Source organism: Callospermophilus lateralis, chromosome X (assembly GCF_048772815.1).
Source record: "Callospermophilus lateralis isolate mCalLat2 chromosome X, mCalLat2.hap1, whole genome shotgun sequence".
In the NCBI taxonomy this organism is placed as follows: Eukaryota; Metazoa; Chordata; class Mammalia; order Rodentia; family Sciuridae; genus Callospermophilus; species Callospermophilus lateralis.
This window is the reverse complement of record NC_135325.1, coordinates 104,539,278-104,611,366: the sequence shown is the minus strand read 5'-3', so window position 1 is coordinate 104,611,366 and position 72,089 is coordinate 104,539,278.

Sequence of the window (72,089 nt, the reverse complement as noted above, 5' to 3'; positions counted from 1 at the left end):
TATGAATTTAAGGTGAACAACATGATGATTTGTTTTATGTATACATTGTGAAATGATTACCACAATCAAGCTAATTAGCACCTCCATCATCTCACATAGATAGTGTGTGTGTTTAAAGTATTGAAAATATACTGCCTTTGAAATTTATAGGTATACAATATAGCATTTTAATTTCCATCACCATACTGTACATTAGATCCCTAGAACCTATTTATTGTACAATTGAATGTTTGTGTTCTTTGATCAACATCTTCATTCACCCCTCTTTCTCCCCACCATGCCTAGCCTATAGTAACCATTTCACTTTCTGCTTCTGTGAGTTCAACATTTATACATTCCACATGTAAGTAATATGTACTATTGTCTTTCTGTATCTGGCTTACTTCACTTAGAGTAATATCCTCCATGTTCATTTAAATCATCACAAATGGCAAGATTTCATATACATACACACACACCACATTTTCTTTATCCATTAACACTTCAACAGATATTTAGGTTGTTTCTGTATCTTGAATATGAATAGATTCTTCAAGATACTGATTTGAATTTTTAAAAAATATGTATCAAGGAGTGGTATACCTAGATTTTATGGTAGTCCTATTTTTAGTTTTTTTTTTTTTTTTTGAGGAACCTCCATACTGTTTTCCATAGTGGCTGTAGTAGCTTTTATTTCCACCAGCAGTGTACAAGGTATCCTTTTTCTTTATAACTTGCTTTATCCTGTATTTTTGATACTAGTCAACCTAGCAGGTATGATGTGTTATCTTATTATGGTTTTGGTTTGCATTTCCTTGATAATTAGTGATGTTGAGCATGCTTTCATATACCTGTTGGTCATTTGTATGTGCTTTTAGGAAAAATGTCTATTAAGGTTCTTTGTCCATTTTTGATTGAGTTAGTTATGTGTGTTTTGGTTTTTGCTATTGAGTTGTATGAGTTAGTATATACTTTTTGTATCTGAATTTCATTAAGTATAAAGTTTTTGATATTCATCTTTGTCAGAATGTATATCAGTAGATTGTTAACTTTACATTTTTCATAGATGCTCCTTATCAGGTTGGTGAAGTTCCATTCTATGCCAACTTTGCTAAGATTTTTTTTTCTTTAAGAAACCAGGAATGGATGTTAGATTTTGTCAAATGTATTTTCTGCATCTTTTGAGATGATCATATATATTTTTCTGCTAGCATGGTGAGTTATTTTTATTGATTTTAAATATTAGATCAACCCTATAGTAATGAGGCAATACTGGTTATGATGCAGTATACCTTTCATTTATTGTTGGATTCATGTTAAGTAAAAATGTATCTTTTTATGAGGATTATTGGTCTATAGTTTTTTTGTTGTTATGTCTTTGTTGTGTTTTCATAGTAGTAATTCTGGCCTCATAGATTGAGTTAGAAATATTCCTTACTTTTCAATATACTAGAAGAATTTATATTGAATTTTTTATTATATTTCTTTAAATGTTTGACAGAATTCCCCAGTGAAATTTTATGGGCCTGAATTTTTCTTTCTGGGAAGGCTTTTTAGCTATAAATTAAATTTCTTTAATAGATATAGAGCTATTCAGGTTATCTACTTATCCTTAAGCAATAGTAGTTTCTATTTAAACTACTTGAGTAGTTTCTGTCTTGCAAAGAATTTGACAATTCTTCCTAAGTTGTCACATTTATTAGCTAAAGTTGTTCATAATATTCTCTTAATATCCTTTTAATATTTATAGAATCTGTAATGATGTCACCACTCTCATTCCTGATTATGGCAATTTATTTCTTCTCCTTTTGTCCTATTAAGTCTTGCTATAGGGTTTATCAATTTTATTGATCTTCTCAAAGTTTTTTGTTGTCAGTGTTTTTTCTCTTATTTTCTATTTCATAGATTACCATTGTGATTTTGTTTTCTTTTTTTTTCTGCTAGTTGGGGTTATATTTGCTCTTATGTTTCTAGTTTAATAGGTAGAGCTTTCTTCTCAAGTATATGTATTTTGTACTATAAATTTGTTTCTAATTACTCTATTATCAATCCTATAAATATTCATGTGCTACTTTTCTTTTCACTCAGTTCAAAATACTTTCTCATTTGACTTTTGATTTGTTCTTTAACCTGTTGGTTATTTGTAAGTGGATTTTTTGATTTTCAGTTATTTGTGATTTTCCAGAGATCTTTCTGTTATCGAATTCCAATGCAATTCTGTTGTGGTCAAAGAACATGATTTGCATTACTTGAATAATTTTAAATTTTTGGAGACTTGTGTCATGGTCCAGAATATTGTCGATCATGATAAATGTTCCTGTGCACTTGAAAAACAATATTTATTCTTCTTTTGTTACATGGAGTATTCTACCTGTTTTTTTTATATGTTATTCAGTTCTTCTCTATCCTTGTCTTTCCTTTCTAATATCCTGTCTAGGAGTTCTATTGGGTACCTGAATGGGAAATGTTATAGATCCCAACTATAGCTGATGATCACTTCATTTGTTTCTTATCTTTCAATAAACATTATTATTTGTTGCTTGATGTTCAGTGTCTAAAAACTATTGTTCATAGTCATCCTTCCATATCCACAGAAGACCTCCTTGGAAACCAAAATCTGTAGATATTCAAATGTCTTACATAAAATGATATAGTATTGGTAAATGTTATTCACTTCCTGTCAGACAATTTTAAACCATCTCTGTATTTATTACAATTCAAGTCTGAACACATTCAGTACAGATGCAATTTTTGAAAGATTATTTTCCATCCATGCTTGGTTGAAACTCTTGAGATGGAACTCACAAATATAGGGGGATGACTGTGTTTTGTTTCCTTTTTAGTTGTTTCAGGAAGGTTGGTTTTTATTTCACCTTGGTCAGAAGCAGAAATCATGGCATCATTTACTTTTACATGTATTCAAATTTGTCTTTCATACTCTACTCCTGAAACTGCCCTTATAAGGGTCACTAACAACACTTTATTAACAAATTCAATGGATTATTCCGAACCCTCTTATTTTACTTCTGCTACATTTAACTGTTAGACTGAGACTTTAGTTTGAAATACTTTATACATGTGAATTTTGTGAAATTACAGTCTTACTTTTATCCACACTTGCTAACTCAATCTGTTTCATGAGTTCACCTTCTTCTACAAAGTATTTTTAATATCAATATTTTAAACATACTAAAGATTATTAATTGGATGTTTTCTAGAAGTTAGACAGTGTTAAGTGATGCAGGGACCTCAAACTCCACATAACTCAAACAAAAATCATTTTCTCTTAATTTCTCACATTGACCTCACAATCTACTTTTCTTTTTTTTTTTCTCAATAAATGCCATCCAGTGCTTCCAGCTGGAAACCTAGAAATAATCCTTTGTTTTTCCCTCTCCTTTACCATCCTACTCAAAATTCATGCCTGATGTGATCAAGGCAAGCAATCTGTGTGGGGGCAACCCTGACTAAACTGCATATTAGTACAAGTTATATGTAAAGTTCTTTATGTGTTCCATCCTTGATGGGGACACTGAACAGCATATTTCACTTGGCCTGCACTCATTCACAGCAGTCCCATTCTAATTCAGTCAGTCCAGAATAACTATAAGTTCCACATCCATAGAAACTTCATTAGTTTAGCACTAATAGCCAAAGCTACTACTCTAAAGTAAGCTACATTTTTTTTGCCTCAGCTACTTGTCTTAGTACGTTTTTCTGTTATTGTAACAAAATAGTTGAGGCAGATGTTTTAAGGGAAAAAGAGTTTCTTTTTGGCTTATGGTTCTGGAGGGACATGGTTAAGGGTCTAATCTTGTAATGATTTTTTTTGCTGGCGGAATTCCAAGGTGTGGTGGAGAGAATTATATGGGAAGAGACAGGGAAAACACTTGTATTGTGATCTCTCTTCCTCTTCTTATAAAGGTACTAGGATTTCATCATGGGCATTCTACCCTAATGACTTTATAATTCTAATCTCCTCCCAGAGGCTCTACCTCTAAACAACATAGTTACATTGCATTTGCACCCTCTTTTTTTTGGTACTGGGGACTGAACTCCTGGGGTGCTTAACCAATGAGCCACATCCCCAGCCCTTTTAATTTAGAGACAGGATCTGGCTAAGTTGTTTAGGGCCTCACTGAGTTGCTGAGGCTGGCTTTGAACTCACAGTCCTCCTGCTTCAGACTCCCGAGCTGCTGGGATTACAGGTGGGCACCTTTGTGAACACTTGATTTCCACCCTATTAATGCATCACAATTGGGATTAAATTTTAGTACATAAACCTTAGGGGACATTCAAATCAGATCAAAGTCAGAGCACTTCTATAAGAGGCTCTCAAGTGATCTACCTGTTTACTGTTATTCCACCTTTCTACCAACCATTCTCAATTCAGCACTCCAGATTGTTTTTGAAAAATGTAAGACAAATTATAACATTGCCTACTCTAAAGCCCTCTACTGACTATGCATTTCAGATAAAATCCACACTCCACGTCAGGGTCAACAAGGCCATGTGTTATGTTAGCACTGCCTATCTTTCCAGTTTTACCTTTTGCCATTCCCCTTTCTTCATGATTCTGTCTAAAGAATTTCTACTTATCCTTAAGATTCCAACTCAGGTATCAATTCTTCCAAGAAGACTTTCTTCTCCCTAACTGTGGTTTTGGTAACTGCCTACTGTGGTCCCATAGCACCCTAGACTTACCTCTATTATACTCATCATAGATTAATTATACTTCCCTATTTAGTAATTTGTCTCTCCAGCTTGACTATAAGCTCCTTAAATCAGGAACTCTGTTTTCTTTTAACAATTTCAAGGTTTGTGGTCTAATTCATAAGTCTTTGATCCAGTTTGACTTGAATTTTGTGTAGGATGAAAGATAGGGTTCTTGTTTAATTTTTCTATAATATAGCTATCCAGTTTTCCTAGCACCATTTGTTTAAAGAGCTGTCTTTTCTCCAGAATATGAAATAAGCCAAACTCAGAAACTTAAATGTTGAATATTTCCTCTCATATGCAGAAACTAGAGTAAAATAAAGGAAAGGGGAGGGAAGGATATAATATCATAAATATAAAGGGAAAATCAGTAATGTAAGAGAAGGAGACTGAGAGGTAGAGTGGAGGGATGGGTAAGGGGAGGCAATGCAGAATGAATTCTTAAAAATCATGACATGTGCATATATAAATATACTATAGAGAATTTTCACCTGTATGCATAAGTAAAAAGAACTAATCAAATCTAAATAAATAGTTGAGTGAAAGAAGTCTAGTAGAATAGAGGGAAGAGAATGGGAGAGGGGAGGGAGGATGGGAGGCAAAAGGAAGAAAAGGGGGGATCATGAACTGAAATTGAATTCTATGCATGTGTGAGTTTTTTGGGATGAACCCAACTACTTTGTATAGCTATAAAGTTCTAATTTTTAAAAATCAGGAACTGTTTTCTTGTTCAAAATTATATTTCCAATGATGAGCATAATTTCTGGTATTAATATTTTAGGGACAGATAAAGAAGTGATAAATTTGACCTACATTTTAAAATAAGGTGATACATCATAGGGAAGAGGAATTTGAGGTAGATTTTGGGATAATAGAACTTTTGAGAAGTGATTCTGAAGACGGGTGTTTTCAAATCCAAAGAACATTATGAGAAAAGGCATGGAGGGAAACCCTATTGTATATTGAATGTTTGAGGAATAGAAAATACTAATATTGTCATTAGGAGAAAGGGATGACATATAGGGTATACTAGGAAAAGAATCTAGAAAGCTAGGTTGAGGTTCTGAGATTGGAAACCTAGGATGTCATGGGATATGGACTTTATTCACTAGGCACCAAAAATAATTTTTCTGATGTTTCTCATTAATTAAAATTTTCTTAGTGATTTTAAAGGATGGGACTATCTTGAAGATAGAGCATGTTTTTTTCTTTTATCTTTTTCCTGAGAATATATCTTATAAATTGTACTATGTAGAAGGAAGAGAAATGATTTACTTCACAAACATCTATTTTGCAGGCAACCTTTTATCAGAACTTGGTTTTCTTTAAATTATATGAATTTGTAATATAAACTCAAACCAAGTGATTTTAAAATGTATACATTGTTTTGAACTGTCTTTGCCATGGCTTCCTTTGTAGCAGAGGTAACTGACAGTTAATTACATACTAAATAGACAAACTCTCTGCCTAGTACATGGCACCTTGCTCCCTACAAACACCTTAAATTATAGTTGTAATTCTTATGATCAGATGCAGTAATCAACTGTACTAATTGTTAACTGTGGCAGGAGAAGGCATTATGAGTTAGTTGGATGTGGTCAGGAAAGAAGATAATCATTGGGCTATAATGTAGAAGAACTGGATTCAAGTCTTACTCTGACTCTGACAGACAGTGTAATTTGGAGGAGTCACTTCACTTCTTTGTACTTGAGTTTCTCTAACTGCAAAATACACAGTTAGCTTTGTCAATATTGTCCAATCAAAATATCTTTTTTATTGAGTGAATATAATTTTTCTCAGACCAATTTATTTCTAGTGAGTCATTCCCAAGATCAATTAGCCAACATATTGGGTCCTGATTAATAGAAAGAAGACACAAACAAAAACAAAATCATTTTGCTTCATGCAGTGATTTATTGAAAATGACTCAAGTCGATTCCTAACATAACTGTTCCCCATTTGGAACCTTTGTGCCAATCACCTCAATGCTTCTGTTCTTTCACTCTGGGGTGTTCATTCACACTGGGGGATGATATAATCCACTCTGGCAAAAGACTGCTCAAATCTATATCTTTTAGTTTTGGCCTCTCTCTTAAAATTGGGATTTGAACTTCCAACTGCTTATAGGATATTTTCACTCAGATATCCTGCAGGCATTTCAAATTGTCTCAAAATGAACTCCTCACTTCCAAACACCAACATCAATGACAAAACAAACAAAAAACAAATGCAGTTCTCTTGTTATTCCCTAAGTCATCAAATGGTGTAAGACATGCAACTTAAAATTGCCTGTGTTGTATCCTTTGTCTCCCTGATCCTGAAGCCCTAAGCCTAATCAATTACAGATGCCTTAACATCATTCTCCTCTTTCCCCTTCCTTCTGTCACTGCCCTCAGTTAGGCCTTAGTCATTTCCATTCTGTTGCAGGAGCCCCCTAAGTGTCTCTCCACTTTCCACTTTTCTCTGCACTCCACATTCCCCTCAGGGTTATCTTTCTAAAGCATAGATGTTGTCATGTCATTCTCCTCCTCATAAACTTCTACCATAACCATTTTCATCACTTACAGAATGAAACTCAGATGGCTCCATTTGGCATCTGAAACTCTCCACAATATGGCCCTAGCCTACCTCTCCAGGCTTATCTTCTGTTTCCATTATAGGTTATTCTTTTTTACTCCTATGCCTTTGTGGATGTACTACCTGTCTGCAATGTATTTTTATCTATCACAGTCTGAAGGATCTATCAAAATCCTTCCTGTTCTTCAGTTTGTCACTTACATTGCTCCTCAAGTATTTTGTGATTGTTTATTTTGAAATTATCTTTATAGATGAGATTCCCTGACAGTCTGTTTGCTGCCCCTGTTTATGCACATCCCTAGGAGGTGCCTGTGGGGATTTGTGCTGTTTGCTGTGAGAGTAAAGGATAGGTAGTGATCCCTTTACTATATCAATAGGCAGTTGACAATCAGGGCATGGCCACTCCCCTTTCTCCCAGAAGTTGCTGGTCCCCAGGGATACTATTCTGTATGCCTGACTCAAGCAGAACTGTGCTTTCCTGAAGATAGATACCATATTGCTATTGCCTGACTCTCAGTGGGGAAAGGGCAGGGGAATGCATATAATTTGTTGCTATACTCACTTCAGTGACTTTTTAATAACCTTATTGGTTTCCCTTTGCCATACCCCTTCTCAGATTTCATGGCCTTCAATTGTGGAGTACCCTTTGTGTAGCTCCTAGCTTTTGTGGAAATCATTGCTGATACCTAATCTGTACATGTCCTAGGCTGCTTTTTCCCCCTTTACTTGGTTTTGTTGGCTTTCAGTTTTTCAGGGATTCCTCATGTTTTAGCTCTTAATATTGTTTCTTATTGGCTTTGAGCAAAACTATGTAATTACTTTACACACACACACACACACACACACACACACACACCCAAACACACACACACACCCTTAGCTTTGGTAGAGAAAGGGGATGAAAACAATGGAGTCAGGGGACTGGGGTTGTGGCTCAGTGGTAGAGCACTCGTCTAGCACATGCAAGGCCCTGAGTTCAATCCTCAGCGCCACATAAAAATAAATAAAAATAAAGTTATTTTAAAAAAGAATGGAGCCAGGAGGTAGGGAAGCTACCATGAGCATTTAGTCTACCATTTTGAAATTTGATGGTGTAGATTGATTCTTTTCTCAATGTCTTACCAGGGACTTGAAAGTCCACCTATCCCTGACTCCTCTATGACAAAGCATTGGGAACACCTGTGAGTATGAGTTCAACTATTATGGACATTGATTGTTGGTAGCAAAAGGGCCTTAGCCTAGATTACTGGACTTTTGGGAGATGAGCATTGAGCCTGTTGGTTATGAACAGAGGGGATAAAGGAGTTTGGTAGAGAGATCCTACAAAATAAATTCTAAAGGTTGTGAGGACAGAGCCAAAATACTCTGTGTGAGGGCAATAAAGAACTAGGGTAGGATAGAGAGCTTCAGTGATGACACAAATCAAATCAGACTCCATTTATGGCTTAAGGTTAAGTTAAACCCTGTGTACATTGTTTTGGTTTGTGTAAGAGAATTTTTGGCAAAAATTGGAGCTTTTTACGGGGACTACAAATTCTAACCTTTTATCAAATGACACTGTGAGATTTATAATTAGATAATAGTGGCTGTCTCCTGAGGGGACTGTCAGTTTGCAAATGATTCTCACCAGATTATGGTGGAATCAATAGGAGCTGAATAACTAAAATTCGATACTACTATGTCTCCCTCAATAACACTGTGGAGAATGATGTATGACAGATTTAATTGAATTTGTCAGACACTATTGCTACATGCATAGATCATGGGGGATATTTTTAGAGTTATGTATTTGATTTTCTGATGAGACTTGCAATGGGCCTTTTAACATTCAAGGTTCCTCCTGATTCCTGGGATGCTGTGCTCTGGAAGTGTTGACAAGGCCAGGGAACACTGACCTGACTTTGTGCTGAACGTCAAAGAGTCTAAACATAAAATGGCATGGTAGAGGTGGCTCTTAAGTGACCTCATGGAAAAAGTTGATTTAGGGTGAAAGGTCATAAAAGGAGAAAAACAAGCACTGACAAACAGTTTTTTTCTCATAGAATTTGGTTAACAACTGAAGAGATAAATCTGGAATAACTCAGGGACTCAAATTCTAGTCCTGGTGGGGAAATGTCATATGTTTGGCTTTTGTGCCTCACAATTTTATCAGGGACAAATAAAATAAAAGCTTTCAAAGCACTGTGTAAACTCTGATATACTATGAATATGTAAAGTGTTATATTTTTCATTTGTTAGTATTGCCTTCATTCATTCATTTGCTTAAATACATTTAATCAGTCATCTATTAGTTCAATTAACTTTTATTAAGAGTAAACTCTGCCAAGGTCTATGCATAGTCCCTGAACTTGAGGGCTACAACATCTAGTAGGGGAGCAGATGTGTACATACTTAAGTGTTATAGGTATTGTGGTAGAATCAGGTCCTACTTATGAGGGCAAAAATTGGGTCATGGTAAGGATGTCAGGAAAGGATTCAAAGAGATGATAAATATGATCTGACTTCTGAATGCTGGGTAGATGTTCACCAGCCAGATGGTGGTATAGGAGAGACTGTTTTAGGTAGAGTGAGTAGCATAAATGAGGGCTTCTTCTAGTGTGTTCTAGGAACCCAAGGAATTTGATGTGTTTAGAGACATAAATCTGAAGAGTTTGGTAGGGTTGTCTCAGGAAATGCTTAGATATCATTAAAAGGTACCAGGTCTTTATGCTTAGAGGAATGGGGAGTCACTGAGTGCCTCTAAGCCAGCAAGTAGTATGGAAAGGTTTATCTTTGAGCTAGAACCCCCTGGTGCAGTATGGAGAGTAACTGGAAGAAGGCAGGGAGAGCAGTTAGAATGTTACTGCAGTTTTTCCAGGGAGAGATAATATAGATCTAGATTATGAATTTAGACTTTAAAGGAGTGATGACTTAGCAATTACTTCAGTACAGATATCTCAGATGAGGGAAGGTTTTCAGACAAACTCTTCTTCTGTGGTAACTTTTCAATTTCCCTCCTACTCTGACTCTGCATCCTTTATTCACCACGTTCAAATTCTGATTCTACCACTTTTCCATTAGCTCAAGTCAGTAAATTGCCCTTTTCCTAACTTTAACAATGAATTGTGCTGATTGTTCCTCCAAAATCTCCCTCCATCCCCATTACCACCATTTTAGTTCAAGCCACTGCTATTACCCTCTTATCCCCCTTCAATCTAGAATCCACACTGTGATCTAGAAGGCCCAGAGAGCAAAGAATGAGATGGACATAAGCCTTTATAATGTAGAAAAAAACCACAGAATTGTGACAGTCTTGTTTTGGATAGCGGGAAAAGATAGCACTCATTTTTGATTCATATGGCTGCTTTGGATATAGACTACTTCATTTCTTTGAAGGTAGTAAGGGATAGAGATTTGTAGAATCTTTGCTTCCACCTACCTATTGCCCCTTTTTTCATAGGGAAGAGGTGGACAAGTCTCACCTATTTTTAAATTTAGCCTACACATTCTTTTAACTATCTTTTAAAGACAAATCTGACTTCTTTTCTTTGTTTTATTCACAGTTATGCTCAGGGACCAAATACCCTTTTCTTAATATCTTTAATTTATGCTGCCCAACTTTGTTCTTCTCACAAATGTTTCTGGAACTGGCACCTTAAATGTGTAGAGCATATAGCTATATACATGGTAAGTTTCACAAACTCATAAGATGTTAAGTCTGGAGTGGGCCTTAGGGAATATCTGTGCCAAGTCCCTGGAAGCAATATGGTTCTACACAGAGACCTGGATGAAAATCCCTCTTCTAGTACTTACAAGCTTTATAGATTTAAGCAGTCCCATAACCTCTCTGAGCCTAATATGCCTTATCTGTAGAGTTAGAATTGTAATAGCTATTTGGGAAGATTAAGGGAATAATTGACATAAATAGCTTTGAGTGCAGTGTATAGCACATGGAAAGAACTCCATAAATTTTAACTCCCTTGATTTCCTTTCTTTTATTAAAATGATAAGTTTAGGATGTCAAGTCCCAGGATACTAAAAGAGAAGTAACATCATCAAGTTCATATATCTAGACAGAGTCCAGATTATGACACAAATCTCCTATTTCCTTGCTCATATTTATGATGATGCTTCTGCTGTGGTGCAAGAACAGGTAAAAGCAAAGGTTAGGAAGACCTTGTGTTGCTGGCTGAGGAGATAGTGTCAGAAAGGACAGAAAGGAGGACAGTGAAACCAGCAAAGGCAGACTACCTTTCTTTTAATTTTCCTGAGGGCTACAATTGCTGCTTTCATCCCAGAACATGATGCAGTCTCATTTATCTTGGTTGCACTCTACTTACCAGAGTTTATATGCTATTAGCATACAGGACTGCTGGAGACAGGGATATACCTGAGTCCTGGGGGTATGATTATCCAGAATCATACTGGATAATAGGGGAAATCATCTGGGAGTGATCAGTATCTAGAGAAAAACTAAGAAATGGCTGTATTCAGAGATTGTTAGAAAAAGGCACATGAATGAATCTCTAACAATTAATAGCAGGCAGAACTTAGTTATTTGAGAATGAACTGTCTTGAGGTCATTCAGATATGCTTTTCTGTATTTCAAGTATGATGCCATTAGGAGACTGAAATTTATTTTAAGAACTGTTATTTACAACTCAAAGCTACAACAAATGGCAATGATGTTGGATGTTTCACATTTGAGTGCTCCTAAGGTTATTGCTCTCAGACGTTTATTGTCTGTTCTGCTTATAAATATTTACTCTCATGAATATTCTGGCACCATAGCTCAGTTCCCTTTTTTCCCCAATATGAGCAGAGTCAGGGTTATGTCAGCAAGCACAATAAAAAATACATCTTGATATTGTTGACCATGAGGTTCTGAGGTCTATATTGAGTAGGCTCTGCTTATTTCAATTTATTTGTTCACCTAAATAAGAGACATTGTTGTCCATATCTATCCCCATCCCCCATCTTTCATTGTTGAATTATAAATTACTGTTGGAAACTTGATATCCTTCCTACAGCAAGGTAACACTGTTGATTTATAGTAAATTAGATAGGATGTGTCCTTCGAATTGTGTCTCTATTGGTGGGGCATGGGATTTTTCTAAGTCAATCTTTCTTTCTCTTTTATTTTCCTTATTTAGTCTTTTTGCTGTCCAACCATAAATAGCTGCCACTTGATAGCCAGGGTTAAAGCCTCATCTGTAGTCAGTCTTAGGGTCTCAGTCTGGGGCCAGTGTTAGCTAGGTGCCAGGAAACACAGTGAATGGTTAGTTCAGGTTGTATCCCTATTGAACTTTCCCTGCAACACAAGAAGGCATTTACTTATATATTCCAGTACCTACCACATCCTACATTGAAAGAATACATCCCTGAAGAAATAAATCACTGAGCTGGAAGGTGAAGGGCAAAAGAAGGAGGGAGAGGTCAGAAGCATATCCAGGCTAGGGCAACAAAGGCAGCAGCTGCCACTATGGGGAGACCAAGGGCATCTGGCATTGCCAGATTAACTATGCAGGAAAAGAACATGGAAACCTGGGGCCCCAGAGCCAAAGCTCATCTACCTCACAACTTTGTTTTCAGTAGCCTCCATAGAATCCAGTACTTTTGTATGGAGTCACTTAGAAGAAGTCATTTTGGAATATTATATGTGGAGTGACAGGTATGAGGATTGTTCTCTCCCCCATTGAAACCATGGTCTACTTTCAAAGTGTAAACCACCTTGAGAAATCTCTCAGTCCCATCGCTAGTCAGGACCTCTGCATGTGGGGACTTCTAGTCTGGTCACGTAGGATGTTTAACCTGAAGGTCTGAGCCTGCTGCCAGGCCTCTCACTTGGGAGAGGACAAGTCTTTCACTGGCTGCTGAATGTGCTGCTGGATGTGATAATTGGAGAAGGTAAAAGGTCTCAGAGGAAAACCCTTTTAAATGCGTTCAAATTTAGTGTCACCAGAGATGCCTAGTGCTGCATTGGAGAGAAGACAGGAAATGCCCTTGGTGTGTGCCAAGGATCATATGCTAGACTGCAGTTGAAATGGCATCCAGGTTAACAAGGCACTGGTGAAGAATAAAAGGACAATGACTTAGGAATACACTAAAGCAGTAATTCTCAAAAATACCTGAACATTACATGGACCCTAAATATGGAGAATTTGATTTATTTCTTTTGGTGTGGGGCCAGGAAATTTGTGCATTTAACAAATGCCTCAGGTATTTTTGATGCTGTTGGTGCTCAAAAATGCTGCACTAACAATTCATTATTTCATATTCTTTGAGTTGGACTTCTTGGTCTCTGCAATGTAAACTGAGCTGAGACTTCTGTTTCATGACTAGAGGGTTACTTTAATAGTAGAATAATGCAAACAAGTAGGCTGCATAGATCTTATGTTCAATGAGAATCAGATGTTTGCAAGCACTATTAGACTACTGTTAAACTACTGTTCTGGGTACTAAAATTAATACCCATTTCTAATTAATCTTTTTCTTCCTTTGTGGTAGGTTCCATGAAGGAAATTATATGCAATGTTTACTTTCCCAAATTCAAGCTAATGTTGAATGAAAGAATAAAAATCCACTTGAGGTGCACAGACACACAGTCCATATATCATAGTGTATCTAAATGATTAAGTTTTGCCTGTAGTCAAATTACACATTATCAAGTAAGGAGTGAAAGGGAAAATGATTTTAAAGAAAGCTGGACTTCAAATAAAGGACTTTTGTACTTCTTGATCTAAACATTACTACATGTTTTTGCCCAAGGAAAGAGGAAAGAGAAAGAAATGGTAGGAAGTAGGAAAGAAAGACAGGATGGAAGAGATTTCAGGGGATACACATAGAACCTGAACAAACCTCAGAGATGTTTTGTGGTGTCTTGGGTACCTTGCCAACTTTTTCTAGCACTGACTGACTATTAGAGTCCAGACACAGGGTAAGATATAGAGGAAGATTTGGAAACAGAGGAATAGTCAGCAGGTGGCACAATACCAGCAAATCCTTCACCCCAGCCTCCATGAGCATCCCAGCTCTATCAATTTACTATCCTCAGGGTAGTTGTACTCTTCATATATAGTATATTAACCTCACTTGCTAACGACTTCCCTGTCTCTCAGCTGAGGCCCAGAGGCTCAATGAACTATTTGTTCTTCCTTTAGAGGAGGGATGACAGTGTAGACAACTATACCTATAATTAGCTGACAGAAAAATTAATTAGATAAAATTGTAATCCCAGAATAGAGAAGCCTGATTAAATCAAACTTGGCAATCTGGGTCCTCAAATGACACAAAAATGGTAGAAGGGATAGGTTGTGGGCGTAGATGGTTAGAAGGTACAAACTTGCCTAATTTGCCTTCTGTCTCCATAAAATAGAAAAATACAGCATAAGATGTGGAAAGGGGGGAGATGGGAAAAATAAAGGAGAATTTTGTTATTTTCCATAATTGGAAGTCAAAGATATCCTCTTTTTTTTTAAAAAAAAGTTTTTTTTCAGTTGTTGGTAGACCTTTATTTTATTTATTTATACATGGTGCTGAGAATCAGACCCAGTGCCTCACACATGCCAGGCAAGTGTGCTACCACTGAGCCACAGCCACAGCCCCCAAAGATATTTTCTTTTAAATGGTCCAAATCATAATGTTGTTTCTGATGGGGCTTCTCAACTGCAACATAAATGGCTCTTGTTAAAGATTCTGATTCGGTAGGTTTGGGAAGTGGTCTGATATTCTGCATTTTGTGGTATAAGTAAGGCAATGGAATACGTTTTTATGAAAGACATGGATCTTAAGTGGGACATTAAATGGTACGGTTGGCTTTGGCTAGACAGAGAAGAGAGGTAGGTGATATGCTGTGGTGCAGGGGTGAGAGAGGCAACCTACAACCAAGGCACTGAGGTTGGAGTAAGGATGATATATGGCCAGGACAAGGAAAGCTGATTTCTGCAGGACAAAAGTTTCATTTGATGAAGTAAGTGAACAGAGTTTGGTAGGTAGGGTGGGGTCCATTTTATGGAGGGTCCTGAATGTTGGCCTGAGGATGTTGGGATTTATCCTGTTAATAAACACTGTCAAGGAAAGATTTTGAGAAGAGCAATAACATGCTTAAACTGTGTCCTTAAATGAACTAATCATATGATAATATGTAGTATGAGTCAAAGGTAAGAGAACCTTGGAGGAAGGGATGTCAATGTCAATTGCAATAAGACAGGTATGAAGGGATGAAACACTGGATCAGGCTGTTGATAGAGGGTTTTGGGAAGGAAGTCATTAGGCTGAGAAACAGCATATCTCTGTGACTGATTGTAGGTCCCCGTCTTTCAAATTACCTCATCTGGAAAGGCTAAAAGGCAGTGGAGCCAAGGTTTATCTCACTACCACATTTTTGAAGCTCTTGTTAAACTCCTGAAAATCAGACTGTGAAGTGGGATGGCTGCTGTGACCTTGTGGGAAAACCAACCCTCTCTAATATTGCCAGAGGGGCTGAAAGGTGATGTTCTAAATGGTATATAAACTTGTGAAAGTATGGGACAAATGGATGCCAATAAGCCTTGTGAGACAGTAACTACCATTGAAACACAAGGTCATAGACAGACCTTGGAGAAACTAGAAGTGAAGTGAGCAATTTAGGCTGGATTTTGTTTACAAGGTGTGTGTAACTGGAGACCATACTGACAAGAGTTCAGCTATAAACAGATTTTATCTAGAAACTATTTGAAGACAATGTCTGGTAGGTTGTGGAAATGAAGGGTTAAGAGTAAGAAGTAATTGTGGGCTTTGTCCTTGCAGCATTTTTGAGGTCCAAGCCTGATTGGCCAGATGTTACTTTACCCTTTCCCATACCTACATTGTGTCCTATGGCATGACAATAATCTCCTGTGTTCATTTCATTGTTTCAAAAAAATTACATATGCCCCTATTTCTGGGATATGAATTGAATGTGGCACCAAAAAGCTCCTTCCTCCATCTATGGGTCCCAAAATGATCACAGTGCAAATTACTCTTAGGGCTCAGGGCCCAACGAAAAAGCAATAGGTTAATCCAGTATAAATTATTTTTACTAATTCTTTAGCATAGACAAAACCTCTAGGGAATGGGGTTATAATGCAGGGAAGATGTGGATGATGAGAGAGTGTTGGGAGAGGGTGCCTCAATATGCATGTGGGTGGTACTAGGTAGCCAAGAGCTGTAAAAAACTTGAAAGCTCCTATTGGCTGGCAGAGTCAGCACTTGATGTTTGCAAATGTATGAATAAATGGATGAATGAATAAAATATAAATATTTTGAAGAAAGCACTAAATTTAAATTTAGAAAGCCTGAGTTAAAATTTCTGTACTGCCACTTACAAACAGTTGGACCTTTGGTAAATTTTTACTTCTTTCTGGGCCTCATTTTCTTAATATATAAAAAAATGGGAATAATAATACATGTTCTGATTTCCTCACACATTTGTGGGAGAAGCAACATTTAAAAAGAAAATAGCCTTTTGGAAACTAAAATTTATAGAGAGGTCCTAGGCTGAACAGGGATGGCCATTTTGATGTTTGCTATGCTAAAGGTATACCTGGAGCTCATAATGGAAGGTCACCACTGATGGTCCCTTGTCCCACATGTATCTTCCTACAAAGAAACTTCTGTTTTGCCTGTGACCCAATCCCAAACTCATGTGCAACTAGTATAAGAATCAGATTCCTGTTCTATGTGGCTGGGCCTACCACCTAAATGACAGAGAGCATTGGAGGACCATGGGCTTTGTATGCAAAATCTTTGGAAGCCATAAATAAGATCCCTCTACTGTTTCCTGGGCTGGTTATAATCATCCATCTACAGATGAGGGTTATCTCATTATTTGTTCTTCTCTGTATTCTCAACTGTCTCCAGGATGCCATTGTTGTTTCAATGGGGGTGAAGTTGGGGGTAGAGGACAGGAATGAGAGGAAGAATGGTTCTCTCTCACTTCCCACCTCCTCACCTTGTGATTTACAAAAGTGTTGTTGATTTGACTTTCAATCAGTCTCTTTGTGACTCTTTCCTTTCATCTGAGGGCTCACTCCTCACCTTGGGCTCTGCTCAGCTGATCTCACAGAAAGCTCTCTCACATTCCTTTTCATGGATATATTGTGCAGAGTCCCTATTTAAATGGATGCTTTGTTCTCAGGGTTAGGGGAGAGAAGGTGGGATGATTTAAAAATCCTGCCTGGAGTCCTTGAGGAAGCAGGCTAGAGTACTGTTTGCAGAAGTCAATAGGCTTGTTGTAAGCAGGCATTGTGTGTTCTAGCACAGGCGGCTGAAACAAATCAATTTCAATTTACTTGTCCAGCAAAAGAAGCCATTATTTAGAACTGAATAGCCAGAGCTCCCATAATATATTGTGAAAACTTATTGTAGTTTTTACTGAGAACTAGCTTATGATGAAATTATTTGTTTAGAAGCAAAGTGTGGATGTTTACGGAATATAAATTCTGGAAGTATTGATTAGAGGCAGTTGAAGAATGGGCCACATTTCTTTTCTAAATGTGTTGGTTGGGTGATATCCACATGACATTGATATCAAAGTACATTGCTGGCTACAAACCTGGCAGGGTGATATCAGAGTACACTGCAGCTACAAACCTGCCAGACTCCTCATTTTGACAATAGGCACAATTAACATCAGGGGAGGGTGTTATCTAGTTAGGGAGATAGTATAGTCAAGGCTGAAGTTCATTCACCTTTAAAGAGCAAGTTGGTTCATAAATTTGGTTCCCTTACAAGAATGTCTGTCGCTAGCTCTATATTTTATGTTAGCTATACGGCTTGGTATATTACCAGTAAATTGTTGAAACTCCCCGTAGGAGTAACATTTAAGGTTTGATTCACTGAAGTTTTACGTTTCCCTTTTTGCACAGTTTACATTTTAAAAAAAACAACCAAGACATTTGGGCTTGAGACATGATTTATGTCTTTCCCCAAAATTGGCTGATCATATATTTTTCTGTTTATCAGGCCTCTCTCTGCATCTTGTGTAACCCCCTCTTACTACTCTTCTGGAAAATGGCTATAGTTTAATGTCTCTATATTGTGATTTTTCCATTGAAAGAAATCTCCCTGTGTAAATTCTGATGCTTCCCCAAAAGCTCAGAATCTTTTACCTATAAATAAACATAAAAATACCATTGACATACTTTTACATAGTACAACACAGTTTTTCTTTTGAGTGCCTACATTGTGCTAGGTAATAAATCAGATGCTATATCTCTGCCATCATTGTTGTCTAGCAGAACTTTGGATCATATTCACTTGACTTAGTTGGATATAATACTAGGTATTAGAGTGACAACAGGTGACAACTTCAGCCTTGACTATTATATCTCCCCACTTAGAAAAAAACCTCACTTGCTGTTGATTATGCTTCTTGTCAAAATAAGTATCCTACCAAGCCTGCAACAGCAGTGGTACTGATATCAATGCATTATGGATATCACTCAACCATAACAACATCAACTCCTGGTAACCTAGAAGTTATTGTTGCCCTCACTGTGGTGTCCTACTTGGGCTTCCCTTCTTCAAGCAGTGGTTCCCACACCAGATCCCTCTACTTTCCACCTAAATACTTCATCAATGATACCTTATATAGAGTTTGAATTTGGTGTGTGTTCACTAAATTTTAATTAATTAACTACATGTATAGAAGCATGTTACAAGGATACAGCTATGGTTTGGATGTGAGGTGTCCTCCAAAAGCTCATGTGTGAGACAATGCAAGAAGGTCTGGAGGAGAAATGATTGGGTTATGAGACCCTTAACACAATCAGTGAATTAATCCCTAGATGGATTAACTGAGTTGTAACTAAAGGTGGGTAGGTTGTTGCTGGAGGAAGTGAGTCATTGTGGGTGGGCCTTTGGGGTACATATATTGTATCTGGCAAATGGAGTCTCTCTCTGTTTCCTGATCACCATGTGAGCCCCTTCCCTCTGCCACACTTTTATGCTATGATATCCTGCCTCATCTCAAACCTTGAGGAATAGAACAGGCCTTCTATGGACTAAGACCTTTGAAATTATGAGCCCCCAAATAAACTTTTATTCTTCTACAATTATTCTTGTCAGGTTTTTTACTCACAGCAGCAAAAAAGCTGACTAGAACAGGTATTTAGATGATTTGTTGTACCAAAACAAACTAATGTAATAATGGATGACCATGATTTATATGCTCCCTTGTTCTGGTACAATATTTATATTTAACAGATAATTTCTGTGCCTTTCATGGTGAGAAGTTTAGACATAATAGCTGTACCCATGATGGGCCATGTGTGGCAACAGGGCGTATTTAATATGTTAATTAAATGTATGTGATTTGGACTTTACCCTGTTTTCAAATCTTTATTTATATGTGAACTTAGTTCTGGAATGAAAAAACAAAGTTGGATCAAATGCAGTCATTTCAGTTAATACTGAGTAGTGCTTTCAGACTCAGAAGCCATGCATTGGTAAGCTAAGATAAATTGCCACTTAAAAATCTAGTGCTGCTGAATAATCCAGAAAAAGACATAATTTTCCTGATTCATATTAACTTGAATGTTCAGACAATAAAGAGCAAAGATTCAATGGCACCATTTTAATATAGTGGCAACACGAGTGGCCAATTAGAGCAGCTGAGTGAGCAGATATTGGTAGCAACCTAGTCAAACTGGTTGTTTGCATGACTTGTAGAACAAAACAAGTAGTTTATTGACCTTTATTCATCTTGGTTGTCCACAGCATTGTCACAGAAGTCTAGCCAGATGTTCTTATGGAGTTTGGGAGTAAACTGTATAAGGGGAAATTCAGTTTTCCTTCCTTGAAGTCATGATTTGTAGGTTAAAACAGGTGAAACAGACCAGACGAACTCTACACCTTTACTTAGACCCTTATTTGCTTCTTAAATAGCTAGTCAGTAACCTGATTGTGATAATCTACTTTGAATATGTTTTTGGATTTGATATGGTTTAGATATTTGGTATCCCCCAAATGCTCATGTGTGAGACAATGCAAGAAAGTTTAGAGATGAAATGATAGGATTATGATGACTTTAACCATCAGTGCATTGATCCCCTGATAGAGATTAACTGGGTAGTAACTACAGACAGGGTATGGATAGAGGAGATAGGTCACTGAAGGTATATCTTTGATATATGTATTTTGTACTTGGTGAGAGGAGAAATCTCTTTTTCTGCTTCACGGTGCCATTTTCCTAGCTGTTACCCTCTGCCACACTCTTCTGCCATCAATTCTTGCCTTATTTTGGGCCCCAATAAATAAAGCCAGCCATCTATGGACTGAGACCTCTGAAACTGTGAGCCCCCAAATACACTCCTACTCCTCTAATTGTTCCTGTCAGGTATTTTCGTTGTAGCAGCAAAAAAAGCTGACTAAAACAGGATTATTTAATGTAAATAAAAATAATCCCATATGTTACAGCCTCTTTTATAAGTATATCATTTTATTTTTTCAGTGGCATCAGCAGTCTCCATTTGAACACAACTCTCTGTTTCTTGACTTGTATAACTTACCTCATTTCTCTTAACAATATCTGGACTATTCATTTGTCATTTAACTGCCTTATAACCTCTCTTATTTTCCTTCTTTTGTAGTTACTAAGCACTTATTTTAATTGGTTCTGTTTTTCTTACCTCTAATAAATATTTCTTGAGGGCTTAGGCTGTGTTAAATTCCTTATTATCCCCCACAGACACTAATATTTGTTGAATTAATTATTGCATTGTATTACAAAATTATTGGAATATTTTGCATTTGTATTATAAAGAGTAAAGTCTCCCTTAAAATAGATTCCAATGTACAAAATAACAATAGTGGGTGTTAATCAAGTCTTTGCTATGTAGCATCCTAAAAACTTTGCATACATTATTTCATTTAATCCTTGCAATTTTCCAATGAGACAATAATATTACTCAATATTTTATAAAGAAACTGAGGCTGAGTTGTTATTTGTCCAATATTACTCAGTTAGTAAATGATGTATCTGAGAATTGAAGTCTATGTGATTTGAAATCTCATGCTACACTACCCTTTTTACCAGTTTATTGTGAATTCCTTTATAAAATGTTTTGAGATAATCTCCTGAGCCACCTATCCTGTCACCTTCTACCCTTAGGACTGTACATAGGAAGAAATCCTTCAACTACCATTGTGTGCACTCTGTTGCCAGTATCCATGATATATTCCATGGTTAAATGATGACTATTGTAATCATACAATAGACCAAGGGATGAAGACAGACCACAAATAAATATGGACTATATAGACATGTTTATTTTCTTTCATGCAGCTATCAGTTCTCAAAAAATTAAACATAATATATTATTAGGAACTGAGAGTGGCAATTAAGAGGTTATCATAAGTCTATTATAACTAATAAGTAAATTGGCCAAAATACTGAATTTTCCAAACTGGAAAACCATCTTGGTAAGCATACTTGGTTGAAAAGAATAGCATGGCAGAAAGGTTCCTGCCAAGAAAGCGGAATGATTTTTATTCTTTGCTTCTGGTAAGAATCATTTCTTGAATCATATTCAATAGTTTATGTGTCTTTAACACATTTATGGATCTACAATTCACAGACCAAAAAATTCACATTTAATGAGCATAGTTTTCAGTATATTCACATTTACATATCCATGAGGTCTTATACCACCAATAGAATCTGCTTTTAGTACATTTTCATCTCCCAAAAAAGAAACCTGTACCCCTTAGGATTCACTTTCCATTCCTGCATAGACCCTGCCCCCAAGCTCTAGGTAATCACTAATTGAATTTCTATCTCTATATATTTGCCTATTCTGGACATTCCATATAAAAAGAATCACACAATTTGTGGTCATTTGTCATTAGCTCCTTTTTCTTTGTTTTTAGGTTCATTTGTGTAATAACACATACATTAATTCATTACTTTTTATATTGACTAATATCCTGTCATATGAATATAACATAATTTATATATCCATTCACAAGTCGGTAGACTTTTAGATTGCTTATATTATTTGACCATTGTAAAAAATAGTGCTGTGAAAGCTGAATACAAGTTTTTGTTTATGTATCTTCTTTTTTTCTCAAATATATAAGAATGAAATTTTAGGGTGTTTAAGTTACTTTGAGCTTGATATTTTGAGTTAATTATAAAATTCTTTCCAAGTGTTAGATACACCATTTTACATTCCAAACAGCAATATGTGTGAGTTCTAGTTTCCCCACATAGTCACCAAAACTTATCACCTGGCTTTTAACTTTTAGCAATCTTAGTGGACATGAAGTGCTAACTCCTTGTGTTTGATTTGAATTTCCCAAATGGTTAATGATGTAGAACATCTTTTAAATGATGTGTGGCCATTTTAAAAATCTTTTTTTTTTTTGGAAAGTTCCCATTCAAATATTTTGATCATTTTTAAAATTTGGGTTGTCTTTTTATGTTATATTATAATAGTTCTTTATATATTCTGTACACAAGGCCCTTATCAGATACATTGTTTTCAAATATTTTCTCCCAATCTGTAAGTTATATTTTAATTTTCTGGATGGTGTCCTTTGAAGAACAAAAATTTAAAATTTTTATAAAGTTAAATTTATCCATTTTTATTTTTTTACTTGTGTTTGTTTGTTTGTTTTTTGGTACTGGGGATTAAACCCAGGGGTGCTCAACCACGGAGCCACATCCTCAACCCTTTTTTAAATATTTATTTTTTAGGTGTAGATGGACACAACACAATGCCTTTATTTTTATGTGGTGCTGAGCATCAAACCTGGGTCCCACCTGTGCAAGGCGAGCACTCTACACTGAGCCACAATTCCAGCCCTCAACTCTTTTTATATTTTACTTAGAGATAGGGTTTCATTGAGTTGCTTAGGGCCTTGCTAAGTTGCTGAGACTGGCTTTGAACTTGTGATCCTTCTGTCTCAGCCTCCTGAGCTACTGGGATTACAGGTATGCACCATCACGCTGGGCATATTACTTGTGATTTTGGAGTCATACTAAGGTTTAATTGCCAAATCCCAGGTAATGAAGTCTTACCCTGTGTTTTCTCTGAGAATTTTGTGGGTTTTGCTCTTGTTTAGATCATAGATTTAATATGTGTTATTTTGTATATATGGTGAAGAAAGGGCCTAGTTTGTTTGTTTGTTGTATATTGACCTCACATCCTAAAACTCTGTTGAACTTTGATTATTAGTTTAATAGTTTAGTGGATTACTTGTGTTTTCTACACCCGCAACCCCTAGTACTGAGGATTGAACACAGTGGTACTCTACCACTGAGCTACATCCCCAACCATTATTTATTTATTTATTATTTATTTATCTATTTATTTAGAGTCAGGGTCTTCCTAAGTTGCTGAGACTGGCCTCAAACTTGTGGTCTTTGTGCCTCATCATCCTGGGATTATAGACGTGTACCACTGTGTTGGGCGTTTTAACTTGTTCTTTTTATACAATATTGTGTAATCTGCAAATAAAGATATTTTACTTTTTCTTTTCTAATCTTGATGACTTTTGTTTCTTCTGCTTGATTATTTTTCTCAGCTAGAACCTCTGGTACAGTGTTAAATTGATATGGCAAGAGCAGACAGTCTTGTGTTGTTACTGAATTTGGGTGAATGGTTTTCAGTCTTTCATTGTTATTATGTTAGCTGTGAGCATTTTATAGAGTCCTTTATCAGATTTGGGGCTATTACTTCCATTTTTGCTTGTTGTTTCTCTCATGAAAGGGTATTGGATTTGTTATTGGTTTTCTGAATCTATTGAGATGATTCTGTGACTTTTGCCCTTTATTCTATTAATATGGTATATTACATTGTTTTTCATATGTTCAGCTAAAGTTGCATTCCTGTGATGATTTTCATTTTGTCACAAAATATAATCCTCTTTATTTTACTGGATTTTCTTTCCTAGTATTCTGTTGAGGATCTTTATGTTTATATACATAAGGGATATTAATCTCTAGGTTTATAATCTTGTCATATCATTAATTTTATTCTTTTTGATAGCATTGTAAATGAGATTATTTTTCTACTTTGCTTTTTAGATATTTTTGTATGGGAACTCAACTGATTATTATGGGTTGGTTTTTGAATTGGGCAACTTTACTGAATTTATCTGTTTAAACATTTATTTTATGGATTCTATATGGTTTTCCATATATAAGATCTTTTCATATTCAAGCAGACAATTTTAATTCTTTCTTTTTGTTTTGTATTCTGTTTAGGTCTTTTTCATTCCTAATGATTATGATTATGTTGACATAATTTTCTTTTATTTCTAGTTTATTGATATTTACTGAGTAACACAGATACATCTGAAAGTGTATAACTAATGGTAAAAGAAAATACACAAATTCTGAATACTCTAACGATATAATGGTGGTGTGTGCATACATATATCTTTAGTATGAATGTTAAGATAAAAAAATTATTAAAATATTAATTGCAGTAGTTTTAAGGAATATACATTATACGGATATTTAAATAGTAATGAAAAGATCAAAATGGGGGGAATAGAGTTAAAAATAGTTTTGTTTGTTTTTTTGCTTTGGTATATTGTGCTTCCATTTTGTCTTTATAGATTTAAATTTTTTTCATTTCTTCTTTGCCTCATTAGTTCAAAACTTCATTGTTGACTTTATATATATTTGCATATTTTTCAGTTTTACCTCCCCTATTGATTTATAGTTTGATTCCATTGTGATCAGTAAAGACTACTATGGATAGTAAGAACATACCTCAACAATGTAAAAGCTATCTATGTTAAGCCCAAGGCCAACATCATTCTAAATGGAGAAAAATTGAAAGCATTCTGTCTAAGAACTGGAACAAGACATGGATACCCTCTTTCACCACTTTTATTCAACATCATACTTGAAACTATCCAGAGCAATTAGACAGAAGAAAGAAATTAAAGGAATACGAATAAGAAAAGAAGAATGCAAACTATCACTATTTGCTGATGACATGCTTCTATATTTAGAAGATCCAAAAAAAATCCCACCATAAAACTTCTAGAACTAAAAATGAATTCAGCAAAGTAGCAGGATATAAAATTAACACCCATAAATCAAATACATTCCTATACATCAGTGATGAATCCATTGAAAGAGAAATTAGGAAAACTACCCCATTTACATAACCCTCAAAAATAAAAGTATTTGGGAATCAATCTAACAAAAGAGGTGAAAATGACCTCTAAAATGAAAACTATAGAACACTAAAGAAAGAAATTGAAGACCTTAGAAGATGGTAAGATCTCCTCTGCTATTGGATAAGCAGAATTAACATTGTCAAAATGGCCATACTACCAAAAGCATTATATGGATTTAATGCATTTCCTATTAAAATCTCAAAGACATTCTTCATAGGAATAGAAAAAGCAATCATGAAATGCATTTTCCTTGATTATTTATGTTAGTATATGTATGTTAGACAGAATAGCCACTTCTCCCTGTCTTCACGGACTGACTTCATACAGGAAAACACCCTCTACAATCATTCCATCCAGAGATTCTGGGAGCCTCACAAAGCTTTGTGGCCATCCTACCTGCTTTCTTTAGTCTTATTGGCTTCTAAGATTATGGCTAACCTGGTTCTCATTTGTGCTTCAAGACAACTGAGATGAAAGTCAGTAACTGGAATGTCCCCAGTAAAGATGAATTGTTGGAAATTCTATCCAATTTTTTTCTTCCCCTGGGAGAAGGTAGAAGTAGAATTTTTCATTTCTTTTCTCTGTACCTAGCTGGGGGTAGGAGCTTTGATGACTGCTAGTCCAAATTACCATCTTTGTTCTCACTAGCTACCAAATGATTAAACTATACCGGTTCTTGTCAATGCTTAAAGACAGTCAAGACAGAAGCCAGTCTTTTGGGAATCCCTTGGAAAAGTGTTTTTTTTTAATATTTTTAGTTGTAGTTGGACACAATACCTTTATTTTATTTATTTATTTTTATGTGGTGCTGAGGATTGAACCCAGGGCCTCGCATGTGCTAGGCGAGTGCTCTACCACTGAGCTACAGCCCCAGCCTGGAAAAATTTTTGAATTGGAAATGTGGACTGAATCTGTCCATTCCCAGAGAGAGACTGAGAGCCAAGATTTTTCATTTTCTCACTACATACTGAACTATAAGTGGGGATTTGGTGACTGCCAGCCCAAACTGTCATCTTTGTTCTTCCCCGTAGTGGCTAAAGTATGCTAAGGACCACCAGTATTCTAAGACTGGAAAGACAAGCCAGTCCTATGGGAAATTCTTGGAAAACTTGGGGCATTAGATGTGTACTTCATCTCTTGTGTCTTTAAAGCCACACAGAAATTCTGCATATTTTCAAAGGTAAACCCTAACTATAATTAAAACAAATATTGTTATTAACACAGAATAACCATGGGGTATTGTCAGGCAATATAGTGGAATAGGAAGCTCTGGGCACTCCTTTTTCCTGAACAACACAATAATTCAAAAATAATTCTGAGGGAGAAGCTTGGAGCTAAGGGTTTCCTCCCAGTCATATGATGCTGTGCCATGTGTAGTGATTCTGACAAGAGGATTGCTCAAATTGTCTTTCTAGCTTTGTCTGGTTTTGTGCTTGTCTAGAGTGTCAAAGCTTCTCATTTATGTTTTTTATTTATCATAAAGTGATTTTGCCTATGAATTTTTGTTGAATTGCCATCTTAACAGTGGGTATAGGGCTTTCTGGTCTAACATTTTGTTTGATAATATGCCAAGACAATTCAGTTTTACAGAGTTTTTAAATAAAACTAAGATTGATCTTTAAGGACATGTTGTTCACACAACAGTTTATTTGTGACTTTATAGATGAAGAGTATTTCAAATACTGTGTTCAGGATACATTATACATTATTATCCCTGCCTCCCAAATTAAAATATTGAGATCATGAAAAATGAATTCTCTATTGCAAAATTTTATAGACATTTACTGAGAAAGTTGAAACTAGAACATAAGTACAAAATGGGATAAAATCTTTACCACCTGCTTCTCAGATAATACATTAATGTCAAGGATATACAAAGAACTCAAAAAACTTAACAAGAAAAGAAAAAAAGAAAGAAAGAAAGAAAGAAAAGAAAGAAAGAAAGAAACTACATAACCCAACCAATAAAGGGAACTAAACATATGCTTCTCAAAAGAAGAAATAAAAATGGGTGACACTTAGGGAAATGCAAATTAAAACTACATTGAGATTTCATCTCAGTCCTGTCAGAATGGCAATTATCAAGATATATACAAGTAACAATAAATGCTGCAGAGGATGTTGTGGGGATGTTGTGGAAAGGTTCACTCATACATTGTTGGTGGAAGTTCAAATTGGTGCAACCACTTTCAAAAGTATTTTGGAGATTCCTGAAAAAAAAATTAGGAATGGAACCACCATACAACTATCCCACTCCTTGGTATATATCCAAAGATGTGAAATTAGCATACTACAGTGATGCAGCCACATCAATGTTTATAGCAGCACAATCCATAATAGCTAAGTTATGGAATCAACCTATGTACTCTTCAACAGATGAATGGATAAAGAAAATGTAGTGTTTATATACAGAGGACTATTACTCGGCCATAAAGAAGAATAAAATTATGGCATTTTCTGGTCAGTGGATGGAATTGGAGAATATCATTCTAAGTGAAATAAGGTAACCCCCCAAATCAAAAGTCTAGTTTTCTCTAATATGCAGAAGCTAGTTCAAAATAGGGTAGGGAATAATAAAATAGAAGAAATATCAGTGGAGTAGATCAAGTGGAATAAAGGGGAGGAAAGAGATATGGGATAGGGAAAGACAGTGGAATGAATCTGACATGACTTTCCTATACACATATGTGAATACACCAAGTGAATGTCACCATCATGTATATCCAATAGACACTAATTTAAAAGAACTATAAATAAAGAGCAGAAAGCTCAGTAGAGAGAAGGGAACAGGAGAAGGGAGGAGATGGGCAAAGGAGAAGTACTGGGGATTGAATTAGAACAAATTATATCCCATGCTTTTTAAATTATGTCAGAATAAATTCTAATGTTATATAAAAGTAAAAAGAACCAATAAAAATAAATAAAAAGAACACAAATGTCCTACATGTGTAGCCAACCTAACTGCAAGAGATATTAGGCATCTTTCCAGGTGCCCAGAAAGAAAAAGAGAACAAATTTTGATAGACAGCTAATAACATGTAACATACTCTGATGGTTCAGGGAGGAAGGCAAGAAGGAAGATGTATGATGGCAGTAGGTAAAGCAAAGAGAAAGAGGCATTGATGAACTAGTTCACTGTCTTCACAGAGTCATTGTGAATATATGCATACAATAATAGCTATTTTTCAAGTACTAGGTTAGTGCTCTCTATGAATTATATTATTTAATGCTCACAACTTTATGAGGTAGTTATACTAGTGTTACTTTCTTAAATATGAGGAAACTATGGTCCGGTGAGATAAGCTACTTTCTCATGCTCATAGTTAGTACAGAATGAATACCGAGGATGGTTAAGAAGCCAAACCTGTCCAACAGTAGCACCCTGTGGCTTTGTATTTTCTGTACTTTAGTTGTAATGTAGAAATACAAATAAATATTTGGTGAGAGATTACTTCTTTTGTGATAATTAGTGAAGATTTTATAGAGGAAGTGGGATTTGAGTTGGGTTTTGAAGAATGGAGTTAAAGTTGGAAGAATTTAGCAGTATAGGAAATTCCAAGGAGAAGAAGCCTCAAGAGCAAAGATTCAGAAGTAAAGGTATATTTAGGAGATAATGGGTGGAGTGAAGAAATTTCAATGGGAGGAGTAAAATATGAGTCTGGAAAGACTGACAAGATTTGATTGTAAGACTAAGGAGTTGTGGACTCACTCCTAAAGACAGTGAGGGTGAATACATTATTTTGAGTGGGGTGAGTGTCAACAACATGTTGGTTTTACATATAGGTAGAAGTATTGGTGTAATTTGAGGTATGCTGGGAAGCCCCTCTACTCTATTTTCTCCCCTATAAATTCCTTATTCAAGAACCATATTGCTGCAATTCCACTATCAGGAATTCATTTGCCAGGGTTATACTCTCTGCTCTCTTTTGAAATAAAAACATCCCTGTAAAGACTAACACATTTTCATTAAGCTTTTAGTATAAAGGTCTTCATTAGTTTATTTTATTCCCTCAGAGCAGTGGCTTTCCCAAGAGCAAAGAGTGAATGAGTAGGAAGAGGAAAGGGAACTCTGGAGGAATAAAGAAGAGGGATACTCTTGCCAAGAAGGCTCTGCTTGCTTCTAGCTTTGAATTTGAGCCAGTACTTAGCTCTAGACATTTGAATTACTAAACAATTAGATATCTGTACCTTCTCTTGCAGTGGGTGTGACTAAGAGGTATATTTTTCTTTCTGCATGAAGGTTTTTCTTGAAAATGAATCATTATCCATGTGAGAATTCAAATCCCTACATTGGCTTAGTCTCATTCTTTATCTAAATCAGGTCATAACTTATTTTCTATCAAATAGCCATAGAATAATGATGGTGCATTTGTATGTCTGTATACATGCATATACCTAATCATTATTTCTATGGCAATATTTCCATGGATATGTGTATATAACATATGCATTTTAGGAAGAGTGTTACCAGGGTCTAATTATTTAGCTACCAAATTTGGGGCTAAATAATTAGATCCTAACATGTGTCATGGGTGTCCTTTGAGTGGAAATAGCGCCTCTTGAGAGAGATGAATTTTAGTTTGGAGAGCTTATGACACTAGGCAGGGCTGAGATTGTGAGTGGACTACACAGTGAGAGAAGAGGGAGATAGGGTAGGGCAACAGGACAGGTTATTAAACCCTAACATGTGTCCTCAGACTCTGTTGCTAGGAAGTGAGGATTTTACAGACCACAGATAGTGCCAGCCCTAAAAACTCTATATGTTTCTACATGAAAGCCACTTTCTGTGTTAGCAGCTTCCAGGCACTAACTTTGGGTGACCTTTTGGTATGTTTCTTGAGTAGTAAACTTTAGTAGCAGTCTGAGTTGATTTCTTTCTCAAATAGAATATTTTTTCTATTAAGAGAAAGACAGAAATAGAGAGAATGAATGAGATCTTGAAAACTTTGTACTCAGGGAGAGCTGGAGGGCTAGGTTTGCTTTGCTAAAACAATTTTCCAAATGCTAACTGTCACTGAATGTATTAGCTGACAGGATTGAGAAAATGATAGGAGTGTGATGTGTTCTCACAACCTGTTCTACAGTCATGGTCTGAGCAAATGTTACCTCAGTCTATAATGACTTCAGTTGGATTGGCACCCTCCTCCTTTCCCTCCCCTTTTCTTGTCATTTACTGACAGAGTTTACTTTACTGAAGGAAAGGTTGGACTGTCTTCAAGCTGGGTGGGGTAGATGTAGCAGGTGGTACTGTTAAGAAGGAGAAAGATGGTTCAAAATGTACCCACAAAATGCTAGGAGAAGAGGAGAACTAAGAGTTCTGTGTTTTTGTTTTTCCCCAATCCCACCAGGTGACCTGACCAACTTTTTAATTTTAGCCCCAGGCTAACTAGTTGCAAATTAAGTTCACATTTCCCCAGGCTGGAAATTCTTTCCTAAGTCCTAGGTCCCTTATTCCTATGTAGGAGTTTGTCATATCCTGTAGAGCTCTTCAAAACAACCTGGAATCTAAAACTAGTGACATACTCACTGGCAAATATAAACCAGAAGGATCTTGGGAGTGGAGAATGGAGAATCAGTGATGAAATAAATAATGCTTTTTTAGGGGAACTATTGGCCATGAACAGGATGGCATGAATCACACTATTCTACCAGCTTTTATTATAGTGTGTCCAAATATGTGTGTTGTGCTGGAATGATGAGGAGTGCTTTACCTTTTCGGATCTATTCTCCACACAACAATCAGAATAATCTAAAACAAATCAGATTATACCACAGCTTACATAGAACCAGCCTTCCTAAAATGGCATTTAAGGTCTTGCCTACTTCAAGTTTTGCACGTACTTCAACAGCCTCTTTTAAACATGTTGTATCTGTTATGTTGCTTATAGATAGTCACCAGTACCATTTCATTTCAAGTGTCCGTGCCTTTATTCATGATGTGATTTCTGCTTGGAATGACCTTCACAATTGTTATCTCTCTTTTTTTTTCAAGTTTCTGTTCAGATTCTATCTCCTCCAATGACATTCTCTGAAGCTCCATGTCCCTTTTTTTCTCTCTGATAGTTGTGTGAATTAACCTCTGCCTTAAAGCATTTAACATGTAATATTCAAATGATCTAATTATATGTCTGTCTCACCACCTTGATTCTTAGCTAGACTTGGCAGGTTCACAGGTGATCATCTCAACTAACCTAAGTCAGAGTCTATGCTTTAGACATTTGAATTAAGACTTTGAGAAAGTCCCTGCCTTTCTTTGAATGTCTGGATGAGTAATTTATGCTCAGAGATTACGAACAGATACACTTTGTAACATGTTGCTCTCCAATGTAGAAGAAACTGGTTTACAAAAAGAGAAAGGTGTTTAAAATTGTTCATTCCTCAAGTCCAGCTGTATCTCTCATTGTGCAACACAAGGCCCTTCCATATCCTCCTAATTAAGTCACCATTTATCTTTAAATTACTCAACTGGATGTCTGAGGTTTACAACCAAATTAATCCTAATAAATACAACTGAGCATAGTAAGGGCTAGACTGTACAGGGCTCAAATGCAAAGGCTTGATTTCTTTTCTTTTTTTGTAGGAAGTGCTTTTTAAAAAATGTTTAATTTGTTATATATGACAGCAGGAATGCATTGCAATTCATATTACACATACAGGGAGCAATTTTTCATATCTCTGGTTGTACACAAAGTAGAGTAACACCATTCGTATCTTCATACATGTACTTAGAGTAATGATGTCCATCTCATTCCACCATCTCTCCTACCCCCCTGTACCCTCTCTTCCCCTCCCTCCCCTTTGCTCTCTCTAAAGTCTTGGTTTCTTAAGGAAGCTTCCTCAACTCTGGTTTGGAAAGAAAAAATAACTTACATTAAACTGGTGGATGCTAATGTCTAACACTGTATTATCAAATCTACAGCCTTAGGGTACAGACTATTAGCACCATAGGAGTACAGAGAAAGTTTTGGCCAGGTAGGCATGGGATTGATCAAAAAAGGCTTCATGGTCTTTGCTGTGGTCTGAGTGTCTGTGCCTCCCAGTCCCAAATTGAAATCTCGAAATTTTAATCCCCAAATTAATTTGGGAATGATTAGGGGACAGAGTCCTCATGAATGGCATTAGTACCTTATAAAAGAGGCCCAAGAGGGACCCCCAGCCCTTACTACAATCTGAGGACATTGCAGGAAGGCTTTATATGTAAGCCAGCATGTGGGCTCTCAGTAGCCATTAAGTTTCCCCTGATCTTGGAGTTTCAAGCCTCCAGAACTGTGAAAAATAAATTCTGTTTTTTAAAACTACCCAGTTTATTTTATTTTGTTGTAACAGCTGAAAAACTCTAAGACAACCTTGAAGAATGGGTAGAGTTTGCTTCTGTTTCCTGGTGTTGTAATAGAAAGATTTCCCAGAGACCTTCTGCAGACCTTAGAAATACTCCCTCGGCAAGCCTAAATGATGGTGGTTCTGGCAAAGATACAAATAATTTCAAAGTCAATAGGATGATTCTGAATGAGTTATAACTAGATTGTGCCATAGGGCCTTTAAACATAATTTAGGAAATTCTAACTGAGCCTAACAGTGACATATAACTTGGTATACACTGAGGGGCCCTGGAAAGCCAAAAACCCTAGAGTTATTATTTTATTAACCACTTTCCACTGTTCATGTAGAGGACAACTGTAGTGATCCTAAATCTAAATGAGGTATTAAGTGGCAGTGGCTAGATAGGCTTTGCTAAGTCAGAATCAGTGTCTATGAATTGGAAAGTCCTTTTGCAGAAGGTAGGGGAGGAAATGATGTTTCTGTCCCTCCCCCTTGTGTTATTGTTAGATATACTAGGCCCAATTCTTTCAACTGATCTGAGAAGATGGCATGGAATGCTTGCATAGGTACCAAATAGCTGGTTTTGTTCATTGCTGTTAAATTGCATGGTCTGTAAAGGGCATTTATTTGCTTTGCCTTCTTTGCCACATAGATTTGTAACCTTAGATCTGAGGGGGAAAAAAAGGTCTGTTTGCCTTAGATTTGGCTGTGTCCCAGGAAGGCAAAGTTTTATGTAGCCTTTCAACCAGCAGCATGAAGGTTTATTAGATGTAAAAAAATGTATTTGCTATTCTTTTAGGGCAGTTAATGGAGTTACTTCACATAAAATCTTGATAATATTTTCTGTTGCTCAGGAAAAATTATACATAAGCATGTAGGTATTACAGATATACCATTAATAATTTATATTCATATACAATCCATGTTCAATTCAAGACACTTAGTATTTACTGTATTCTTGTTACATTAGATGTTTGGGAAAAACAATACTATTAAGTCCTTATAAGAAAATATTTAAAAGGTGATAAAAAGATAAAGCGTACAAGGTACAGTGTGAAACAGAGGAAGCATGGATTAACTTATTTAGGAGGTCAGAGAGGATTTAGCTGAAGAGGTACATTCTGACTGTTCTTGATGAATGAATGAGTTTTCACCATATAGTCATAAGGAAAAAGGATAGAGAGAGTCAATATAGTGGGAGTAACAGCATATGCAAAGGCAAGGAGAGGCAACAAGATTTGTTCTAGAAACTCTGTAAAATTCAAAATCACCAAAGCATGGAAGACAAAGGCTTGAGTTGGGGAAGTTGAACCTAGAAATGCAAGTGGGATCAGTATCATGAAATAACTCATAGATTTTCTACATCATAAACAGCCATGTGCAAAATCTATGACTTATTTCATGATGGGATTTAAGCAAGGGAGTTATATAAGACAATTTGCATTTTTTATTCACTTAAGCTGTCAGCTAGTTAATAATAATTTATTGAGCTATGGCTATGTGCCAAGCTCTCTGTCAGGCATTGTGGATATAGACTTTCTCTTGATGGAATTTAAGGTCAAGTGGGAATGACAAATATGGGCAAAGCAAACACAAATGTGAAGCGTGCTCTGAAGGAGGGCAGAACATACAGAGAGCTAACCAAGTTTGGAGAGATGGGAATCAGGGATGAAGTAATAAAATATGGATAGACATTAAGCAAATGGGTAAGGGAGAAAATAAGGAGATATAGCCACAAAATTCCCCAGGGAGAACATAGTGATCTACTTCAGGTAAATGAAAGAATACCAGGGTGGCTGAACTACAAAGGACCATGGGGAGTAGTAGATGAGGTTTGTTCGTTTTTTCAGATATTTTGGCTTAATTGGATTTGGGGATTACTATAACAGTGTCACAGGGAATGAATTGGTGGGAGCTAAAACCAGCACTGGATAGAGTGTTGTAGCTATCCAAATGAGATTTGATGTAGTCCTGATGAAGAGTAATGGCAGTGGAACGGTGAGGAGAGAATGGATGGGAAAGGTATTAAGGTAGCAGGATCAATAGGACTTAGTAACTGATTATGTGTGAGGACTAAACAATAGGGAGGAGTCGAAGATGGCTTGGTTTTCTAGCTTGGTTACTGGAAAAATGGGGTCCACCAACCAAGATAGTGGAATAGAATAAGTTGTTTCCACTCTGGCATGACTTCCTGTTGCTCACTGCTTACATTGCACTTTGAACTTCTGACTTCACTCTGCTAGTGATCAATTTGTGACCTCTATCAAAAATCAATGCATTTTTATTAAATTTAAAATGTCAAATGTAGTGAAATAATTTAAATATAAATGTATAAAAGGTAACTAAAAATCATCCTCCCCATTACACCTCGTCAATTCCCCAAGGCAAACTCTGTTAATGATTTCTTATAAAATATGTTGAATACACCTACCAGCATGTATGTGGAGAAATGTGTGTGTGTATGTATGTGTGTGTGTGTGTATATATATATATATATATATATATATATATATATATATATATATATATCTTTATAAATTTGCCCAAATAGAATCTTAAAGACTATTTTGCATCCTGATTTTTTTTACCCTAATATACTGTGGAAAATGTCATTCTAAATTAGGGTGTACCTCATTCTTTTTAATGACTGTTTAACATAATATTGCATTATATGGACATAGCTTAATTTAATTAGTCATTCCCTTATTGAAGGACATTTAGGTAGTTTCCTATTTTTCACTGTTATTCATGCATTAAATAGATATTTTTTGAGGGAGTACTCTGTGCCAGACAGAATCCCTGCCCCTGTGGAATAAACAGTCCAATAGGGGAAGATGATCATTAATTAAATTACAAAAATGTACAATTGCATCCAAGACACATACTCTTTAATAAGTCATTTTACCTAGTCAGTGAGACCAGGAAAGTCTTCCTTGAAAGATTCGTATTGAACCGACTACTGAAACATGAGTAGACTTAACAAAAAAGGAGAAAGAGTATTCTAGGCACAGTACAAAGAGTAAACTCATTTTTAATTGTGATATACAGAAGGAAACTCTCATTATCTAAATATTCATTATGTGAGTCCCTAGATTATAAGATTTTATGGAAAAGCAAAACTCATTAAAGCACAACAATATTCTTTAGTCAATTGGCCCTTTAGGAAATTGTTTCTCCTTCCTAATTCACACTGGAGCCTACCCTTGCCCATCATACAGATGTCTTTTCAATTGTTACAATGGAAAGAGAGTGAAAATCAATTCCAAAGTAAATATTTCAAATAGCATAGAAGATAAAAGACTTAACAAAGTTGATGAAAGTGAGAGAGATTTACTTGAATCGCACAAAGCTGTTGACAGGTGAGGACTTGGCAGAATTAACTTTTGAGGAAAAGAATGAATTCACACAGAGGGACAAAATGGATAAGATGAAAGAGAGCAATTGGAATATCAGGAATGAAGAGATTTACTTGGGAAAATTTATAAAACCCTTTAATATTTTCTAAAATTTAATTTTTATGATCCTACTGTGAAATAATAAGGATGCCTATTGTATTATCATGTCATTTTGTCAGAAAAGTCATACTGAAAAAATTGACAATCAACATTTAATTTATTCATTGTTCAAAGAATGTATTTATGGTTGCATTGAAACTTTATTCTTTAAAAATATGAGACAAAGTACACTTGTGTAGTTTTAAAATTTTGAATATAAAATTCCAATTAAACATCTAAAAATCAACTATGATATTCTGGTTCCTGTTTTATGTAGATTTTCTTAAGCAGCCCCTTTTCTAGTAGTGGTTATTCTTAGATACTTGGACTGTCTCTATTGCCCAATTATCCTCCCCAGAGGTGGCACCAATTTGAATTTCTGCCAACAGTATATTATAGTGCCTATTACTCCTCATCTTGGTGAGCTTTTGAATTATTGACATTCTGATAGGTAAAAAAGGCATCTTCATTGCTGTTTTTATTTGCATTTCATTAATCATGAAGAAGGTCAAGAATCTTTTCATGTATTTAATAGTCATTTGTATTTCTTTCTCTAAGAACTATTTCTATTCTTTGCCCAATTTTCTTTGTGGTTGTTTATCCTTTTATCACTGATTTGTACAAGCTTATTATAAATGAAAGAACGTAGTCATCTGTCTGTTATGTGTGCTGCAAATGCTTTTTCAATCTTTGTCTTTTGTCTTTATTTCTGACATTTTCAGTATTTGCAATCAGCAAGGTTTACATTTATATATAGTCAGTTTAATGTCTTTTTATTTTTGAATTGTTAGGATTGTATACTGCTTGAGAAGTGCTTCTGTTTTAGTCAGTTTTTTTTTTTTTTTTTGCTTTTGTGACCAAAAGACCTAATAAGAACAATTTTAAGGAGGAAGCATTTATTTTGGGACTCATGGTTTCAGAGGTCTCATCCATAGATGGCCAATTCCATTTTTCAGGGCCCAAGGTGAGGCAGAACTTCATGGTTGAAGTGTGTTGCAGAAGAAAGCACCTGGGGACATGTCACCAAGAAGGAAAGGGAGGGAGGGAGGAAGGGAAGAGAGGTGGAGGGAGAGATACTCCCTTACCATAGTCAAAATATAACCCCCCCCCATGCCCCCAATGACCCACCTCCTCCAGCCACACCCTACCTGCCCCTCAGTTACCACTCAGTTAATTCCTATCAGGGAATTAATTCACTGATTGGGTTAAGGCTCTCATTACCCAATCATTTCATCCCTAATACTTCATGCATTGTCTCACACATGATCTTTTGGAGGACACATCACATCTAAAGCATACTAGTTTCCAATTTCAAGTTTAAAAATGAACTTCCCTATGATTTCATCTAGTAATTTTTTAAAGATATTTTTAGCTTGCTGTTAAAACCTTTGATCCATTGAGGATTTTATTTTGGTATAGTGAATGAAAAAGGAATTCAGATTTCTGTAAATAGTTACACATGTCCTAATGTCACTCATAACCATATTTTCTTTGCTGATATGAAATAGTACCTTTATCATATATTAAATTTCCATATGTATAACAGTCCAATTCTGAACTCTCTTATGTTCCATTGATCAATCTATTTCTTTTTTTATCAAATTCTTTTAAAATTTGAAGGCTCTTAATGCTTTTAATTCTGCTCTTTTGTTTTATTTCAGAATTTTCCCAGCTATTCTCACTTATTTTTCATCTACCTAGTCTGTCATAGATGACAGTAACATAAGGTCAATTTCTACTACTGTTTTTGGAGATTTCTGCTTTCATTTTACGTAGTTTATGTTGTATGTCTTCTGATTCTGTTATTTGGTACATGAATATTTATGGAAGTTATATCCTCATTGTGGATAGTATCCTTTATCAAAACATTTTTCTCCTTGAATCCAATCTCTTCTCTGTTATTAATATCGTGACCTCTGCTTTATTCTTTTCATCATTTTCATGGTACATGATATGCTTTAGAGTTCAGTAATGTTTTTCAGTTTTTGATTCATTTTCTTACCTCTGTTCCTTTTCATCTTATTCTTCACATTTTGTTGTTTCATCATTTGTCTTTAATATCTTATTTCAATGACTTGATGTTCTCTTGAAATTTTTCTTTTCCTTATCAGAGAAGGTTTTCTTCAAGTGTGGATTGATTATCTGTACCCCTTGCTCTCCTTCCTATTCTCCTTTGATTCCCCTCCCCACCATGAAAATTCTTGTAATATTTTTGCAGAACTATTATTCTGTTTCTTGTCATTGTACTCAGATTTGAATTAAGGGAAATTCTAAGAATGGAATTACTTCTTCTTCACTCTCTTTTTACTTTGTCTTTTTTGTTTGTTTTGATACTGGGAATTGAGCTTTATCACTGAGCTACATCCCTATTCCTCTTTCTTATTTTTTTTTTTTTAATTTTAAGATGGGGGTCTCACTAAATTGCTCAGGTTGGCCTCAAACTTACATTTTTTTTGCCTTAGTCCTCCAAGTATCTGGGATTATAGGTGTGTGCCACCATGCCTGGCCTTACTTTGTATCTTCTAAAGAGCATTAGGTTGATAGCTAGTCAATGGGGATTCTGGCCACATTCTGCCATCCTGAGGGTAGTTACAGTTAGTGGATCCCTACTTTCTGTGATTTCTGTAAAATGCCAGTAACAAGATTCATTCTGCCTATTCAATGATTACTAGGCATTGCAGTCAGCTGGAGGAAAATTTTTAATTAAAAAAGGACCAAGTTTGAGTCTAACCTTCAAAGATTCTGATTCACGTGGTCTGGCTTGAGGCTCAGGATTTGGCATATTTAGTAGCTCCCCAGATGGTGACTCTAATGCATAGTTAGGACTGGGAGCCAGTGAGACAGGTTGTGGCACCACTTACTGCTTGCACAGCCCCTTTAGTTTCAGGTTGAAGCCCTAGAACCTTTCTTTCCAACAAATATAATTGTGGTCGTCAGCTTTTTTGCTGCTGTGACAAAAAGACCCAACAAGAACAATTTTAGAGGAGGAAAGTTTATTTTGGGGCTCATGGTTTCAGAAGTCTCAGTACATAGACAACTGACTCCATTACTCAGGGCTCAAGCTGAGGCAGAATATCTTGGCAGAAGAGTGTGATGGAAGACTGTGGCAGAGGGAAAGCAGGTCACATGATGATCAGAATGCAGATAAAGAGACTAAGCTCAGGTCATCAAATACATACCCCAAAGCATGCCCCCAGTGACCCACCTTCTTCAGCTATACCCTACCTGCTTATAGTAATCACTCAGTTCGGGGATTAATTCACTGATTGAGTTAAGGCTTTCATAACCCAATTATTTCACATCTGAACCATCCTGCATTACCTCACACATGAGCTTTAGGGAACACCTCACATCCAAACCATACCAATAATCAATGTCAAAGTCAACTTTTCCTCCTTTACCCTCTCCTCTTAGTAGAGGAAAAAAAATGTGTAAGATCCCTGGATTTTTGCCTCAGTTCTGTCATCCTCTATGTTTGGATGGGGGAATTCATAAGGGCATGGCCATGAACCTTTTCTTTCTGATTCCTTCATTCCTTCAGTTTTGACTGTATTTAGTTTCTTGTTTGTTTTATGTTTTGCCTGCTCTCTGTTGTTACTGGAAGAAATTAGCTGTGGATGATTATATGATTGTTCTGTATTCTCACACCAGTTTCTGTCTTAACCCTCCAACCAAAATGAAGGCTTACTATTTTTTTTTCAGTCTTTGACAATATACTGAGGTCAGTAAGGAGTGGTTAGTCTTTTAGAGAGGTTTTTAAAATATTTTTCTTTTGATCAATTTTCACGATGTTTTAAACCACTCATATTATTTCCACTATTACTAATTCATGGGACAGAGGATCTGAATGAGAGTTGCATCAAATGAGAAACCTTTGTTTTTAATTTCACTTGGGTATAGCTTTTCAAATATTGTGTCATGTATCTGAGCCTTTCTTTGTTTGATTACCATTTTTTTCTGAATTTCATGTTTATGGTTGTTCTTTTTATTACACTTTTGGGACATATTTTGTGTAAGCTGGCCTTCACACCACTATCATACCTTAGAGTTCATCTGTGTTATCTTTGTTTGTGTAGTTTTATTTATATTTATGAAGTTCTGTAATCCTTGGTTCTATATCTTTCCCTATCCCCATGATGTAGAGAGTGGCCAAAAGCCTGTATTTTCTAATCTTTTTTTTGCATTTTATTTAGAAACAGGGTCTCACTGAGTTACTTAGGGCATCGCTAAGTGGCTGAGGCTGGCTTTGAACTTGCAATCCTCCTGCCTCAGCCTCCCCCACCATTGAGATTACAGGTATGCTCCACCATGCCTTACTACATGCTGTGCTTTCCTCCTGGAGATTCTAAATGAAAATTAGAAAGAATGAACAGTCTTGGAAGTCCCACAAGAAAAGAAACTAGTTAACTTTTTATAGCACAGTGTTTCTCAAACTTAGTTGATAATATTCACATATAATTAAAACTCTGGGAAGGAGGTGTGAGTTTGGGGAAAACATTGAAAAAGTGTGATAGGATAGCCACATTAAATTTCAAATACAGAGAAATTCATCTATTACTGAAGGCCCATAATTTGGAACCCATATACCACTACTCTGCCACCAACCCACTTTGAGAAAAAAAAAAGAGGCAAATGGTAATAAAACAGGATGAGATAGGGGATATAAAACATCAGAATTGTTTTAATTAAAATAAAACCAACAGCTATGTTTTCATGGGATCCACTGGGTTAGCATACATCTATTCCAGTCACTTATCACTGCTACAGGTACAGTCTTGTGCTATATGTTTAAGAAACCAAGGTTGGGCTGGGGATGTGGCTCAAGTGGTAGCGTGCTCGCCTGGCATGCATGCGGCCTGGGTTCGATCCTCAGCACCACATACAAACAAAGATGTTGTGTCCGCCGAAAACTAAAAACTAAATATTAAAAAATTCTCTCTCTCTCTCTCTCTCTCTCTCTCTCTCTCTCTCTCTCTCTCTCTCTCTCTCTCTCTCTCTTTCTCTTAAAAAAAAAGAAACCCTGAGGCCAGGCAGAATTGTGGGTACTCAGGAGGAATTTGGCCATGTTTACCAGTCTAGAGTTTTACAGATACAAGAAAGGAATGACATATTAGGAAAAATTTCTACTTTGGGGGTTATGTAAAAATTTTGTAAACCAAAATTTATGAAATATCCTAATATCTATTCCATTAGGATGATCACTAAGTGAGTAAAGCCAATGACTTGGTAGTTTCAAACTTTCAGTCACAGTTCTGAGCTTCTCTGTCATAAAAGGCAGAAGCATCTGTAAATACACTGGGTAATTTATAGGTTCTATTATTGGGGGGAAGAAAATTTTAGTGATCAGGTTTCTTCCCAAACTGCTATGCAACTATTCAAATGTGTTTTTATAGCCTTGGCTGCTGTTTTTTTTTTCAGGTTTTGCTCTGTGAGAGAGTAAAGTTCTTCTTCAAATTCAAAGAATACTTGGAAGATCTGTCTCTCGGGGGTGTTAGTCGACTTTCAGAAGCATCAATTTTGTGTGTCCCAAACTTTATTCTACATAATAATTATCTGGGGTGGTGATTGCTAAAAATGTTCTTTTTTAAAATTTATATATGACAGCAGAATGCATTACAATTCTTATTACATGTATACAGAACAATTTTTCATATCTCTGGTTGTATACATAGTATATTCACATCAATTCATGTCTTCATACATGTACTTTGGATAATGATGTCCATCACATTCCACCATCCTTGCTAATCCCCTGCCCCCTCCCTTTCCCCCCACCCCTCTGCCCTATCTAGAATTCATCTATTCCTCCCATGCTCCCCCTCCCTACCCCATTATGAGTCAGCCTCCTTATATCAGAGAAAACATTCGGGATTTGTTTCTTTGGGGATTGGCTAACTTCACTTAGCATTATCTTCTCTAACTCCATCCATTTACCTGAAAATGCCATGATTTCATTCTCTTTTATTGCTGAGTAATATTCCATTGTGCATATATGACACAGTTTCTTTATCCATTCGTCTATTGAAAGGCATCTAGGTTGGTTCCACAGTTTAGCTATTGTGGATTGTGCTGCTATAAACATTGATGTGGCTGTGTCACTGTAGTATGCCGATTTTAATTCCTTTGGGTATAGACTGAGGAGAGGGATAGCTGGGTCAAATGGTGGTTCCATTCCCAGATTTCCAAAAAAATCTCCATACTGCTTTCCATATTGACTGCACCAATTTCTTTCTAATATGTCTCCCTGATGGAGATTCTGGTTTACTAGCTTTGATATGTGGCCTTTCTGTCTGCTTTTTAAAACATCTTCCCAGGTGATTATGATCAATGGTCCAAGGATCTCAATAAGAAATTTTAGCTTAGTTTAAAGCTCTTCCATATTCATGCCAGAGACTTCCTGTTGTAATTTGGATTTGGAATGGACCCCAAAGGCTTGGTCCCCACCAGGTGGCATTATTGGGAGGCATTGGAAACTTTAAGAAGTGGGGCCTAGGGGGAGATCTGCAGGCTATTGGGAGTGTGACCTTTAATGGGATATTAGGACCCAGCCACTCCACCACTGTGTTTCCTGGCTGCCATGCGGTTAGCATCTTTGCTCTTCCACATATTCTCTTATCCATCCAGAATCAATAGAGCCAAGTGATCGTGAAATGAAAAGTCGGAAGCTGTGAGGCAAAATAAATCTTCCTTCCCCCTAAATTGATTTTCTCAGGTACTTTGCCACAGCAATGGAAAGGTGACTAAGACAATTCCTTACTTCATTTTGGCTTTAGGCCTTAGTTCTGGAGCACTGCCATTGAGAACCATCTGGTTTGCCAACACTGGCACTGGTGCTTCAGCATTTTTTCTTCCATGATGAATTTGCTTCTTTTACTGAAATCTGCAATAGTAAAGCTATGTTAAAGCTTCTTATTGGGTCTTTAATTTTGGAGCCAAGAAGTCTCCATCCCTATTTCCTCATATAATAAATCTTCAAAAGCAGACAGTCATTTCATATTTCAACATTGGTTTTGAGAGACTGTGAGGTTCAAGGCCAGAGGAAGATGTTTTATGTTTTCAAAGCAGAGTTATTAATGAAGCTTTTAAGACCTTTATAACTGGAAAGATTTCTCAAAAGGTGATACCCTCAGGGCTTCAGAATCCAACTTCAGAGTAAAGATTGAAATGTTTTTTGCCCTCAAAACTCCAAAACTATGATTGGTAATTTCTAGGATACTGCAAAAATCAAATTGAATGTGCCTGTACATAAAATATCATTTAATATTCTGGGCAATTTATTTTTAAAGAGGAGCTGTCAGTCTTTTGACAAGCTTCAAACTTAACTTACTCTTACAAATGTCAAGGTCGAGCATTGAGTTTATCTCATCAATCTTTGTAGTTTACCACTGGGAAGAAATGAGCTAACATTATCTTAGGGTCATGAAAATACTAGTTGGGTGAATCAGTAGATTTGAAAATCTGTCTCTCATTTGATATTTTATTTTAGTACCTAAGTATAGGCTATGTTGTTTGAATATTATCATGTGTTATACTATCTTGGAATTTTAATAAGCATTATAAAAATTTAGAGATTTGGTGAAATATAAAATGTCATATTTACTGTCTGAGAAACTCCCAATATCAGGTAATGACACTATATAACAAACTGTCAGTGATATCTGATAGGTTAGAAAGTTAGATGGCTCCATCTCACTTTCACTTTCTCTACCTTCCCAGAAACAATTACTAATTGGAAGAAGAACACTACACATTTCCATTTAGTTTTTATGTAGATTTTCTAAGCAATCATTAGTCACTTTTTACACTGTGTAATCAGATTGTTTTTCTAAGAGAGTATAGGGAACTGGCTATAGATGTAAAATTTATATTAGGATCTTTATTTTTCTTGCTTAAGATGCAAAGCAGTATTTACTGCATTCTGAATTCTAATTTATACTGGTAATCTTATTTCCTTTGCTTATTAGGAGGGGTGTGTGTGTGTGTGTGTATGTGTGTGTGTGTACGTAAGAGAGAGAGAGAGAGAGAGAGAGAGAGAGAGAGAGAGAGAGAGAGAGAGAGGGGAAGGAGGGAGGGATAGAGAAGAATCAAGGAAGAAAATTAAAGTCGAGTAGCATTGGTTCTGGGCACTTAAAATGGAGTAGGTGGGACTTGTTTTTTAGGGAGGAGTACTGGGGATTGAACTCAGAGGCACTGGACCACTGAGCCACATCCCCAGCCCTATTTTGTATTTTATTTAGAGACAGGGTCTCACTGAGTTGCTTAGTGGCTCTCTTTTGCTGAGACTGGCTTCAAACTCCTGTCTCAGCCCCCAGAGCCACTGAGATCATATCCATTTCAGCCAGCTGGGTTGGACTTCTTAAACCAAGTTTCAGGAACATCCATAGTTGAACTTTTGAACTAAACTGTCTGCGAATTTCCAACTGAGATATAGGTTGACCTTGTAAACTGGGAGAACTGCAACTCTGAAATGAAATTCACTAGCCTTTGTTATAGGTTGTGAAAACATCACCATTGTGTCCTGAGACTGTGCCCAATCCCTTTCCTACAAGTGGTTTGACTTTTGCCACATCAATCACACTTAACAAATTACAGATGTGATTAACATGTTCCATTTTTACAGTTTAAGTTGTAAAAGTAGCCACCATCTTGAAAAACCTGGGTACACATTTTTAGGACTGATTGAAATTTGTGTCTTCTGGATGGTAATCCTAATAAGCTCCAGATAAAAATAATTCCTCTTTGTTCGTTCTCAACTAGGTTGATTTTACCCAAGTCCATACTCTATTGTTCTCAGTTATTAAATTATTCTTTGGCTATTTCATTGTCTACAATTTCACTTATTTATTTATTTATTTATTAAATTATTTTTAGATATACATGATGGTATGAGTGTATTTTGACATATTATCCATACATAGTGTATAACTTTTTATAATTTGGATCCCATTCATTTTTCATTTTATTTTTGTAATTTGTTCTTTTTAGATATACATGATAGTAGAGTGACAGTAGATATACATGCAGTATAACCTATTCCAAGTAGGATTCCATTCTTGTGGTTGAACATGATGTGGAGTTATACTGGTTGTGAATTCATATATGAGCATAGGAAAGTTATGTGTGATTCATCCTACTATCTCTCCTATTCCCATCACCACTCCTTCCCTTCATTCTCTTTTGTCTAATCCAGTGAAATTCTGTTTCCCCCACATATGTGTTAGCATCCACATATCAGAGAAAATATTCAGCCTTTGATTTTTGGGGGCTGGCTTATTTCACTTAGCATGATAGTCTCCAGTTCCATCCACTTGCTGGCAAGTGCCATAATTTCATTTGTTATGGCTGAGTAATATTCCACTGTGTATGTATAAACCACATTTTCTTTATCCATTTATCTGTTGACAGGCATCTAGGTTGGTTTCATATCTTGGCTATTGTGACTTGTGCTGCTATAAACATTGATGTGGTTGCATCATTATAGTATGCTGATTTTAAGTTCTCTGGGTATATGTTGAGGAGTGGGATAACTGAGTCAAATGGTGGTTCCATTCCTCAAAAAATATGAGGAATATCCATACTTCTTTCTAGAGTAGTTGTAACAATTTGCAGTCCCACCAACAATGTATGAATGAAGATTTTTCCCTACATCCTTGCCAACATTTATTGTTAATTGTATTCTTGATAATTGTCATTCTAAATGGAATGAGATGGAATCTCAGTATAGTTTTAATTTGCATTTCTATAATTGCTAGAGATGTTGAGCATTTTTAATATATTTGTTGACTGGTTGTATTTCTTTTTCCATGAAGTATCTGTTCAGTTCATTTGCCCATTTATTGATTAGTTTATTTATTTATTGAGTTAAGTTTTTTGTGTTATTTATATATCCTGGAGATGAATGGCCTATCTGAGGTGCAGTTGGCAAAGGTTTTTTTCCCCCATTCTATAGGCTCTCTCTTCACATTCTTGATTATTTCATTTGCAGTGAAGAAATTTTTAGTTTGATACCATCTCATTTATTGATTCTTGACTTTACTTTTTATGCTTTAGGAGTCTTACATAGGAAGACGGTTCCTAAACCATCATCATGGAGAATTGGGCCTACATTTTCTTCTAATAAGTGCAGGGTCTCTGGTCTAATGCCTAGGTCCTTGATCTAATTTGAGTTGACTTTTATGCATGGTGAGAGATAGGGGTTTAATTTCATTTTGTTGCTTGTGGATTTCCAGTTTTCCCAGCACCATTTGTTTAAGAGGCTATCTTTTCTCCAATGTATGTTTATGGCTCCTTTGTCTAGTATATTATATGAATAGATTACTCATGCTTGTATAGTTAGCCCCTTGGTTTTATTGATTAGTCTGAGAATATTTTGGAGAAGATATTGGACATCTGACGAATTACATTTGAACTTTGATTGCATCTCTTATTTCTCTAATTATTGCATGTGTTTTAATATATTTTATGCTAAAATAAACTTATTTTTTTAAAAAAAGACATGTACTTTATATATCCTGGAGATTAGTACTCTGACATGCATGTGGCAAACATTTGTTCCCAAAATGTAGGCTCTCTCTTCACCATGTTGATTATTTCTTTTACTGAGAAGAAGCCTTTTAGTTGAGTCCATCCCATTTATTAATTCTTGATTTTATTTCTTGTGCTTTAGGAGTCTTATTAAGGAAGTCAGGGCCTAATCTGACATGATAAGATTTGGGCCTACTTTTTCCTCTATTAGGCACAGGTCTCTGGTCTAATGCCTAGGTCCTTGATCCACTTTGTGTTGAGTTTTGTGGATGGTGAGAGATAGGGGTTTATTTTCATTTTGCTACAAATAGATTTTCAGTTCTACCCAACACCATTTTTTGAAGAGGCTATCTTTTCTCTAATGTATATTTTTGGCATCTTTGTCTAGTATGAGATAACTGTATTTATGTGATTTTTTTCCTCTGTGTCTTCTATTCTGTATCATTGGACTACATGTCTATTTTAGTGCCAATACCATGCTGTTTTTGTTACTATATCTTTATAGTATTCTTTAAGGTCTGGTGTTGTGATGCCTCCTGCTTCACTCTTCTTGTTAAGGATTGCTTTGGCTGTTCTGGGTCTCTTATTTTTCCAAATGAAATACTGAAAAAAACAAACATCCAATCAATAAATGGGCTAAGGAGCTGAACAGACACATCTCAGAAGAAGTTATACATTTGATCAACAAATATATGAAAAAATGTTCAACATCTCTAGTAATTAGAGAAATGCAAATCAAAACTACTCTAAGATTTCATCTCATTTCAGTCAGAATGGCAATTATCAAGAATACAGACAATGATAAATGTTTGCAGGGATGTAGGGGGAAAGACACACTTATTCATTGCTGGTGGGTCTGCAAGTTGATACAACCAATCTGGAGAGAAGTATGGATATTCCTTAGAAAATGTGGAATGGAACCACCATTTGACTCAGCTCAGTCTGTACCCAAAGGAGTTAAAATCAGCATACTACAGTAACGCAGCCACATCAATGTTTATTAACAGCTCAGTTCACAATAGGAAAACTATGGAACCAACCTAGATGCCCTTCAATAGATGAATGGATAAAGAAATTGTGGTATATATACTTAATGGAATATTACTTAGCATTAAAAGAGAATAAAATCATAGGCATTTGCAGGTAAATTATTGGAGCTAAGTGAAGTAAGGCTGAATGTTCTTTTTTTTTTTTTTTTAAACAAATGGATGCTGATCCATAATGGGGAGGCATGGGAAAATGGAGAAACTTTGATTGGGCAAAGGAGAGGGTGGGGAGGGGTATTGGGGATAGGAAAGATGGTGGAATGAGATGGACATCATTACTCTAGGTACATTTATGACTGCACATATGCTCTACATCATTATAACCATAGAAATGTAAAGTTGTGTTACAATTGTGGACAATGAATCAAAATGCATTCTGCTGTCATATATACCTAATTAAAATAATTTGTAAAATGATGTGTACTAAGTTCCAGTTCCTATGCTAATTATTTTCACATATATTATCTCACTTATTGTTAGTAATGATTTCATTTAAGCTCCAATTTTCAATAGATGCTCAATGCCCATTCATTCATTTTCTTCAATAAGGAATATACTCATGTTGAGAACCAACTTTGTGAGGTTACTTTACCACACCCTGGAATCGGGATTATATTAATGAAAATAAAGTGATACAAAATAAAATGACTCAACAAAAGTTTACAAGTCAATTCATCAAAAAGTGTAAATGCATTTAAATGTACTGGTTATAAATTTTTAGATGTGTTGGTGCTCAAGAATGCTATTGTGCAATCCTTAATTTAGATAAAGTACAAGAATTTACATTTCCTATCTATTTTTACCCTCTTATCTGTCTCCACCCAATCATCTACCACCAACACTTAATAAATTTGGATTTTCTTATACTGAATTTCCTTAATATGCAAAAACCCAGATAGGGACCTTTTTTGAGGTAGAATTAGAATCTGGTATTTGGAGAATTTTTATATAAGGGAAAGATGGTCCTACTACCTTGTTTCAGTGCTACATGGATGTTTTCTCCATCACAAAAAAAACCTGGAGTTTGTGATTAGGAGTTAGCAGTCTGCAAACTGAAACCCAACTGGGTTGCCGAGAGGCAGGCAGCTGCAAAGGAAAGCTCAGGCAATTATGGGTTTGAAAGAAAAATAAAAGCTTTTCCTAGCTGTTCAGGATTGTATAATCAAATCTGTATCTGTCAATTGCTAGAGTCAGATCATGGAGTTTGCCTATGATTATATAATCTGAAACCCAGGATGTTGAAAACCCATTAAAAGGAATACTTGGGAAAATGAGCATGATACTGTACTGACTTTGAAATTGCTTTTCATAAGTTATCTCCAAATAATCAAATCTAGGAAGGAGAGAAGTCAGGCAGGAAGTGACAGGTATTTTGCTAAAGAAGAAAATAGGCATTTCTATCTTATTGTTTCCTCCCTGAAATTGTGGTTATAATAATAATAATTTTTAAAATATAGCAAAAGATCTTGCCTCCACTACTTGAAAGTGAGAAATCAATAGGTAATGTTTCCTAAAACCTCTACCTTTGTTCAAACTCCCAAGTACCTCTCCCCTGCTTCTCTTTTCTCAGACAGGTTTTATTCAACCAACACTTCTATTCTGCTTGATACTGATTTTCTTCCATTTTTTGGGTGTTGCTACCTGTTATGACTTGGATCTGGACTGTCCCCCAAAGGCTCATGTGTTGAAGGCCTGATCCTCCATGCATGAGTATTCCAAAGTGGGGCTCTTAGGAAGTGCTTTGGTCACAAGGGCTCTGACCTTGTCAGTGGACTAATCTATTGATGAATTAATAATTTGATGGCATTATTGGGAGGTGGTGAAAATTGTATGAGGCAGGGCCTTGATGGAGGAAGTAGGTCACTGGGGATGTGTCCTGGAGGGGTTTATCTTGTCCTTAGCCCCTTCTTCTGTCTCTCTGTCACTCTTTGCTTCCCAGCTACCATGAGAAGAACAGCTAGCTCCAGCACATGCTCACCAACCTGCTATTCTGCTTGCCACAGGTCCAAAGTACTGGAGCCAGCTTACTCTGTAATGTAACCTCAGAAACCATGAGCCAAAATAAATCTTCTTTCCTTTAAGTTGTTTTTCTCAAGTATTTTGTCCCAGTATCAAAAATGTGAATGAGACACTACCTATGCAAAGTAGGTATGGGAAAGGTACTGCTGATAAGATGGTGCCTGGCCTGTTTCATGTTTAATCAGAAGATGAGCACATTTATGCTAATAAATATGTGTAGAAGACACCCAGTCAAGCACTCTGTCCTATAACATAGTTGACTATCCTGTGCCAAAGAAATAGTTTTCTACAACGTATGGAGCTTACTCTCTTGATCTAAACAAAACTTTTATGGTAGCCATATTGGCAAAACACTGCTGACATAAATTTTATGTGGGGATAAAAATATGCTTGAAGGGGGTGTAAATTTTATATGGATATATAGATTTCAGAATTCAAACTTGACAAATTGATGAGATGGCTAGGGAGAGCTGAATTTTCTTTTTTAAAAGGTGATAAAAATAACCCAAGGGCTGTAGACTGAGATAAAAATAAATGCACTACATAATGTATTTGATTTAATTTATGATGTCTTTCCTGTGGCTGTTCTCAACAGACTGGAAGGAAGTGGGGCTGTAATGCCAGTGGGCCCTGCTTTCAGCCAGTGTAGCTGGTGTTGATTCCAGGCAACTAGAGACTCTTCCTCCAGGGTGAGTGTAAGAGGTGTAGTGGATGCCATGAGGCACTGTCCAGATCCTTCTTCAAGGAAGGACTTGCTGGTTGCTGAGGGTGAAGTCAGCATACAGCCTCTAGCTGTTAGCTCTTTAGGATTTGCTTTAACCACAGAAGCTTACTTTACTTTAGATCACACTTTCTTTTGGAGCACCCATATCCAATATGTGGATAAAAGGGTGTGATAATCTCAGCCCAACCTAAATCAACTCTGAAGTATCATTCTAGTTCTAGAGTTTCTTAAGGGACTGGCCAGTTGTGTCCTTGACCTTGCACTATAGCTCAGCCTTTTCTTCTGTTACTTTTATTTTCCTTTCCTTCTTGTCTACAAATTTTGCTATTGTAAACAATTCTTAATGTACAATCCAGATGCTAAATGCTCTCTCAATATCTGCTTCTCTGGAAACACAACCTGGGACTAGGGCTACATTATAGTTTTTATGAGCCCTAGGCATTTTTACCTTCATGGACCTATTTCTCTTTAAAATTACATTAAAATCATATTTTGTGACTATTTGTATAAAGATGAATATATTAACATTATATATTAAAGCATTTCATTCTATCTGAATGTTCATTTGTTTCCTTCTGATTTTAAAAGAAAACGAAACATTTTTGTGGGCCTCAGGCACTGTGCCTACTGTGCCCTAATGGATAAGTCAGTCCTAGCTGTGACAGGGACAAATTGTACACCCAGCACAGGACAAAATTATGAGCCCTGGGTGGACTGATTTTTGATCTTTCTCTTTTAAACTTTGGATAACAAGCCCTTCAGTTATCTCCCACTTTTTAGGAAAATCAAATTGCAGCTAGCCCTCCATTGGGAAAGGATCATATAAAACTAAGATGTCAATGATTATTAAAACTGATTTTAATTATTTTGTTTTTACAACAGGATAATGGTGATGTCTTGTTTTCAATGACAGAAAGGTTCTTGTTACTGATTGAGGCATTTCCTTTCCATTCCACTTATTCTTTATATGTCCACATGTGCTGTTACTTTCTTAAAAATTTTGAGGGGACAGAGATTGGGACTGAGGCCTAAAAGAGCCTGAGAGAATCCTCATCTTTAGTACAAGCTTTGTGAGGATGATATAGGGAATAATTGAGAGAGGAGTAGCAGGTGCCACCTAGAATGACTTGGTTGCCCTCTTTATCCTGCTGCCCTTGAAGCCGTCATTCCAGATTGATAAGCTATCTTATCCTTGCATTACTTGTGCACTATATGTCCTTTTTACTTTGAAATTTTGAGAAAATGAATATTTCTAAATGCCTACTATAAACCAAACATTGCTTTTGGTGCTTTATATACTTAATTTCAGTTAGGTACAGCAAGATATCCTAATTCAACCAGATCTTGGATTCATACTCTGGCTGTATGCTGAATCAGTGGCCCACACAGTAACAAACTGCTGAAGTACATAACAGGAAGGAAAACTATTGTGCTTACATTACTGGAGTCAGGCAGAGAAGGTTTAATGGTGAGAACATTATGCATAGAGAGGTGATAGATGATTGTGGCTAACAGCATGTATTCTGGAGTCAAGCTGCATCAAATGCTGACCCTACTACTTACTAGCTAAGTACTCTTGGACAAGTTACCTAAGCTTTCTGTGACTCTGTGGCCTTATGTAAAATGTGGATTATAAGTACTATCTTTATTGGTTATAGAAAGGATTAAACATGTCAAAAGATAAAAAGCATTTAATACAGTTTATGACATCTAAAAAATTCCTCAAAGCATATTATCTAATACAATTAGGGTCTATTTCACTTAATGACTTATGGACTGTTTTTCTTAGCCTCTGTGAACATGAAGATTACAGAGAGATGCTATAGGAGTTGATTTTAGAAGGATCTTTATGAAACTAAGTACTAGAAGCATTATTTGGGGGCCAGGTGACAAAATACAATACAAACTAGTTATAGGGGAACCTCATTTTCTGTAGGGAAAATATCTTGTCTTTCATAGATGACTTTTGATATCTTGGGGGTTTATAAACATTAAGAAGTAGTCCCCTGAGCAGAAAAGCTGTACTTTTATCTAGAATCTGCTGCATGAGGTCATGAGATGGATGCAAAAGAGCCTGCTGACTTGTGGCAATAAATAATCAGGACTAAATCAACCTGCCATGACTTGCCATTTTTCCCTCCAATACTGTCTACCCCATTTATATAGCCTGATGTGAATAGACCCAGAATATTAGATAGGGCTGGAAGAGGGTAGATGTCAACAGAGACTGCTTACAGGTGGAGAAGATGCTTGGTTGATTACTATCAGATTGGTGTGACCGATACTGCAAATCCCCTCTAAGTGAGCCTCTATCTGGAGACAATCGTTTTCTGGAAGGCCTTTATTTTAGAGACCTTGTCATAAACAGACTTATTAGACAGACAATGGGAGATCAGGAGAACTCAGAAGGAGGAAAATGTAGGGGTCAGTAATTGTTAATTTCAAACATGCATCTGTGCCAAAATGAAATAATTACTGTATCTAGATAGAGCAGACTAAGTTGGAACAAGCAAATGTTCTTGGCAGGAAGTCGATCACATGCTGCACAATTCAATTTATGGGCAGCTACAGACAGCTTTAAATATTTTTTGGCTTAATGTGATGTTGAATTATTGAACCCCTTTTGTTAAACATTTATTAACAATCCAAAAATACCAATAAGTGGATCACCAATTTATTTGTCTTATTCTTAAATAATCCTTCTCCCCCTCTGTCAACTTCATCTTTCAGAAACCTCATTACTAAATTTCTCAGAACAATGGAGAGCTAGACTTCTTTCCTGTGATTTCCTACCAGGGTCTCACTTGTCTTTTGCTGGTGGGGCTGCTAACTGAAAGGTCACCTTGAAGAAGCTTGCAAGCAACATTTAACATAGATTTTTCATATTCTAAAAACAAACAAAATCTCTTCCTTGATTCCCATAGTCCCATTCTTTCTTTTCCTTCTCATTCTAACTTCTCAAGTACATCATACTCATTGTCTTCGCTTTCACACATGTATTCCCTATTCATTCCACTGTAAACTGGCTTGCACTGCCATTATCCATAGAAACTATACTTGCCAAGGTCAATGCTGTCACTGGGCAGTGTCATCCACTCATCACCTATGTGCTGCTGATTCCCAGAACTATATTTTTATCCCCAACATCTCCCTGAAATGTCAGGCTTATATATTCAGTGACCTTCCAGCATCTCTAGCTGGATGTCTCACAGGCAATTGAAACTTTATATGTCCAAAATGGAACTTGTCATCCCTCTCCTCTGCAAATCCATCCCTTCTTCCAATGTCTATTTTGTCACCCTTTGAGAAGTTATATTTTACTCCTATCTTTATTTCACTCCTGAATCTAATAAATCACTGTCTAGTTGATTTCCTATCCTAAATATTCCTTGCATCTGTCTTTCCTACTGTATCCCTACTAATACTCTCTCATTTTAACTTCTGGACTATAACAGTTTTCCCAATTGACCTGTGGTGTTTTCCCCTCCAACCTATTTTCCCTATGGCCACCAGGAAGATCATTCTATAATGAAATCTAACCTTGTCACATCTCTGGCTTAGACTGCAAAGTTTTCCCATTACCTACCGAATAAAGTGCAATTTACCTACTATGGCTTATAAAGCCTCTGAGGACCTTATCTTGACTACTTTTATACACTTACTTTGGAAATGTTTTCCAATCTTTCCATATATCATACCATTTTTTGCATTTACACTTTTTGTATACTACCTAATTTGTATAGAATGCCTTTCTCTCCCTGTACCTTCCTGGCCTATATAATTTGATATATAGTTAAGGTTTTACTTATGTTCATATTTTTTAGTAAATAGTTTCTGTCAGCCCACTTTACTCCCAGGGTGTGTTAATACCTCTTTTTGTGGTCCTATTGTACTATAACAATTGTGCACACATCACCCATTCTCTCTCCTATATTTTGCTAAAACACTTTATACTTCTGCTTTTCCCCTAGACTGTGGACTCCTTAAGGTTACAGGCTATGCCTATATTGCTCATAGTTCTGTCCTTACTATCCAACACCTTCTCTAGTATCTAAATAAACTCAATAAGAAAATAGAAACTCAAAAAGTGCTCAATAAATAAATTAATAATGATAGTAACTACTCATTCCTCTAGCATTATAACATTTGTGAAGTTATTTCCCACACATTGTCTAATTTGCATTATCAAAGTCAGATTCAGGACAAAATAAAAGTTATCCTAAAGAGAGGCATTATAGATGAGTGGGTTAGAGTTTAATTTTGGAGTCACACAAGTCTAGTTTTGAATCTTGATCCATTACTAGTTGCCACGGAACTTTTCAGGAAGTTACTGAGCCTCTTAAGAAGTAGTGTCTTCCTACTACGTAAAATGGAAATAATGACAGTTCCTACTTTATATGGTTCTTATGTGGATTGTATAAGACCAATAATTCACGTGAAACAAAACAGTGCTCTTTGTACATACTGAATGATAATTAGTATTATTATTGTTGTTATCATAACAACATATCTTTTTCCCTGTATAGATTTTCCTCTTCACACTTGGGATAGATCATCAGGTGTTATAAATAAAACACCCTACCATACAGTAGGAATTCAAAAATTGATACCTATTATAATCATCCTAAAACAATGCTGTCCTCTATTTCTGCTCTCTCACAGATGGGCCAGAAAAAGAAGTGCTTTGCATTTAAAAGATATTTCTCTTTTGACTTAGACTGGGAAGAAATCATCAATTATCCTATTCATGTCACCAAAATACAAACTATGACTTATTCTGAGTCAGTGGAAAGTGATAAGAAAGAAACATTTTCTCAAGGAATTAAGAAATGATTATACCCCGAAAACTCGGTGCAAATTATCTTCCTTTTCCTAGATAAGATTAAAAATGATTAATTCACCAAATATTTATTGAATATTTACCATGGTTCAGACATTTTTCTGAGTACTGCCCTTAGGGAACTTAGAGTTTGTTATCACAAACCTACTAAATTAGAGTCTTTGGGTATAGGTTTCAGATTTGAGAACTGCTATTCTAATATATAGAGATGTATAGTCTTAGAAAATGAAGATAAAATAGTTTAAATCATAAGTGTAGCCTATAATATAAATTTACTGTGGCCTTGAAAAGTTTTATGTAAGCTGGGAGTAGTGACACATGCCTGTAATTGCAGTGATTTGGGAGACTGAGTCACTGGGATTACAAGTTCAAAGACAGCCTTGGTAACTTAATAAGGCTCCAAGCAACTTAGTGAGACCCTGTCTCAAACTTTAAAAAGTTCTATGTAAATTGATTCTTCTTTTCTACTGATTACCAGTGCCATTCAGAGCTACTTTATCTTCATTTTTTATTGATCTTCAGTGGACAAGCTTTTTCTTCACCCCCACCCCCTGAATGACTGTAAATTTAAGTCTACCATGAGGGTTTAAAATGGCACATGGCAAAATAATATTAGGGAAAAAAAGTAGACAAAGAAGTCCTGTTTTGTCACACATTTGGACAATCATTATGGCCTTCACAAACTATTCCATCACAGTTTAACCCTCATTGATTTATTTGTTTTTTTGCTTGTTTGTTTTTCATTTGAGTTATCAGGTACTTGGTATAATTCAAGTGTGTTGAATCAAATAGCAGATAATGCATTCAGTTCTAACTTGATTCTCCTCCTGATACAGCAAAAAAACTTCAAGGAAAAACAAAACCTTGATTCTTGGCTTTTTAACAGAAAGTTCAAGCTTTATTGTCTAGAATGAGTTGTCCTGCCAACTCTTGCCACTATATAGCTAATGGCTGGCTTCCTGATGAGATTGTACTACCATGTAAACTGGGATTCTGGACTGCAAGAAGCAAAACACAGTTAAGCTACATAAAATTAAAGTAGATATTTGTGAAGGACAGCAGGGACTCTCATATAGTTGAAGAAATGCTGGGAAACCAGGTTTTTAAAGAGCAGACATACTAGTATGGTGTCATCACAGGAATTGCCTGATTAGGATATTGCTGCTGGCGCTGCTGCCACCACTTCCACCATAAATGTTGAATTCTACTTCCTCGCTTACTAGAAATTCAGACTACTGACAGACAAATACAATCAGTTGTATTTGTTCCACAACTGCTTTCTGGCTATATCAGGGAGCTGATGGAAGAAGGATTTGGACTTATGGGCATTCACAGTGAGTTCAGATTGAGAAATGAAGCACAGAACTACTATCCTGCTAAGCCTACTCACAATGGGGGAAAATATTTTCTCCCTGATTGCATGACTATTAGGACCAGGATGTGGATTATAGGCAGTTCCACTCCTAAAACCACCATTATCAGGCTTTTACTCTTCTCCACTGAAAAGGTTCATTATGGTCACCAGTAATCAATAGGATGCTAAACTCAATGGGTAATTCATGGTCCTCATCTTTTTTGCCTTTTTAGCAGCATTTGCCATAGTTGATTTTCCCCTCTTCAATGGAACACTTTACTCCCATGACTGGTAAGATACAATGCTATCCTATTTTGTCTTTAGCTAATTTGTTACTTTTCCATCACTATAACCAATATAAGTTGAGATAATCAACTTATAAAGAGAAAATTTGTATTTTGTTTTATAATTTTGGAAGTTGCTTTTGGGCCTGTGGAGAGGTAGCACATCATGGTGGGAGCATGTGGCAAAGTAAAACACTTACCTTATGATTAAGAAGTAAAAGATAGGAAGATGAAGGGGCTAGGGTCCAATTGTCCCTTTCAAAAGCATTCTCCCGTTGAGATTAAAATATACCACTAGACTTGGGAGACTGAGGCAAGAAGATCATGAATTCAAAGCCAGTCTCAGCAACTTAGTGAGGCCCTAAGCAACTTGACAAGACCCTGCCTCTAAATAAAATATAAAAAAGGGCTGGAGATGTAGCTCAGTGATAAAATGCTCCTGGGTTCAATCCCTAGTACCAATAAAGAGAGATATCCAACTAGGTTCCTCCTCTTGAATGTTCTACCTCCTAATAGCATCATGCTATGGACCAAGCCTTTACCATATGGACCTTTAGCCAACACTTAAGATCCAGACTATAGTAACCACTCATTAGTATAATATATAGTATATAGAGTCCCTAAATCCCAGAATCAAATAGTTAACTTCCTAATATTAATTTAATTTCTAAAAATCATAGCAAATGTAACATTCAAAATTTGACTCTTGATCCTGCTCTAAACTTATTCTTCTTCCCCATGTTGTTAGTTGGCGATTCTGTTCTTCTAGCTGCTCATGACTTTTCTCCATTCCAAATTAATCTGTCATAAAATCTTGCCTTTATTTGAAAATATATATAAAGCATTTTACCACTTCTCAGAATCTCTACTACCATTTTGATACATGGCAGCATATATTGTCACCTGGATTATTGAAAGGTCCCATTAATTGGTCTCCCTATTTTCACTTGTCTATATGTTCTACTCTCCTTACAGTAGTCAGTGTGATCTTATTACAAATAAAGTCAAAAGTAATCATAGGGTCAAAATATTTCTGTGGCTGAACTCTTTGGCCCAGGCTTCTCAGGTAACACTGACTGGGAATTCTCTAGCAGAGTTATTATATGGAATACTTGCTGTTTGACAAATCTATTGCCTAGTACATGGGCAAAAGTTCTTAATAAATAGACTAGACTCCACAAGGGATAATTTAACTGTGTGTGACATTGATCAGAGAAGGGAAAGAATATATGAATCAATCAGAAACAGACTCCTCTGATATGACTTGGAGAAGTGAAATGTGTTCTATCAGAGGTCAAGGGGTTGAAGAAAAAGAGACCTCAGCAAAAATAGAGGTTATGGAAACTGTATGAACATGATTATTACCAACTAATTAGGTAATTCTGAAAATGCAACTTTGTCTTTGTATACTCTGGGTTCATTTCAATCTTGAAATAGAACATATTGTTGTGGAAAGAGCCATAGAGGTCAGGGCATCCAGATGAATAGCTAGAAGAAACCTGGCTGAAAATTTGCTAAATTTAGTGCCCTGACAAAAGCCAATTGGGGCCTTTGTGTTCTGAGTTTGCTCTGCACAGGAAAGTAACAGGGTTAGAGATAAATTATGCAGGTCATCAGAAAAGTAACCATTACAGGGTGATACTGAAAGGAAGATGAAGGAAATAGAGTTTCCAAAGGAGATGTTTAATGAACTGCCTAATTTGAGAACTGAGTTTGGATTTAGAAGACATGCCCATTATTGGGTGGCAAGCATATAGGCAGAAATGAAGATAATAGTCCATGTGTCCAATGTCCTGGGGGAAAAGAATGTTAGAGCATGAGTGAGCGAGCAGACAGGAGATATAGAAGCAATTATTGGAACAAATGATTTCAGAAGATTAGCAAATTAAGTATACAACTGAAAAAGAAAAATTGAATAGATCATTTGTGACACAATCCTGAGATTTTAATCAGGATATTACCTAACTGATGTGTTCACATTAGTAGAACAGAAAGCTAGGAATTGCTTTTTTCTTCCTTTTGATTTATAATGCAACCTGAATTGATTTCTGAATAAACTCCCCAAAGAGGCAAGCCTGATAAGATTAATACTGAGGTCATTTGCTGACATCAGAGAAATATTGCTAATTGTTTCCTCGTATGGTATCAGTGGGAGAGAAAAACCTTGTGGATGATTAGCTTTCAATAAAAGGAAGGCCATTGGATTTAAAGTGACAGTTTCATTCTTTGTCTTTGGCATCAAAGCAAAGACCAGTTGAGAGGAAAGGGCTACAGATGTCTGTAATGAATAAAGTGGGAAACAGGAGAATAATATGAATAATAATACCAATAGGTACAACTCAATCAAATGCATATTTATTAGTATCTACTGTGTAATAGACATCATATTAAAGGCACCAGGGGACATAGAAATGATACAACTCTTGCCTCACGTGCTTGCAATTATATTAATGGTAGGGATACTAACAAAAATTGGTCTCTCTATAGAGTTTATATATGATCCTAGAAGTACAAGTTATTGCTACCATGTGGTCTAAAAGCAGAGTGTAAATGGTGGAAAAGAGGAGTCTATTACAACTGACAGGGAAGATGATAAGGAGGAAGCATTCCACAGTTGTCTGCAGATTGGGCAGCACTAGTAGTACAAGGGTCCTATGAGAATGTGTAGGAAGGTTGCTGTTTTTCAGTTGCCATGAATATTGTTATGATTCCTGGCCATGAATTTGAGGAGGGGGGAGGGAAGGAGAGAGGGAGGAAGAAAGAAAGGGAAAGAAAAATGAATCTACGAGATCTGACGTTTTAGTAGTTCTTGGGATTGTGTTTGTAATTGGGCCTCCCTCTTTCTCACCCTTATGATCAAGGGCTGCCTAACTGATTGCTGGCTTGTTTCCCAAGGGACCTTGTGAGGCCTGTTGGCTTTCTTTCTTTCCTTTTCTTTGTTTAGCACAATTGTGTTCACAGGCCATTGGTCTTACAAACACTTGGTACATAGGGCTTGTCCTGTATAACAGAAATACAAATAGTGTGAGTACTTCAGAAACACCACATTCTGCAAATTATTGCACAGTCATTTAAAATTATTCTTTTCTGTGCATTCAAGCAGAATTCCTAATAGGTGGTTGAATGGAACAAACAGTTATTGTGCCTACCCCGTGGATGCTTTCATATGTATTGCATTGTAGCCACTATCTATAGGACAGGTCAAGTAAGCTGTTTGCTAAGGGAGCGGTAGAAGGTGGCAAACTAGAGAATGAAGAAAAACTGAAGGAATAAATACTAAGTAGGACAAGTTAGCCCAGAAGTAATAAGACAAGAGAGTATCAAATTTAGGAGTGAGTGACAAGAGAGAAGAGATGGTAGATCAATAGAGGTGGCAGTGTTAATAAGTCATCATTTTAAGTAGATAGTCAAGTTTGGCTTTAAAAAATAAATACAGGGTAAAAAGAGAAAAGAAGAGAAAGAATGGCAGTTACTAAGGGAATAAAGAAAAGATAAAAAAAAATGCTTGATTATCTTACAGTCCACAGACTGAGGCCCTAAGGCTGATGTGAAATTACAAGGTTTCCTTTGGGACCAAGGACAGGATTGCAGGGCTCACACAAAAACCCTTGAAGCAGCTTCAGTGACATTCAGCTTCAGCTTACCCATAATATGATTCTTGGATGACAGCTTTCATTCATTTGTGGTATTATGTAAGTTATCAAAAATCATAATATAATGGACAATGTTTTCTAACTACAGAAAAAAATATGAGCCTGGTCTCCCAGGCAGAAGAGTCACCCCACTCCATGTGGCAGTTCACAGGAGTCCAGAGAAAATTGTAAATTGCACTTTTGAACCTGGCCTCAAAGCACCCATCTAGGCAGCTAGGCTAGGCTGAAGTGAACACAAGTTCAGCACCAGGGAATAATGATAAAAAAATGTCGTTTGCAAGTCTTCTCTGTCAATAACAAAGCTCATCTTTTTGTGCCAGCAAGACATTGCAGGAAGTGCACATTTCAAATTCAGTTAATCTCAAAATAATTCAGAAATCAAAGAGCTTATTCAACCATCAAGATATACCAGATTGACTCACTGTGTACTCCAAGAAGAGACTGTGTTTGTGGGGAGGGGAAGGGAAGAATCCAATATCAGAGTCAGTCAAAGAAGCACTAGTTTTTGTTCAATTTAAATTGTTTTCAGACCACACAACTGCACTCTGAATACTAAAAATTATTGTCAAACAATAGTTGATGATGATGACATCATTTGCATTCTCAACTGGAAGTAAAATATAGCACCTTCATTCTAAGTTAAGTGGCCCTTGCTTTTCCTTCACAATTGGTATTTCTATCTCACTGATTTTCCCAAAAGGAAATTAATTTTGTACTCCATCCTTGGCTAAGGCTATTGTGATATAAAAAGGTAGTAGATAGGTGGGTAGAGGGTTCAAGTTTGAAGTTTGTTATAATATTATCATCTTCGTCCTATTTTCTATGTGTATCAGGTTGCACTATGACTTGTTACTAGATTCCCCCGCTCCATTCTCACAACTGAGAAGAAAAGGACTAATATTATGTAACTCATTGAGCCTCAGTTTCCTTATCTGAGAAATATAAGCAATAATCATAATCTGAAAGGTTCTCAGTAAGTATTAGCTATCCATCCCCTAAATTTACTCTTTCCTCATTTTTCACTAAGGGGAGATTTTAACAAGATAAAGGGTCTTGCCCTTGAGCTTCCTGAGTGCTCTATTTTAAGGTAAGCAAATGATGTGAGATAGAAGAACTGGCTTCCCTAGAAGATATATGGAATAGGGAGTATCCATGACTATAGAGTGTTTATCATTAAAATTTGATATAAACCCCAAAAGATTATAAATGGTCATAATGCCTTTATTTAATTAATTTTTTTATGTGGTGCTGAGGATGGAACCCAGTGCTTCCCATGTGCTAGGCAAGCACGGGACATCATTATCCAATGTACATGTATGAAGACATGAATTGGTATCAATATAATTTGATACAACCAGAGATATGAAAAATTGTGCTCTATATGTGTAATATGAATGGTAATGCATTCTGTTGTCATATGAAAAAAAAAACAAAAGGTAAACTTGTCCAAGGAGTTAGAGAAGGATATAGTTTAGCACCATCTCCCTAAATGTGAAAGGGAGCTGAGACTGAACCCTGTCCTCTTCACTCATTTACTTATTCAACACAGGTCCATTATCTCCTATCCATAATCTCAAACTCCAAAGTATGAAAGTTGAGCTTTTTATATTTTTGGCAAATTTTGTGCTTCAACTCATTTTATCCCAAAATATGTTCTTATCTAATGTATGTTGCTTTTTTGTATTCTTTACTAATACAACTTAAATATTTCTTTGTTTCACTAAAGGTAGTATTTGATTATGAGATGCTGCCTTAGATCTTGCTGTGGGTATAATGTACAGTGTATGCACCCACATTATCTTCCTCAAATCTGAAAGGTATTACAAATTATAAAACATGTATGGACCCAAGCATTTTAGAAAAATGACTGTAACCCTATAAATGCATGTGTAGTGCCTTTAATGTGCCAGGTACTTTGCTAGGTATGGGGAATGTGATTAGGAACAAGAATGATGATAATGCAGCTAATGTTTATAGAGTAATTACTGAAATGCTTATGTGAAATTTTTTACTTACTGCTAATGATTGCCAAGACCTTCTATAGTGGATACTATTGTAAGTCATGGTTCCCGCATTCAAGAAGCTCAAGGCCCCAGGAGGGAAAATAGCAGATCTATGTGAGAGATACTAAAAGAACCATAGAAGGAAAATTTATGCACTTTAACTGCTATTGCTGCTGGGCCCAGACACTGTATTATGTATTGTCACATACTGGAGAATAATGGAGTAGAAAAAGGCCCAGGAGTGAGGGAATAGGAGGTGGCAATGATAGAAAAGAAAAGAAAAAGCTAGGAAAGGAGTAGCAGGTGACTCAGTGCACTGGGGGTATCCAGGGACAACATTTAATTACATATAACATTAGCCAGGGTTGCTAATTGAAGTCTAAGATCATGTTGATTGCTATGGTGGTTCTGGTCAGGATACTTTAATGCCTTAATATAAGTAATCATGACAGGTAAGAGTTTATTGAGCAGCCTCGTATGTTAGCTTTAGAGAAATTGGTGATGAGATATTTTCAAATGTAGCAGTATCTCATATTTCTTAGCAACTCCTACCAAAGGCATGAATTGAAGTGAAACATCAGGGCCTGAGCTATTCTAACTGACAGTAACTTTTCCACCTAAGGCATGAGGAAGGCTGCCCAACTCCCCCTAAATGAGGGTAGCTTTACTTGTAAGTATATCAGATAATATGTTGCCAGGCTGTAGAGCTCAGGTCAAGTTCTGAAACGTGAGAGTGAGTCCAACCTGATGTAGCACCTGCCTGTTTCCAATGGAACTTTCTTTCTAATTGCTCATACTTAATGCAAGACCTGATCTATGCTGTTCAGGTGACCATCAATTACATATCTTCCCTGGCAGCAGTCCATGCTTCCTCCTCTGCCTTGCTGGTAATTGATGGGCTGAAGCGATTAAGTGTGATATGCTACATTGCAACCATCATTCCCATAACCAAGAAGACATGAGCACACAAAGCATCTTCAGTCCTTAATTGATAATTCTCATGAGCTGTCCAGACAGGGGCCATTTATATATTTGGCGCCCTCATTTTTCTTTTCTCCCTGGGGTTAGTTGCTGCAGCTGGTAGGGCCATTAACCCCTGTCCCTGCTGGTGAGTTCTGGCTTGCAGCCTACCTGTCTGTCAGAATAAAAGCCTGGTGCTCATAGTAGGAAGTAGGAAAGGACAGGTAGAAGGTGAGGGGATCTGGGAAGTAGCAATCCCAATCTGGTGAGGCAGAAGCTTTGGGACTGACCTAATTATAGGTTATGGGAACAAGTTAAGCCAGGCTGATGGGAGAATAACTATAATAATTATAATAACATCAAAAGCAATTACTGTTATTGTTTGCTATGATTTGAATGTGACCTCTCAAAGTTCATCTGTTGGAAACTTAATCCTGAAATTCATGTGTTAATTGTATTTGTTAGGTGACTTTTGGAAAGTAGTTAGATTGTGTTAGGTTAAGAGGGTAGGGCCTCAGTGACAGCATTTATAGCTTTGTAAAAAGAGAGACTCAAGTTACACTAGCTGTGTTTTGCAATGTAATGCTCTCTGCCTTGTTATGATGCAGCAACAGGCCTTACCAGGCACTGAGAAGATGCTGGTGTCATGCTCTTGGACTTCTCAGCCTTGAGAACAGGAAGCCAAATAAACTTCTGCATTAGTCATGTGATTTTTTTAGGTATTTTTTATAACAACAAAAATAGACCAAGACATTGTTATAATAATAATAATACGAACAACCTGTGTTGTCTGAACACTTACTCTGACAGGAGTTTTACATTCATTATTTCATTTAATGGTTGCAAGAACCTTGTAAAACATGAATCATCAGCTCTTATTTTGCCCAGTGCTGCGCAGCTAAATTTGTACAGTACCTGAATTCATTCTCAAGTCTATTGCTATACAAAGCACATGCTCTTTTAACTAGACTATACTGCCCATTTGGAAAAGTGTCATGCACTGGAAGCAATGTGCTTATAATTCTCTGGAATCAGAATTGCGTTGAAGGGCAGACAGCCAGGGCGCTTCTCAGGACACCAGGCTCTAAGGGGTATTGATACAACAATAGAAAAGATGGAAGTGTCAATGAACCCTTATATTATTGTTTCTTCCTCTTCTAAAGCACTCAGGGTCTTCATAAAAAAATCACCTCTAATTATATTAAACATACATACATCGAGTAATTTTGCAATACATACACAAGTTGCATTAAGTACTGAAGGCTTTGCCACCTATTCTTAGAACAGTGAGTTGCTCAAAATGACAGTAGCAGATAGTTGAAAATTCCAAAGAGAATAATGCCTGGTTTAGTGCTGTGTGCCAGGAATGAGTGAGTTATTTTCCTACATGAATTTTAATACTTTTAATATGCCTTACAATAAATTTTCTGGTTCAGAATATTACATGTATTAGATACCATAATTTGAACACAAAGAGAATCAGTTTTCATACTTCTCAGTATTATTTTCTTTCTTCTTCTTGCCCTCTGCCCACCTTCCTCTTTTTTCCCTCCTTCCTACCTTCTCTTCCCTGCCTCCTCCTCCTCTCCTCTTCCCTTGCACTGTCATAGCAGTTTACCTCAGCATTGCAACCCCATTAATAGTTGCAGACCCTACCCAATTTTTATGTGAATGACCTTGGGTATCTCCCTTCTGGGAACTGGCACTGTTCCCTGTCATACCGTGGACAGTCTGTGCTGCTTGAGTCTTATAAAAGATAAAGGGCAATCAGCATGGGAAGAAAATGTGTGCTTGGAAAAGACAAAAAAGAGACTGCTGGGTACTCCAGTAGCATTTTGGTCCTCACAAAGCAAGGCTTTGATGGTATAAGAGGAATATGTGTGACTTGTATGTTGCTTAAAATGAAACTTTGTATCTTGAGGTTTTTCTTTCTTTCCTCCACTCTCACCCCAGTCCCTCCAGAGATATTCACTTGTCAGTAGATGATGCTCTTAAAATCCTTTTAGTCCCCAAGTGAACAGTACAATTGGCAAAATGTTGAACAGTCTGTGCTAGCAATGTTAGCATCCTGGTATCACCCAGAAGCAGAGTGAAGTCAAAGGACAGGGAACATAAGCAATTGTAGTGGCAAGGAAACTGACAAAGATTGCAGAATCCATTTATTGCAAAACTAATTGAGGACAGAATCATAAATGTTCTGAACTAAAAGGGAACCTTAGAAATAATTAATCTAACCTCCTCGTGTACAAATAGGATCTAGAAGCCCAGAGAGGAAAGTGTTTACTAAATTTATGTAACAAATTCAATTGTGGAATAGTAGGTCCTAAACCCTGGTGTCCTATCTCCCAGAGGAGTGTTATTTTCCTTATCTTGTAAGCCTAGGCAATTCCATGGGTCTGAATGGAATTGCATGTAACTATCTCAAACAGCATCCATTAAAGCCCAGTCCCCTGTATTTTCTTTCCACTTGTGTATTCTGCGTCCTTCATAGGTCAAAATGTGATCTAAGTAACTCACACATCTAGCTAGGAAATGACTTTGCTGTCGAGGATTATTCTAGAATTCAAGTATATGGAATTCAGACAAATATAGCTCTCTGCTTTTAAACTGTCATCTCTTAGAAAAAGAGAACAGGGAACTTTAAACACAAATTGTTTACTGGTATTTGCAATATTAATGAAATCGAAAAAAGCAATATTAATAAAGGCAGTGGCAGTGTGGACAGGGACCTGGCTCCATGCTTATTGATTTGTCTCTTAAGAAATGAAGATAATAGGGGAAATGGCATTTATCTGACATAGGCTTGTTTCATTGTTGGGGCTCTTTTTTCCCCCTATATCCTCTAGTTTGTTACAGCAAACAATTCTGGGTGCTTTTAGCTATTATGTGGTAGGCTGTGTTAACCTAGAGAATCACAATCGGTCACTTTCCTTTCTGTATCTTTAAAAACAACAACCAAAAAAAAAAAAAAAAAAAAAAAAAACACTAGCAGATGAGTGTTTTAACCTGTTAGGCTCAGTAAAGTTTTAAAAAGGGACTTTGGAGAGAATATAGATTGAGTTCTCCAGGTGCTTCATTTTCGTGAGGAGGGCCAGAGCATGATTTGACATGATTTGTTCAAAGCCACACAACAAATAAGTTCTGAGCCAGCATTAGAATTCAGGCCTTAAAATTCCTAGAGCAGCATATTTATTGATGTGAGGAAGCATTTCCTAACATTATTTTGGCGGGGGGGGGGGGCGGTACCAGGGATTGAACTCAGGGGCGCTTGACCACTGATCCATGTCCCCAGCCCTATTTTGTACTTTGTTTAGAAACAGGATCTCACTAAGTTGCTTAGTGCTTTGCCATTGCTGAGGCTGGCTTTGAACTCCTACCTCAGCCTCCTGAGCTGCTGGGATTACAGGCATGCACCATCACATCTGGATTTCCTAACATTTTGATAAGAAATTATCACATAATATAATTCTCAAAATATTCATAGGATCTGTAATTATACAATGCATTTCTGGAAATGATGTCATTTATGTGAAGTTTGATTTTCCATAGATGCTTATATCTTTTTTGAACATTTAAAAGTTCAGGTTTCTTTTCAGATACACAACATGACAATATTCTATAACCCCTCAAACACACATTTAGAACTTGTGATCATTTGGAAAACACTGGATTTTGTTTTACCCTTGGCTGGAAAAACAAATAGTGAAATAATATTGTATAGGACATGCTAAGTGTACCTAAGAAAATGAAGAGACTGAACTTCTTTTAAAAACAGTTCTTAAATAACCATTTTTTGCACCCACCTACTCTCAAATCATATTCTAGTTAAAATGAGTCACCTCTCTTAATTAAGGTTTATCAAAGATAGTTTTTTTTTTACTAAAGCGAATTACTAGCAGTTAGTTAAATTTTTTTTTTCATAAGATTTGATAGAATTTTCTTTAATCTTTCTCTACAAGTTAGAGCCTAAACAATTTTAGATGACTCCTCTTCCCAAATAATATGATTTGGCAAAGCTTTATTCTCAAAAAAGCCAATTCTGAATATTGCATGTCTTGCATTCCCACAACTTGCCTTTTAACAATACTGGAAGTATAAAATGATATTTTAGCAGCGTCTGGAGAAAAAAAGGGTAAATATTTTGAAACATGATTTCAATTAGTTTTCTAAGAAAAACTACTCAGGCTGAAGGAATACAATTTTTTTTCTCAGCTTCGCTAGGTATGTCTTAGTGTTCAAAAGGAATTAGAGAGAAGGAGAAGTGTCTAGAATCACTTCAGAGACAGTTTCATCTGATTCTAATGGAGCAATTTCCCATTTGGCAATCAAAATGATATTTAGAGGCCACCAGCAACACAGGTTTTCCCTTCTCCTCTCCTTATTTCCCTTACTGCCTCCTTCCCATACATTCTGTTTTTTGGATGTTAAGTTCTCCCCTAGGAAGCTGTCATTGGTTTGAATAATCCTGTTGCTTTTTAAATTATGCCCTTTTGCTTTATTGTGGCCTCCATTGGGAACAAATTTAGCCCTGAGATATCTTTTTATGGCCATTTTAGTTCCCTCCTAGGAAACTCACTCATTTTCCAGTGGGTACTGTCATTCAGATTCAGGAGGGGGTCACATCATTAATTCAGGGGCATTTGTGTTTTCTGGGCTGTTACCTTTCATAAATCATATGTAATCATGTTCCTGAAAGTATACGCAATCCCACGTTAACTAGATATGATAGAATTCAGCTCACTGCCCTCTCTTCTGACAAAAATGACCACAGAATGAATAGCCTTTCAATGAGCACCATCTACATGAGGAATTCACATTAAGAGCTAAAGGGGCTAGCAAGAAGCACAGCAAGGGGTTCTGTCTTTACAGGAGTTTATGACCAAATAGAAGAGAATTGATATACATGAGGAAATGGTGTGTGGCCTTTGCCTTGCTGTATATTCAGACCTCATTTCTTTAACTCCCACTGTGCTTAACATAGTGTCTGGTGTATTTTACCCACTCAATAAAGGGATGTTAAATACATTAACAAACTGAATTAGTGTGGGTACTAATTTAGCATTAAGCCACATGTACCTCTGGGACAGAAGTCATCCAAGAAGAGCTAATGTAGTGCTTACAAGGAGGAAAGGAAATCTAATAGTTCACTGACCATCAGTTCAGCAGTAGATCATAGCCTTTGATGAGATCATTTACTGTTTGAGAATATGACAAAAATGATGAACACTAGTTTCAGAAAAATAAAACATCATTCACATACACAATGATTTCTGAGTGCAATCTTTCTAAATGTTTTCTTTACATGCCCACAGTCACCTGGTTAGGAACTCCTGCCCTACTGAGTACCTATTATGAATCATCCTCTGAATATGGCATATACTGGGTTCTGTGAGAGACCAGAAGAGAGATTCTCCTAACCTGGTGATTCAAGGCAGGTCTCCTGGAGAAAGTTGAAGTCTGAGGCTGAAATCCCACGGATGAGCAGAATAATGTTAATAGTAATTGAAATGACACCACTCAGACCTTTCCTATACATCCTATTGAAAAGACTACCCTATTATCAATCATATTCTTCTTTTTTCATTTTTCATAGCACTTGTTATAATCTGCAATTGTGTTATTTGTTTTGTTTACATATTTATTATCAACACCACTACTAGAATATAAGTACCATGATATTAAATGGATTCTGTCTGTTATGTTCACTGCTATAACCCAATGCCTATATGAGCAATTCAGTGTAACTGAATGGTAAAATGTAAATGAGAGTTGTGGCAGACTGAAGAGGAAGGATTGTACAGGCCATGGAGGACCTTGTAAGGCAGTTGAACTCTTCAGTTCCAATATGGAGGAGAAATCCATATTCATGAGGACAAGATTCCAACTTTCAGGAGAAAGAACTGGGAAATTAGTTGGCATAGGGAACAAGGTAGAATGAAAACAAGTCCAATGCAGGCTGACTTAGAATATTCTATCATAGGAACCCTATAATTGCTTTTTGCTTTTGACTTTGGTTTCAGTCTCTTACTATGGGGTAGTATCTTGGACTTACGTTCTATTAATAAGAATAATGATGATGATGCTAAAGTAAAGTTTTATTCAGGCACTGTATATACATTTTGTTATGTCATCCTCCAAAGTAACTCATAAAGAATTTGCCATTATATCACAATTCCATAAATTAGGCAAGGAAGTTAAGATGAATGAAGCAACTTCCTCTCTGAATAAATTTTGAAACTAAGCAGTCTGTGTCTAATAATTTCTACTGATTTCCTACTACTAGATTTCTGTTGCTGTCCATAGACTCCATCTCTGTACTTGAACATACTCAATGATACACCACTTGGCTTATTATACATAATTTCCATCCTCAAAGTTCTAACACTGGATAAAAGTACATTATGGGAAGATTCAGCTCTGATTTGTGATAAAACAACATCACAAAAAGAATGATCAGATCCTTAGTAACATTCAACCCTGAATTTTCAAGAGGTAGAGTGAGTGGATTAGAAATTATCTGGGCCAAACCCTGCTTTCAAATCAGTATTGATGTTGTCACTTCAAGTGATTTCTTGACCAAAACAGAATCTTTGATTAGCCTGGTATATATAGAGAAGGCCTTTTCTATTAAAGCAGATACTGATAATTGAACCCATCTCCTCACATGCTAGGCAAGTACTCTACCACTGAGCCACAACCCCAGCCCTCAGTACATGTTTCTTAATTTAAATGTGTCAATTTATAACTAAAAAAATTTTAAAAAGAAACATATACTGAGTGCCTATGATGTGCAGCATATTCTAGGACTTGAATTAGGGTACATTTGCATAATGTAAGTTTAAACTGGAGCACTGAAAATATGTTTAGAACTGAGGGATGGATACAAATCACATTTTTTAGATAAAACAATTTAGTGGCTTTTGGGATTACATGTTAGAAGGAGTGTATTTGGACAATGGGTGAAAGAAGAATCAAAAATGACTTTCAGCACTTGCCTAGCTTTTTTGTGACACTGGGTTCAATTATCAGGACTGGAAAAAAAAAACAACAACTTGGAAACTGGTAGCAATTGTGCCCTCAAAAATTATGGCCAAATTAACAGAAATGACTAGTGGATATTTGGTAAGCAGATATGAAGCTCAGAAGAGGTATAAAGAATAGAGGCACAAGAGGAAATTGGTTCACTTAGGTGGGAAGGGTAGAGTGAGATAAAGGAACCAAAGAGAGAATTTTGGAAAACTACTACATTTAGGGTACAGACAGTGTAAGAGGAGTCAATGAAGGAGTTTGAAAAGGAGTAGACTGGGATTTAGGGTGGGAAATAAAAGAACTCTTGGATGGAATAAATGATGAACATTCCAGATGTTCTACAATGGCTATTGGTATGAATATTTAGAGTAGGCCTTAGGGTCTACAATTATGAAAATGTTGACCTTTATGAGCATGTTGGTCAAGGTGAGGACAGGTGGCAGACTGTAAAGGGGAAAGAAGTGAACACACATTAAGAAAGAAAAGCAGCAATCTTATACTATGGGGTAGTGTCTAGTCTTTCAAGAAGGTGGCAGAAAAGGAATGCCAGGAAATAAATGATTACTTTCATGGGGGTGTGGATTTGTTTATTTTAGGAAAGGAGGATTTAAGTGAGTTATGTCTGGGTCAAGGGGTATGCATCCTAGGAGAATGAGGAATGGAGAAGGTTGATAGTGGTGGGGAGAACAAGATTATGGACATGATGAGAAATCAGAAGCACAAAGAAATGTTTAGCTTTTGTAGGATAAAAGATTATTTTCATTTAAAAGAGAGAAATAAAAATTAAAAGTCAAGGGTTCATGTACAATGAGAACATTTTGCCTAATGGAATAGAAGGCAAATATCATCAATTAGAATGAAGAGACCCTGTTTTAGTCAGCCTTTTCACTGCTGTAACCAAAAGCCTTGAGAAGAACAATTAGAGGCAGAAAGGTTTATTTGAAAGAAGAATAAAAAATGGCTTTCAGTACTTGCCTAGCTTTTGTGTGACATGATTTCAGAGGCCTCAGTCCATAAATGGCTGACTCTATTCCTTGGGGATCAAGATGAGGCATAACAACATGGCAGAAGTGTGTGGCAGAGAAAAGCAGTTGGGAGCATGGCATCAGGAGGTAGAGAGAGCTCTGCTCAATGAGGATAAAATTTATATCCCAAAGGCATATCCCCAGGGGCTTAACTCCTTCAGCTATGCCCTACCTACCTACAGTTACCACCATATTAATCCCCATCATATAATCCAATCTGTTTACCTATAAACTTTCTTGCATTGTCTCATATATGAGCTTTTGGGGGACAATGGATATCTAAACCATAAGAGACCCAGAATACCTTTGGAGTTTTAAGAATGCATTAGGAAGATACAAGAAGAGAAAATAGAAATGGCTGAATGTGAAATTGAAGTATTTTAGCAAATGATGTCTCTCAATAC